The sequence below is a fragment of the Manihot esculenta genome, chromosome 12 (assembly GCF_001659605.2).
Source record: "Manihot esculenta cultivar AM560-2 chromosome 12, M.esculenta_v8, whole genome shotgun sequence".
Classification (NCBI taxonomy): domain Eukaryota; kingdom Viridiplantae; phylum Streptophyta; class Magnoliopsida; order Malpighiales; family Euphorbiaceae; genus Manihot; species Manihot esculenta.
In genome coordinates this window covers 33,234,839-33,295,786 of record NC_035172.2, presented here as the reverse complement: position 1 = coordinate 33,295,786, position 60,948 = coordinate 33,234,839, and the positions used below count along the sequence as shown (strand labels likewise).

The 60,948-nt window shown below is 36.8% G+C and overlaps 6 protein-coding genes across 12 annotated transcripts; 4 read left to right on the top strand and 2 right to left on the bottom strand.

Moving 5' to 3' along the window:
* Positions 1 to 1,300: 1,300 nt before the first annotated feature.
* LOC110628640 (MADS-box protein SVP) lies at positions 1,301 to 6,665 on the top strand. Its single transcript, XM_021775419.2, has 8 exons — positions 1,301 to 1,965; positions 4,935 to 5,013; positions 5,465 to 5,529; positions 5,607 to 5,706; positions 5,810 to 5,851; positions 5,974 to 6,015; positions 6,099 to 6,253; positions 6,408 to 6,665. The coding sequence occupies exons 1-8, from the start codon at positions 1,784 to 1,786 to the stop codon at positions 6,424 to 6,426; spliced, it is 684 nt and encodes a 227-aa protein (XP_021631111.1). The 5' UTR covers positions 1,301 to 1,783; the 3' UTR covers positions 6,427 to 6,665.
* A 1,202-nt stretch (positions 6,666 to 7,867) lies between these two features.
* LOC110627887 (guanosine nucleotide diphosphate dissociation inhibitor At5g09550) lies at positions 7,868 to 12,717 on the top strand. Its single transcript, XM_021774265.2, has 13 exons — positions 7,868 to 8,107; positions 8,573 to 8,635; positions 8,711 to 8,794; positions 9,631 to 9,738; positions 9,827 to 9,999; positions 10,222 to 10,333; positions 10,752 to 10,832; positions 10,917 to 10,979; positions 11,246 to 11,347; positions 11,442 to 11,566; positions 11,704 to 11,914; positions 12,133 to 12,207; positions 12,393 to 12,717. Exons 1-13 carry the CDS (start codon positions 8,021 to 8,023, stop codon positions 12,444 to 12,446), a joined length of 1,338 nt encoding a protein of 445 aa, XP_021629957.1. The 5' UTR covers positions 7,868 to 8,020; the 3' UTR covers positions 12,447 to 12,717.
* Positions 12,718 to 16,869: 4,152 nt separating this feature from the next.
* Positions 16,870 to 21,776, top strand: LOC110628191 (O-fucosyltransferase 31). Of its 2 annotated transcripts, none has more exons than XM_021774724.2 (10): positions 16,870 to 17,267; positions 18,292 to 18,354; positions 18,457 to 18,538; positions 18,677 to 18,750; positions 18,887 to 18,975; positions 19,080 to 19,283; positions 19,642 to 19,912; positions 20,072 to 20,299; positions 20,395 to 20,592; positions 21,193 to 21,776. In XM_021774724.2, the coding sequence occupies exons 1-10, from the start codon at positions 17,157 to 17,159 to the stop codon at positions 21,400 to 21,402; spliced, it is 1,530 nt and encodes a 509-aa protein (XP_021630416.1). In that variant the 5' UTR covers positions 16,870 to 17,156; the 3' UTR covers positions 21,403 to 21,776. The 2 variants fall into 2 exon arrangements, with proteins under 2 accessions (XP_021630416.1, XP_021630417.1); XM_021774725.2 differs by having other exon boundaries at positions 16,873 to 17,267; positions 18,680 to 18,750.
* A 1,551-nt stretch (positions 21,777 to 23,327) lies between these two features.
* LOC110627504 (protein BUNDLE SHEATH DEFECTIVE 2, chloroplastic) lies at positions 23,328 to 25,066 on the bottom strand. Of its 2 annotated transcripts, none has more exons than XM_021773851.2 (4): positions 24,684 to 25,066; positions 24,365 to 24,461; positions 23,797 to 23,851; positions 23,328 to 23,698 (listed from the first exon to the last, which is right to left on the bottom strand). In XM_021773851.2, the coding sequence occupies exons 1-4, from the start codon at positions 24,891 to 24,893 to the stop codon at positions 23,497 to 23,499; spliced, it is 564 nt and encodes a 187-aa protein (XP_021629543.1). In that variant the 5' UTR covers positions 24,894 to 25,066; the 3' UTR covers positions 23,328 to 23,496. The 2 variants fall into 2 exon arrangements, with proteins under 2 accessions (XP_021629543.1, XP_021629544.1); XM_021773852.2 differs by having other exon boundaries at positions 24,612 to 24,827.
* Positions 25,067 to 25,875: 809 nt separating this feature from the next.
* On the bottom strand, positions 25,876 to 34,748 carry LOC110627864 (mechanosensitive ion channel protein 2, chloroplastic). Of its 4 annotated transcripts, none has more exons than XM_021774237.2 (14): positions 34,596 to 34,748; positions 33,425 to 33,636; positions 33,270 to 33,329; positions 31,648 to 31,811; positions 31,225 to 31,348; positions 31,033 to 31,130; positions 30,821 to 30,934; positions 30,396 to 30,456; positions 29,820 to 29,969; positions 29,533 to 29,643; positions 29,050 to 29,217; positions 28,824 to 28,937; positions 27,289 to 27,345; positions 25,876 to 27,036 (listed from the first exon to the last, which is right to left on the bottom strand). In XM_021774237.2, exons 2-14 carry the CDS (start codon positions 33,500 to 33,502, stop codon positions 26,083 to 26,085), a joined length of 2,253 nt encoding a protein of 750 aa, XP_021629929.1. In that variant the 5' UTR covers positions 33,503 to 33,636; positions 34,596 to 34,748; the 3' UTR covers positions 25,876 to 26,082. The 4 variants fall into 4 exon arrangements, with proteins under 4 accessions (XP_021629929.1, XP_021629930.1, XP_043804668.1 ...); XM_021774238.2 differs by having other exon boundaries at positions 33,425 to 33,639; positions 34,596 to 34,742; XM_043948733.1 differs by having other exon boundaries at positions 33,425 to 33,542; positions 34,596 to 34,688.
* Positions 34,749 to 34,853: 105 nt separating this feature from the next.
* On the top strand, positions 34,854 to 36,375 carry LOC110627865 (magnesium-dependent phosphatase 1). 2 transcript variants are annotated; one of them, XR_006347961.1, is made up of 5 exons: positions 34,854 to 35,051; positions 35,151 to 35,322; positions 35,651 to 35,767; positions 35,927 to 36,144; positions 36,255 to 36,375. XR_006347961.1 is itself a non-coding variant. In XM_021774239.2 (4 exons), exons 1-4 carry the CDS (start codon positions 34,936 to 34,938, stop codon positions 36,047 to 36,049), a joined length of 528 nt encoding a protein of 175 aa, XP_021629931.1. In that variant the 5' UTR covers positions 34,854 to 34,935; the 3' UTR covers positions 36,050 to 36,300. The 2 variants fall into 2 exon arrangements, 1 of the variants encoding a protein (XP_021629931.1); XM_021774239.2 differs by having other exon boundaries at positions 35,927 to 36,300.
* Positions 36,376 to 60,948: the final 24,573 nt, after the last annotated feature.

Genomic DNA, 60,948 nt, shown 5'->3' with positions numbered 1-60,948 from the left:
ATTAGAATATTTGAACGTTAATATGATTTAATCTCTTTACATTATTGAAAATAATATACAATTATCACTAAATCAGTTCGATTTGATTTTATTAATTTTTTTTATTAAAATCGAATCGAATTAATATAACTGAAATTTTTGAAATTAAAAATTAAACCGAATCGAAGCGAAATAAATAAAAAATCAAACTGAATTTTTAAATTAATTCGATTCGATTGATTTTTTCGATTTGAACTAAATAACGATCGGTACTCCTACAAACAATATAAAAAATTATGTAAAACATCTAAAAATATTAATAAAAGTAAATAAAAATAATAATAATTGCACGATATGCAATAAATAAATAAATAAATGATGGGTCCTAATTTCTGATGTAGAATTTGTAGCAAATTTCATTTTGCTGGTGGTCCTTCCGTTGCTGTTGCATGAATAACAATGAGTCCCACAAGATGGTGAGCTAGGCCATGAAACGTCTCACTCAGCCACTTCTCCATTCCATCACGAGGACAAACAACCTCATAATAGCATTTAAAGAATTTCTTTCTAGCATTCCAATCCCATATCGGTGGGATAAAGTTTAGGGATTATACATATTTCGCCCATAAATAATAAATAATAATTTAAATTAATTTTTTTAATGAAATAAAAAATAAATTTAAAATAATTCAGTATAAAAATAACCGAAAAATATTTAGATTAATTTTAAATTTGTTTTTACTATAACTTTGATAACTTTTTATTAGAATTATGCAATTGAAATTGAAATTGTATATTTGAAAATTAGATATGAAATAATAATAAATAATTAAATAAAAATAAAAAATATAAAAATATTTTTAATCAATAAAATTTAAAAAAAAATCATTATAAAATTGAGGCCTAAAATCTACTACTGTGGGAGTGTACTTATGGTCTAATAATGTAGTAGGTGTAGGTCTTTCAACTGTACCCATGCACCTTTAACTTTAAAGCCAGGATGGACAGTGGGTTTGGTATATATTTCATATTTTAGTTATGCAATTGCAGATTTAATCGGTATATAAATATATTTGAATAAATTTAATAGATTTAAATTTAGTGATGTGATAAAATATTTTTTAAAATTTTTTAAATTAATTAAATTATCATTAACAAATCAAACAAATAATATTCCAACACCTCTGTGACCTTAACCATGAACAAAAAGCCATAGTAAAAAGTGACTATTCATTCTTCTTAAAAAAAAAACAAAGGAAAAAGTTAACATTCCTGTTTCACTATAAAAGGAGTTTTCTCCTTGCTGACCCAACTATTATTAAAAAGAGAAAAGAAATAAAATACACTCTTTCTCTCTCTCACACTGTTATTGGTAGCTTTTTCTGTTTTCTCTGGACTTTCTCCCAAAACAAACAAAACCCAAAGAAAGGGCACCAAAACCAACATCCCCAAACTGGTAAGTGAAAAGAAAGTAGTAGTAAACACCGTCAACCAATCCCTACCCCTTCATTTCTTTCCCTCTGATTGGTGGGAATTTTTCTCTCTTTTTCTCTGTTGGTTTGGATCTGGGAAAATTCTTCTCTCTTTCCTTTAACTAGGGTTTCTCTCTGATTCCTCTCTAAATTTGGTAAAATGTCTCCAGTGTCACCCTCCACATGTCCCTCTTTCGCTTTTAGTTAGCAACCCATTTCTTCTCTTTATATGCTGGTTTGTTCCCTGTGTTAAAACTAGCAGAAAGATTCAGAAAAGACTGATCTTTTCTTCGTTGTTTAGCTCTTTATCGTTTATTACTTGAGTAAAGAAAATGGCTAGAGAGAAGATTCAGATCAAGAAGATCGATAACGCCACCGCGAGGCAGGTAACATTTTCCAAACGCCGAAGAGGGCTTTTCAAAAAAGCTGAGGAGCTTTCCGTCCTCTGCGATGCTGATGTTGCTCTTATCATCTTCTCCTCCACTGGCAAGCTCTTTGAGTACTGCAGCTCCAGGTCTCTCTCTCTCCCTTCATCTTTGATTATATTTATCTGATTTTTTGTTTTTATCCTTGCATACATCTATATCTGTAAATTATTACTTTATCATAAAGAAAGTGTTTGATGTTTGGCCTCCCTTGATCATTAGGAGTTGTGAGAGTACTGTATGGTTCTTCTTCTTGTTTTCTGTTTCTTTTTTCCTCCCAGAACGTGTTAAAGTTCTTAAAAGTATTAAAATACATGGTTATAGAGGAGTGACGTATCGGTATTGTTGAAGATATGGATTCTCGTGAACAGATAATATATGGTTTAGGCTAGCTATTATAAGCTAAGGATCTATTTTCTTACTTTTTTACTGGCTGTGTGATCACGTCAGTCAAGTCTTTGTTATTTGATGTCATTTTATATTGCCTTTTGCTCAATGTTTAGCTGTATTCAAGTGTCCTTGGAGAAAAGCTGTACTTAAAATGTTAATATTCTGAATTGTCTACTGTTACTCAAATGGAAATGCTGTGATTCTTTCATGAAATATTGTTGTGCGGTTGGCTAGGATGAGTTTTCTTGTTGAGTTTTATCATTTTCTTCTTCTTCTGACTTGTTTTTTTCTCTTATCTCTTCTTATCTCTGTATTTTACCTTTATTCCTGATAAAAAGATACTGTTTATAGTCTCTTCCACTGATCCTTGCTATTGCTAAAACTATTAAATATTTTGTTGGAGTATTAATTTTTTTTTTTTGACAAATTTTCTCTAAAAAACTAAAATAAAGAAACTCTTTTCTCAACGTCATTTCAAATGGTGTTATTTTGAAAAAAGATCTGTATATTTTTTTTTAAAATTCTGAAAATCAATGCCAAATGAGGTCTTGTTATGTTATCAGAAGGCATTAAAGGAAAGGTAATATTATAACATGTCTATGCGTATGGAAAGCAAAAGGCAGCAGTGTGGATTGGATGAATAATTATTATGGTTTCTTAATGGTAACACCAAAATAAATAAAAATGATTCAGTAGATAGCATATGTTAATTAATGGCAATAATCATTAGTTTATAATGATGCAAGGAAGAACCAAATTACGGAAACTAGATTGCAAACCTCTTCATCTGTTGATATGGTACTTGTTTCATAGAAATTTCTTTCACGCACCTGGTGTTTGTATACCCATGGATGTGATTAAATATGAGATCTAACATTATTTTAATTTGTTTGTTACTTATTTATTAGCTGAATGTATATGCACCTGAATGGGCATAATAATTTCCCTAGTTTCATATATACCACATCCAACTCGGTACTTGTTTCTTGGTTGGTGGTCCTTGAATAGCTTAATTTGGAAACATGACAACTATACAACCATTCAAGATGTAGCCTTTCCATTTTGGGTATTCCATCATTGGCCACTAGACTTTTGTACTGCGCGGACTTGGAATGCTTGAGGTGTCTACTGATCACCAGCACAGTTATTATTGTTACACTCATCCATTTGAATTGCTATTCTATAAGACGAATTCTTGTTTGATCAATGCTGGATAGCAAGTAGCATATTTTTGGTCGCAAATCATGTGAAGAAATGTGTTTATGTTTAGTTATCTCTAATAGATTCCTAAGATGAGATATAGCGCTTATATTTAATGAATAATTGGCTAGCAACCTTATAAGGTTGATTTCATTGTATGGCTTTTTGAAAGAAAAAACTTAATAGTTAGCTAGGCATGATGAAATTAATTGATGTTGGCTTTTATTTTTGGTTCTTTTGCATTATTTTCTTTCTGAAAATCCCAATAGTTTTTGTGTATTATGTTTTATGTCGGACATGTCGGAAGGGGGGACAAAAAGGAGTTTGGTTTTGTTCACTTATGCATGAGGATTTGAAAAATCAGGGAGACTCAGAATGGTTTTTTTTATTAAAAGGGTATACTATACATGCAAACACATGCATATGTTAAATGGCTTTTCGGAAGAACCAAAAGATATTGAGTAACGTCCCACATCAGTGGGAATTATAAAGGATTCATATAACATGCTGATAACTATTAAAATTTGGGTTAATTATTGGGTCTAATATTAAAGGGTAAAAAAGTTATTTGGATAAGTTAGAGTTGGATTATTTCATTTTGGTCATATTGAACTCAAAATATGGTCCTCTATTGAGCGTAGAACAATGATAATTAGAACATTTTTATATGTTAATAAAATAAAATGAACACTTCGACATGCAGTACCTTCAATCGATATTTCTTAAAAGTAATATCATTTTCATGATTACAAATGACAATTGCCAGCAAACCCAACAGTGTGGAGATTTCAAATATCCAGATAAAGTTACTTTCACTGTTTTCCAATATTAATAAGATTGATAATTGAAAAGAAATGGACTAGTATACTGTATTGCTTCATTAACAAGATGGATATGACCAGCTGACAAGATTGGAAGGAATGTGGATTTCATCTTATTTTTCCATCTTTAAAGGTGCACTGATAACAAGTATAGGAACTCGTTGAAGATAGGGTATGTTTGTAGCGTTCTTGTGTGGTTTCTCTATTATAATTATTTCGCTGCTCCAGTAGGGGAATGCTTCATAACCTTCAAAGGCCCCACAGCTATGCATCACCAAAATTTCTAGTTCTAGTGCAGATGGATAGGATTTCATTATATTGATCATTTACATGTATGTATGTCATTCACTGTTTTCATTTGATTTATGTAATCTTGGAAAAACCTTGTATGTGAACAATCACTGTTTGGAACTTATTTCATTGGGTTTTACTTGGAGTGTATATATATATATATATATATTCTGGGATAGCTTAGCTTGAATGAAGGGGAGTTCCCTTCTTCCTTTCAATTGTGTCATTTCAAGATAGATGGATCTTACATCCCTTCAATTTCTTTGCTAGAATAACAAATCAATATCGTTTAAAGATTCACAAATTGGCTGCATACATACTCTAAGTTGAGTTTATGATATTTTTCTCTTCTGAAGCATGAAGGAAATACTAGAAAGGCATAACTTACACTCAAAGAATCTTGAGAAGCTGGAGCAGCCATCTCTTGAGTTGCAGGTGGGCTGTTTTCTTTTTGCACTTATTATCTTTTGTTATCTTTGCATATTGCACCTTATTGCAGACAACCCTAAGTGATAATTGTATATAACCTAATCTCCAAATTGTTTTATGGCTTTATGCTCTACATTTTTTTGAGCAGGCAATAAGTTTTGTATCTCCAGAAATTCATTATCTGAAAATGTTTTCATTATTTTTCTAGTATATTGATACAAAGTCTGTTCAATTATATTGATACAAAGTCTGTTCAATATTCCCATTTCCTTGTAAATTTTGGGCATTTCCTTCTCAACGAGTTTCTTGTTAGTCATGAGAAAGTGAAACTCTTCCTATATTTTTGCTTTGCACACACAATGAGCTATTAAGTAAACATTTGAACGTTTGACAAGCTACTCCACTTTGAATTTTTTCTTCTTCTTGCTTGACAAGAGTGAGACTATTTGTATTACAGCTGGTAGAGAACAGCAACCGCTCCAGGTTAAGCAAGGAGGTTGCAGAGAAAAGCCATCAACTAAGGTACGACGTACGATCTCCATGTGTATTTCAGTTTCTGCTATAATATGTACATGCACGTTAAATTGCATGCAAAACAGACAAATGAGGGGAGAAGAGCTCCAAGGATTAAACATAGAACAGTTGCAGCAGCTAGAAAAGTCTCTTGAGGTTGGATTAAGCCGTGTGATTGAAAAGAAGGTCCATGAACATTTCTTTTTTCTGCTGAGTTTGGTACTTACTACAAGTATTTGTGCTCTAAATGCTGCTAAAATTTCATTCTTTTTTTGGCTGACAATCTCAGGGAGAGAAAATTATGAATGAAATCAGTGAACTTCAAACAAAGGTCAGTTGTTGGACTTCTTGATGCTTTGACATGGATTCCAAATGTATTATTTCTGCATGCAGTGTACAATTGATGCTTTCTTTAACCTATTTTGTCCTCACATTTTCCTTCTAAACTAGCAGGGAAGGAAATTAATGGAAGAGAATGAACGGCTACGACAAGAAGTAAATACTCTCTTTATCTCCCTCTCTCTCTCTTAATCTTTTTCACTTGAATATGCTCATGGAAACCAAGTGTTGAATTGAAGGTCATGGAGATATCCAACTGCCGAAAACAGACCATTGCTGATTCAGAGAATGTGGTTTATGAGGAAGGGCAGTCTTCAGAGTCTGTAACCAATGTCTGCAACTCTAATGGCCCCCCACATGACTATGAAAGCTCCGACACATCACTCAAGTTGGGGTCAGTGCAAATCTCAGTCTTCTTTTTTTTTGGGTCCTTCTATTACAAGTGTATGCAGTTATCATTAAGCTATACTTTGGTCTGAAATTTCCAAACTGAGGAAGCTTGAACAATCCAATATGTTGGTTGACGTGCATTTTTCCAATTTTGGTAGGTTACCATATAATGGCTAAATGGGGAAGCTCAAAGGAGAATGTTGATCTACAAATGAAGAGAGAACCATAGTTTTTATAGTTAAAAAGTGACTTTTTATGTTGTTGGGTATAAATTTGTATTCCTAACCTCACTGCTTTACTGCACTGTTACCGTGGACATGAAGCCACTGTACGCTGTTATTAAGAAGCTTCTATTTATATGTATAAATTCACCTTCTCTTAGCGAAATTTGGAAGGTGGATTCTATATTTCCAAGAGATTGCTTCTGCACTTTTCTTTGCAAGTTAGTTTCTAAATTATCTATTTCCTTATTTTTTTATTTATTTATCTCGAATTATATAAAAGAACATACTTTATGTTTTAATTTTTTATTGTTATCCTATTCAATGTGTATAAAAAAAATAAAATTTATTAAATTTATTGTACTATAAGAATTAAAAATAAATTTTTTCTGTTCATAATAATTGATTAATATAATAAGAGATTATATTAAAAAAGATAAAAATTTATATTAACTATATTTTATTAACTCATATGAAAATAATTATAATTTTTTTAAACGAATAAATTATTATTTCATTACATGTAGCAATGATATTAAATCATTTTCAAAATGGTGATATTTAAAATTTTGAGTATTAAATGAAATTTAATATTTCGAAATTCAGAAAGAATAGATTTATAAGTGTGCATTTTTAAGTTTAATTTAAAAGGGTTATGTATTTCTTTTATTTTTTTTTCTTTTTTTCTCTTTACCATGTCATATGTTTCTGACACTTTGATTTATATATACAGATTTGTTCTCGAATAACTCATAATCGCTACTGTATTACAATGTCACCTATTTCTATCATATAGATCTATATATATGGATGTACTTATCTACTATATATGAATGTATTTACCTATCATATATGAATGTATTTATCTATTTATCACGTAGATTCATACATATCTGCCTGCCATTTTCATTAAATAGCTGCACATTACTAATAGAGTCATGGTATAACCGGATTTGCTCTTTTAACTCTCGTCACATCACACATGAACTAAACTCTTTTATGATAAATTTAAGTTTTGAACCAGTACGCCTTGCTTTGATCACGAATTATATGATGCGCTGGTAGATCAGACGGTTTGATGAGTTGTATTAGATTTTGAGTATGTTTTCCTTCTTCAAAATCCAATCTCGAATTTTATTAGATTTTAGATATATTTTTTTTCTTTAAAATTCGATATCAATTTAAATGTAGCAAAAGTGTCGGTCATTCAAATCAATTATATTAAAACATTTTAAAGTATAAACGGTAAACAATTATTTTAGTTAAATATTTTTAAGTTTCTCATAAAATTTAAGTTTTTCAATCAAAATCTATAGAATATAAATAACTAAAAATAATAATATTATAAAATTTAGAAAAACTGAGATAAATTAACCGCAGGAGAAACACGTGGAACTGATGTAGAACAAATTAACGGAATTAACCGAAGGATGAGGAAGTTCCCGCTATAGACCTGCTCTCTTTCCTTTCCAATCCACACCCATTCTTCTTTCTCTTCTCTTTCATTTGTCTTTCTGCATTTTTGTTTTCATTATTCACTTCTTGAATCCATGGATGAAGAATACGACGTCATTGTACTCGGAACTGGTCTCAAGGAGTGCATACTCAGCGGTTTACTCTCCGTCGATGGACTCAAAGTACGTATGATCCTTAATCTCTTTCCTTGAGCAATCGATTTGATGCTGGAACACTTGAAATTGCTGTTGGTTCATATCAACCTTTACCTAGAAATTTATTTTTTTAATTTGATTGGGTAAATCTCATAATAAAATGTGCAATGGCGATAGGCTACTAGTTGAATAATACTCGTCTGTCTCGTGGTGCAATAAATCAGGGGTTCAAATCTTAAAATGAAATGGGCGAGAATTCTTTTACATCAAGAAGCATGTTATAGGTTTTGATGTTGTTCGTCTTTGAGTTTGAAATGGGGTTTAGTTATATTAGCATTAGATCTCTGAACAGACGATTTTAATTACTTATAAATTGGTAAAGCTACCCATTTGATCCAGAAATTTTTATTTGTATGCTATGGTTTATTGATTATGTAATCGGTTCCCTCAACTGCTCAAAAACTTCTCATCTTAATTATATATTTGAGACAGGTGCTACATATGGATAGAAATGACTATTACGGAGGAGAGTCCGCTTCCCTATATCTAAATGAGGTACTATTTATATATTATTATTATTACTATTAAGTTTAAATATGGATTTTACCAACATGCAAAAGGGTTGTATAGCTTTGGAAGCGATTTAGGAGCGAGGAAAAACCCCCAGAACAATTGGGTGCAAGCAGAGAATATAACGTTGATATGATCCCTAAGGTATCCAGAATTCATGCTATGTTTATCTTATACATGTATATATGTCTTTTATACTTTGTTACTGGCTGACTCTTTTTTCTCTTTTGAAGAACTTTCTGAACTATCTTTTCATCGTCATTAAGTTTGTTGCTTACTGCTATATTAGGAACTAAAGTTCTTTACTTAATTACATCTTCTGATTCTGAATTTGCCTTGGCTATCCACAAATATGTAATAGTAAACTTTGCCAAGTGTTCCTAGTGCACAAAGTTTCCTGCTTTGCAAGGGTATGTAGCCCAAGTAAAGAACATGTTAACGGAACACTGGATTCATGGCATAGGTTCTTGCATAATCCTATCTCTATTGTTAGTCGCCCTCTCAAGATACATTTATTTTCCTGTCTTCAATTTGAATTTCAAACATTTGCTCTGTGAAAGGGCAAGCTTTTTAATGGTTGTATTGAACAACACAACAACAATTTAGCATAATGCTAGAAACAATGTTGACTAAGAAGAGAATAATGGGGCCTTTGTTAGAGCTGTGGAAGTGACATTTCAATCTCTCTCTCTTGATTGGAACTCATTGAAAACTACTGGAGATGTTGAGATTTGTTGCTTAAAATATTTTTGATGTAATTTTTTTAGTTGAAAAGAAATGGTTGCCATGTATATTCACTAGTGTAAATTTTGCTGAATAAATTAAATTATTGATTTGGAATCAGGATAGGACTGTTGATGCAAGTTATTTCATTGTAAGGGTAGCATGATTGTGATCGATTAAAAATTATAAGTGATTACATTTGCTATCTGAGGTTTCTATTCCATTAAAGTGGTAGTGATTATTCTGTGTTCTCCCAGTTCATGATGGCCAACGGAGCCTTGATTCGCATTCTCATCCACACAAATGTTACTAAATATTTGAATTTCAAGGCCGTGGATGGTAGCTTTGTGTACAACAAAGGAAAGGTTTCTTATCTAGAACTTGGATAATTATGCTAAATGAATAGTTAAACTTTATGTTGCCAGAGTAAATGGACTCGATAATTGTTTATAGATACACAAAGTGCCAGCTAATGATGTGGAAGCATTAAAATCCCCACTTATGGGATTGTTCGAGAAGCGTCGTGCTAGAAAGTTTTTCATTTACGTTCAAGACTATGATGAGAATGATCCCAAGTCTCATGAAGGGCTTGACCTCAACAAGGTTAAAGCTAGAGATGTTATATCGTAATATCTCACTCTTATCTCTCCCTTTCTCTAATACAGACTTTGTTTAAGATTATGAGCTTCAACGAAAAGAATAGCATTCTGGAAATTTGAGCTATCGTGCTTTAATTATCATACAATTGCATAAAAAATTATATATAGAAGTTAAAACTCTCATGGAAAGGAAGCATTTACACATCTAAGTTGGTAAATTGTCCAAGTGGATATTCTTCTATGCTGCAGGAAATATGGGCTGGAGGATAACACAGTTGACTTCATAGGGCATGCATTGGCGCTTTATTTGGATGAAAATTATTTGGACGAGCCTGCTCTGGATTTTGTGAAGAGGATGAAGGTAATATAAGTACCAAAACACAATTTTCTTCAATGATTGCTCATCATTGTATCTGTGAATGTACTACTGAATGAATAAAGATTCACTTCATCTTATAAGAAACAGTCAGCAAACGGTCCGCCTGGATAATTTTTCTCTCCTTTTCTGTTAGGGGGAATGGTAAAACTACTGAACACTTTTTTACAAAATTTCAATATTTATCAAGTTAAGGAATGTTTAATCAAAATATCTCAGCTCCATGTTAAGGCTTATCAACTTAAGAGTAGGATTTGAAATCATCATATGTTTCCATGATGCAACGCTATGTTTTATTTATTTATTTATTTTAAATTTTATTGAACATTGAATCCTGTCCTGAGTTTGTACTTGCCTGTGATGGTCGAACTTCATCTTCTCCCTGAGTTTCTTTTGGATTTAGCTATATGCAGATTCTTTAGCACGCTTTCGGGGAGGATCTCCCTACATTTATCCCCTCTATGGACTAGGAGAGCTCCCCCAGGTTTGTTCTATATGACATTGAAAAAATCTATAAAGGAGATTCTTTCTGGTTCCTGTAACAATTATTGTTAGATAACTTTGACAGGCATTTGCTCGTTTAAGTGCTGTTTACGGTGGCACCTACATGCTTCGCAAGCCAGAGTGCAAGGTAATATCCTGTCGACATTTGAATAACATACATTCAACAAGCTGCAGTTGATAATGCTACTTTTTAGTTATGAGCTGGAAGGCTTGAATTATTCTCGGAGTGAATGGATAAGTCATTCTTGTTCATGTCAGTAGCCACATTTAATGTCGCTAGGATCTGTTCAGGTTTAGATAGAATTTTAATTTGATAATATTTTTTTCTGTCATCTATTCTTCACAATCCAAACAGGTAGTCATGTTTGCTCTTTTGGCTTATGCAAATGGCAGGTAGAGTTTGATGCGGATGGAAAGGCCTATGGAGTGACATCAGAAGGAGAAACTGCAAAATGCAAAAAAGTTATATGCGATCCTTCATATTTGCCTGACAAGGTAACAGTATCCCCTTTAATGTCTATTAGTTCTACTTTTTCTTACCAAAATTAGAAGGAATCCTGATTCCTTAACTGTTTGTGTGGCACAAAAGGTTAAAAAAATTGGAAAAGTAACTCGTGCTATATGTATTATGAGTCATCCAATCCCAAATACACATGATTCTCACTCAGCCCAGGTTATTCTGCCCCAGAAACAACTCAAGCGAAAATCAGATATGTATATTTTCTTTCTTATAACAAGAATGATTTGGAAGTTTACACTTGAAAGATAATATTTTGAAAATATGTAGATTAAACATTTGCATGCATTGCTTTTATGCACATTTGAGGAATTTAATTTTATCCCTATCACAGGTACCTATTCTGCTGCTCTTATGCTCACAATGTAGCTCCAAAAGGGAAATATATTGCCTTTGTTTCAACAGAAGCAGAGACTGATGATCCTCGAACAGAACTGAAACCAGGCATAGATCTCCTTGGACCTGTAGACGAAATCTTTTATGACAGTTACGACAGATATGAGCCCAATAACCAGCCCGATGTTGACAACTGTTTCATATCCACAGTAAGCATACATAAATACTTTCACCTCTTCTTGTACTTTCCTAAGCTGAACCACATTGATCTTACGATTAAGCTCAACAGATAAGCAAGTGGCAGCATGCAAGTTTTTTGGTATAACTGCAGCTTAACCTGGGGTGCTAATACAAGTTATAGTGTTATTGGTTACTTTGCTGAAACTTGCAGAAGTTGATAATTCTTTCGGATTTGATTTTCCTGCAGAGTTATGACGCAACCACACACTTTGAGACCACAGTAGAAGATGTGATTAAAATGTACAGCAAGATAACCGGAAAGGTACTTCTTGATTCTGATGAACTGCTGGTTTTTAACTAAATACCAAATATTCTTGTTATATAGAGGCTAACCAATCTAGTAAACACCGATAACAAGTAATTAAGCTGTAAAGATGAAGTTATTAACTATGATTTTGAATTGAATATCCAATGAATGATTACTGATAAGTACGTGCTATGTTTCAGACGCTTGATCTGTCAGTGGATTTGAGTGCGGCTAGTGCAGCCACCGAAGAATGAAATTATGGGGATCACACAGGCTGGATACTGGGTTACAAGAGGTGCAAGAACTCGGTGATGCAGTTTTAAAAAAAATTGTCTATATGGTTTCCCTTGTAGTTGTAGGTAGTAGATTTTATGAACATTTCTTACATGCAGCTGTTTGTATTTTTGCCATAATATAGTGCCACCAACATTCTTTATTGCTATAGAATTTCTCTTCAGCTTGTATACGTATATTCTCAGCAGCTTGCCAAGCTTTCAAAAAATGAACGGTTCAGGATTCACTCTCTCTCCTCTCTCTCTTCCATGCAAAGTGCTGGGTTTGGCCAATTTATTAATCAGGCAAATGGAATCAGTTAAGTGATTAGAAATAATTAGAATAGATGATCCGCAATTTCTTTTCTACAGTAAGAAGCAGGCAAAAAACTTTTGGATCTTTGAGACGATGAAAGCTAAATTTAAAACCGTTCAATTAAATAGAACACAGGAGGCATCAATGAACAAATATCTGGCCAGGAATTTGATTCCTAGTTTACAAGCCTCCTATTATGTCTTAACTGCTCAATAACTGACATTTCATCAGTGAAATGAGCTTTAGATAGATGACATGCAAAGATTTTCTTTAGCTGTGTTTTTCAAGAATAGCTGTGAATCACATTGTTTACCCAGTTCAATCATAGTTCGTCAAATATTTCTTGCATGCTATTGGCTAATGTCGTGATGATGATGCAGTTACAATAGGATTTGTGGTTGCAGAAAAACCAAGGGGAAGAACTCTCCATCAATGTGTTAACAAATAGAAACCAACGGTGGTAAGTCAATAGCAACTAATCCCACAAATGGTAGCTTCACATTGCAGGATTAAAGACTATGCAAGCAGGGCTTTCTTAGATGGAATTCTTGAAATGAAAATTTTTAAAAGCAAATCATAATGAGAATTTTCTCAAAAGAATGCAGAATAATATTCTAAGTAACTGAACTCTGCCAAATACCATGCTCATTTTTTCTTTGCCTCCGTCGATCTTGAGGTTGGACATTTTGCTTGGTTGTAAATAATTGTAAATAATAGTTAGTTCAATATATTTTTGTTAAAAAGAAACAAATCAAGGGTATAATTGTAAAAAATTGGAGATTTTTTTATAGAATTTTTGCAATTATAATTTTAGTTTATATTCTTGGTACAGGAACTCATTGGGGGTAGCATAGCATGAGCCTATAAGCTTTGTTTACAGGCATCATTAATAAGTCACTGACCCTAAGACTGAGACATTAACTTGTAGGCAAAGCAAAAAGGGATTCACGGGGAAAGAGAAAAGGAAAAAGGAGGAAGGAAAACAAAGCCTTTATGCTTTGTATAGTTTGAGGGAAATGGAGAGAAAGAGAAAGGAAAAAAAAAACAAGAAATTTCTCACATTTCTCTCAAGAGAAACAAATCAGGGAAAATTTATAAATCAGGGAAATATATGGAAAAGAAAGTATATATATATATTGGTTGGCCTTTGGGAGTGAGCATAAAGCTTAAATTTTTTTTTAATTTTATTTTTCTAAATATATGTACATATTTATTATTTTATTCTTCTGGCATAAAAAATAAAAGATGATATTCTTCTATAGTTGTCATGTCCATGAAAATTACTCCTTTTATCTTTTCTTTGTCAATCATGATCAAAGAGCATCTTTTCTTTTCTTTTCTTTTCTTTTGTTTTCTTCCTCACCTATTTTAATTTTCTGCGTTCTTTTTGCCTCTTAAAATATCACGTCAACATCATTAGTAATATGGAATTACTAAGATGTAAAAAGGTGTAATATCCGATTAATCAAATTAAATTAAATTAATTCAATTTAAATAAATTTTTATTTAAAATTAATTAAATTTAACTTTTATAAATATTAAAATTTTAATTTTTAATTTATTCAATTTAATAGAGCCGTCCAACATGAATATAAATATAAAGTTTAAAAATAATTGATGATGATAATAATATAATTTGATCAACTAGAAAATAAATTAAAAAATATGTTAAAAAATAGATAAAATTGCAACAATATTTTATAATTTCAAAAATTTAAATAAAATTTTTATAAATTTTGAAAATTTGACTGCTTTTATGTTAATATTTAAATATTGAATTAGATTGAAAAACACAAAAAATGTTTATCTTATTTTTATAATTAGGCCATATTAATTTTATTCCAATTATTTTGATAAATCATGAATTCTTTTTTCAGTATATAAAAACAAAAGTGTAATATCCTAAAAAATAATAATAATAAAAAAGATTGTAGCTAATTAATTTAATAATAGGATGAGTGGAAGTTTATATAGTGCAAAGTACAAGGGCTTATGAGATATTTCATATTTTTATAAGAAGGAATGATGAAAATGAAAAAAATATTAAGAATTTGATAAACACCGGATCCTTTTTTATCTCTGGGGCAAGATCAGACCCTAAAAAAAAAGCAGGTCCAAAATCCATCCATTTTTGTTTAGGCAGACTGATCCACCATTACAAGTCCCGATCCGGACATATGGGGTAGGCTGGACCTATTGTAAGCCGAGATCCAACAGGAAATAATGTAGTCTGATGATGTGATGTGAAGGGAAATAATTGACGTAGCCCTATTTGTATGTGTATCGATAGAATTAAATGGCCGTTTGGAATGGAATGAGGTTCTACATACAATTTGAGTAACAAAGACATGTAACACTGTACCAAAAAGCGGTTAGACGTAGAGAGAAATGTTTTTTTTTTTAAGTTTACACAATATTATAAATCTTATTTTTTGGATTTTATAACATGAGATTCATAATTTCAAGGAATAAGAGGCCTACCTACCAAGCCAAAGCAAGGGTTGAACCATGGTTGAGTGGATAAAGATCTTAGACATTGGAATTAAATGGGGATGGGAAAGCATACCAATCAATTAAGAAGATGAAGGGCCACAAAATTTCATGGTAGGTGATAAGTTGAATCCAAAGAATATGTATAATAGAGAGAGAGAAAGAGGAGATGTATGAAGAGAAGAGGAAGATGAAGAAGAAGAAGATCTATCAATGTCTCTGGCCCACCAATAGTATCCAAAAACACATGGGACCCAACCAAAAATCATGAATTGCATCTAATATCTTCCCACTTCCACAGCCACAGCTTGCATTATAATTTGAAAAAAAATAAATAGTAGGATTATTTTTTTAAATGAATATTTAAATATATTGAATTTAAATATAATAATTTTTATTTTTATTTTCTATAAAAAATAAATTATTATAATATTTATAATAATGAAACAAATATAAAAATACAATTTATAACAAAATATAATAGTTATTTTAAAATTAGTTAATATTAAATTATATAATCAAATTAACAATAAAATTTAATAATTTTATTTTTTATTAAAATTATAAATTATCAAGGCACCTTAATATCATTTATAATATCAAATAATATTAAATAATATTATAATTTATGCATTGATTATAATATTTTTTTCCATATTAATTTATTATTAATAATCAATGCATTAAAATAATATTATTATAATATTATAATACACGTTAATCTTTTTTTTTTCATATTATTATTTTCTATAGGATATTCGCACGATTATAATAAAATTATATAAACAAAATGAAACCATGTTAAAAATAATTAATATTTATAAATTAAAATATTATTATAAATTTTTTAAAATAAAAATATGTAAAAAATATTTTTAAATGATAACAAATTTAAACATACATTAATTTTAAATAATAAATATTTAACACTATTTTAAAAAAATATTTAAATAATAAAATAATTATCATTTTAAAATTTAATTAAATAATATAAACATAAACATAGTAATCTCATTATTTCTCTTCTTCCCACTTTTATGTATAATATAGATATAAAAAAGTATCATCAGAATATATTAAATAAATTATTATATTTTTAAAAAAAATTAAATTTATTAATTAATTTTACTGATTTAAATGGATAACTTAAAAAGACAAATATTATGGTATGAATACAGTATTAAATTTTTAAAATATTTTAAAATATTTTTTAAAATTAATTAATTAATTAATACATTTTTCATGAACTAAATAATAAATTTTGATTAGTCATAAAATACACAGCTTGAAACGTGCAACTGTCACTGAAAGGTGATAGTGTCGGTGGTGGTGACTGGTGACTGGTGACTGGTGACTGGTGACTGGGGAGTAAAGGGGGTAATCAATGGAAGCAAGAAAAAGCTCCCCAACGGTCCTCTCTCCAAAAAGTTCCATTCTTGAAAATGCCTAGAATAATTAGAAAAACAATAATACCCAACTCCTAAAACAAGGTTAAAGCTACAAAACACTGAATCAACTCTCTAAAAAAACACAGCTTTGTTTTCTTTTTTTTTTTTTGTCCATGGGCCCTTGAAGGGGACACCACCACCCTCCGTAATCAAGCCAGTTACAGGTGTCCATGTGAGATGCTTTAACTCTCCTTTTCTCTTTCACAGACCTCAAGGCAGGTCAAAAAAAGGAGTGATTTATAGGCAATGGATTGGAATCCTATACGTAGCGTTTACATGTGATAAGGCCTGTCTGCCGCTGTTTCTCTTGTCATCCATTAATATTTCCTTTATTTTTCTCAATATCACGGACCAAGCAAGAAGGAAACACCCAGAACACTGAAACCCAGTTTTGAGATCTGATTGGTGAGTTTGGAGTTTTTAGTTTACCTGGGGATCATGGAGCTCCAACAAAGAGGAGCTCTTGCTGGACTTCTGGTGTTGCTTTTACCTCTGCTTTTGCCTGGTTTGTTTAGCCCATTGAGCCATGCCTCCCCTTCTACCTTCTCGGTATGGAAAAATTTAATCTCTCTCGAGTTTTTTCATTTCTTGATTATTAGCCCACTTATGTTAACGGCTATTTTTCAGAGGAAGATTATTCTTTTTTTTTTTTTTAATTTCCTCAAATTAAATGTTCATGTGAAGCACTTTTGATTATGTTGTTTTATGCCTGCTGTTTATGTCTTAATGGTGGGAAAATTCAGGGTTAGTACAGCATCTGCCTGTTTGATTGAAATATAAAAATAGCAAGTAGAATAGGGATTAGCCTGGGTTCGTTCGCTGCAAAATGTCAAGGTAAATAATTGAGTGGCGTCTTCACTAGTTTTAAGAGTCGTCATATAATACATAAGCTTACTGTAACCTGGAACTACTTATTGGTTAATGTATTGGGTTTGGTGGGTTCACTTGTCTGAGTTACATGGTCTACAATTTTTGGTTATTGGCTGGCGATTTAAGAAGCTATTGGATTTTTGGAAAATTTGGAAGGTTTCCTATGTGATCTGAGAGTGCATGTGACGTTCTTATGACTGTGTGTGGAGATGGGAACTCAAACTGGGTAATTGTGATACTACTTTCCAGCGTGTTAGCAGCCAAGAGACTAATTGAACAAGACAAAACCCAATTGACATCTGGAATTTGAGTACATTAGACTGGACTTACCTTGCAGGCTGTCTCCATAGGGTTTGAATGAAGGGAAAGGGAATCTTATTTATGATTGTTCCTTTACTTACAGTGTCAGACATTCCAGAGTGCAGATTCGTAGGGTGTTATTCCATGAGAGGCATGTGGATTTATATGAAATCTGCTTATTTTGCATCACCTTTGCAAATGCAGTAGTACTACACTGTCTCTTGACTCGGTTCTTTCCTGTTGTACATTCTCTGAAATATCACCTTTAAGAATGGAGGAAGTTTGCATGCACCGACAACATGCTTATGGCTGTGATAGTTTAATTTTAAGCTGACGGCTACATTATGGAATTGACTTTGTACAGGTAAAAATTATATTGTAACAACTTGGTTATTTTCTGCAGGAATGGAATGTTCCAAAGCCTAGGCATTTATCTCTGTTGAGGAGTGCTTTGCAGCGTGAGACTGTAAGCATCAGTTTCCCTAGTATGATAGTTTGTTCATAAAGTTTCCATTTACATGCTTAACTGAATCCATATTTTCCCCTCACTCTTATACACTTTGTTTAGTCACATGAAAAACTGTCTGATCTCTGGGCTCCTTTAGCTGATCAAGGATGGAGGCCATGCGTTGAATCTACAAATGCCCCTTGTGAGTGATGAAAAATATAGAGATATCTTATAAGTTTTATTTCTGCATCCTGATCAAATCCTAGTCTAAGAAAGTGATTTTATGCAATAATGTTCTTATGTCATCATGCTTCGTCCTATTGACTTACTAATTTTTGAGCAGCATTGCCAGAGAAATCTGAGGGATATCTTCAAGTATTTCTTGATGGAGGATTGAACCAGCAGAGAATGGGGGTAGGTACTTCAAATTTTTCCAGTATGTCTAAGCAAAAGTGTTTAATACCTACTTTCCTTCATTGATTAAGTCTACAATTGCATGCTTGTTTAATATATCTTCAATATCTCATGTGATGAGTTGTTTCATTGATAGATATGTGATGCAGTGGCAGTTGCTAAAATATTGAATGCAACTCTTGTCATCCCACATTTTGAAGTCAATCCTGTTTGGCAAGATTCAAGGTATTGTTTTACACATTCATTTGTGTCTGCACGTGTGTGTGTATTGAATTATCTTTATTATTTGAAGAAGGCCTTATTCTGAAGCTGCATATTGTTTCTTGCAGCTCATTCGTGGATATATTTGATGTCGATCACTTTATTAATGTGTTGAAGGATGACATTTCTATAGTTAAAGAGCTGCCTGATGAGTTCTCCTGGAGCACAAGGGAATATTATGCCACTGCTATTCGAGCTACCAGAATTAAGACCGCGCCTGTTCATGCTTCAGCTAATTGGTATCTGGATAATGTCTTGCCTGTACTGCAGAGGTTGGTAGTACCCTCCTCACCTTCTTCTCCAAAATTCACATCTGAAGTTTACTTGGTCATTAAATTTTTATGTTTAGGATTCTAGTCTCAACTTTCAATATGCTACTTTTTGGTGAGGCATCAAATATTCCCATCTCCTGATGGAGTATTTGAGGACAAAAACATGCATTGGCATTCCTGATGTATGTGAATGTGTACATGTAGTGTTGGCTAATGAATCTAGATTTAAATCCTCTGTTTATGTACAATGATTCTACGAATGAATTTTAGCATGGTTTTCTATTTGAATTATTTTTTTCACTTCATCTTCTCATCTCAGCAATTTCTGAAGTCAGTTACTTGTTTGTACATGGTACAGTTATGGGATTGCTGCAATCTCCCCATTTTCTCACCGTCTGACTTTTGATAACTTGCCCATGGACATCCAACGTTTGCGTTGTAAAGTCAATTTTCAAGCATTAGTTTTTGTTCCCCACATCAGAGCACTTGGAGATGCTCTTGTAAGTCGCCTCAGGTATCCTTCCAGAAGAACTGAAGTCCTTAGCACTAATTACCTACGGGAAACAACTGATGTGATTGATGAAAACAAAGCCAGCAAGTTTGTAGTTATACACCTTCGTTTTGACAAGGTACCAGTGAGTTGTATTGTAAAGATTTATGTTTATTTTGTATGATGTATGTCTTTTTGGAATGTGATTGATCTATCACATCTAGGCGTTGCAGTTTAGTAAGAGTGCATGCATGAATGCTTGTCTTCTGTTTCCTTTCACTAACCCATCTCCTTGCAGGATATGGCTGCCCATTCAGCCTGCGACTTTGGTGGGGGCAAAGCAGAAAAATTGGCTCTGGCCAAGTACCGACAAGTAATTTGGCAAGGAAGGGTCCTTAACTCACAGTTCACTGATGAAGAATTGAGGAGTCAGGGTCGGTGCCCATTGACACCTGAAGAGATTGGATTGCTTCTCGCAGCTTTGGGCTTTGACAACAGTACCCGTCTATACCTTGCTTCCCACAAGGTCTTTTATCCTACTAACTTGAGTTTGATGGTTTATAAATGATTTTATGGACATGTTTATATGAGCATTACCGATGGATTTCCATGTTTTTTCAGGTTTATGGTGGGGAAGCTAGGATATCAACTTTACGAAAATTGTTTCCACTAATGGAAGACAAAAAGAGCCTTGCTTCTTCAGATGAACGTGCGCAGATTAAAAAGAAGGCTTCTCTTTTAGCTGCAGTTGATTATTATGTTGGCTTGCACAGCGACATCTTCATCTCTGCATCTCCAGGAAATATGCACAATGCATTGGTGAGCATTTCTGACCCATTTTTTTTATGCAAAATAAACTTCATGGTGGATCCAATGTGTTGCTATAGCATATGTATATAATCAAGTTAAACTTATAAGATGCTGTGCTACTCTCCTTGCTGCTGTTTTTTGATCTCGGAACTTTTTCCATCTGAACGCTATGCAGTTGAACTTTTATATATTGTTTTTCCCTAGGGAGGATTTTTTTATCTTCACTCCCTGCTGTGCATTGCAAATGAAAGAAGCGGGATATTGGTATATAGTAAAGGCCATTGCGGCATTACCCAATTGGCATTTTTCACTTATTAAAACAGTTTGTGCAACCAGGGTTAGGACCAAATTTGGCTATAGATTTGAGAAAGTTGTACAGAAAATATTAAAACAAAAAGGTGAATTTGAAAGACAAGGAATTCATGAAATACAAATTGGGATTTGTTGAATAATTTCTTGTCATTTTTGGCTTGTCGCTTTCTTTTTCTGTATCTTTCTTGGTATGTTGACATGGATCTTTGAAATTGTTTATGAATTTGGACTGTATACATTTACAATTGCATACATTAAGAATGTTCAAGAAGTTGACAAATTTTGTGATGCAAACAGTTGGGACATCGAACTTACAAGAACTTGAAAACCATAAGGCCCAACATGGTATTGTTGGGACAACTGTTCTTAAACAAGAGTATTAGTTGGTCAGACTTTCAGCAAGCAGTTCTTGAAGGGCATGAAAACAGACAAGGACAGATCAGACTGAGAAAGGCAAAACAATCCTTATATACATATCCAGCGCCGCATTGTATGTGCCAAGCTTAAGATGATTTATCTGAAGGATGTGAAGTTACCATCTCTATTCTATTGGTTTGGCACCACAGCTATTGTGTGGCTGGTAGTATAAATAAACAAAAAAAATTTCCGTTTGTCCTTTGATGGAAGAGCACATATAGCAATTAGCAAAGAGAAGATGGGGTTTAATTAAGGTGGGGAGAGATTTAGATCATGATTGTGTATTTGTCAAAACTAATGGGTTATATACTACGTGTTCTTGAACCAGGAAAAAGGTTTATTTGTGATTCAATAGGTTACAGCTATATTTGTATCCCTTCTATCTGTCAAACGCCGGTTTTGAGTCGGTGGTTTGGCTGATTTCAGTTTCATCCGGTTAATGGTTAATTTTATTTATTTATTTATTTATCTTTTTTTTTCCAAAGGAAACTACTGATTTGAATAGTAGGATTGGAGTGGAACTATCAGTTGGAGTTGGTTTCCATGCATTTGGTTGATGTTGAGAGAGAAATTTGAATGCTCAATGTGGCATTTTGATTGTCTAGTGCAAATGGCACGAGCCTGTATTCAGATAAAATGAAATGAAGAACAAGAGAGTAATCATGAATATTGCACATCTCATCAAATTGTTCACATCTGCAAATGAGTACAGAATCTTTTCGTGCATAAACAGGCCAGACTGATAATAGTTCTGCAGTGACCCACGGTGTATTCTGGAGAGAAATGGCAAGTAGTCCACAGAAATAAACTCAAAAGAAAAGAGAGAACATCAGATCAATAAGCAAAATGATATTCATGAGCGTAAAGTCAGAAAATGGTCAATAATAACATGTAAAAACACTTCATACAAGCCAGTTCTTTAAGTTAAAGAGCATTGATACGTACTTGTATTAAGTTAAGGCTTCATGAAGAACTTCTGAACATTTTGAATCAAACCACATGAAAATATTCATCCACATTTAGTCATCACGATACACACTGCCAACAAGCATTCCAGCTTATAGGTGAAGAGTCTTCTAGTCTCGCTCTTCTCTTGAAGAGAGAATTTTCTCTGAGGTAGTAGACTTCTGTTTATATCGGGTTTCTACTGATTTTTCTTGCCCCATTTCTGAAGGTTTCCTTGTGCACTCTGTCCCTCCGCTCAACTGTGGACCACCTCTCCCCACCGGGAAGAGGTGTAAATATTTTCATTTTGAGATTGTTGGTAGCAGCGGTGCCAGTGTTTGTTTCTTCTTTCAGTGTTGTTTGTGATTGTGGTTTCTTTTATGTATTTGAAGGTTTCCTTCCCGTGGGTGTTATGGGTGCCGCCTAAGGGTGGAAGTGAGAAGAAGCATGGAGGAGCAGGAGACCTGAATCAATGAGTACCATGCGTTTTTCTTCCTTCCGCAGGCATTTCTTCTGCATTTGGAGGTTCTCTTCTTGGTCCTAACAGTGGATGTGGGATTCTATTGTACAAGGTTTTCCTTTTCTTCTCTGGCATCCACTGCCACCACTTATCCTGACCATGCATGTATTTTCTCTGCTATTCGCGTTGCTCATTTTCGTATATGGAAGCTCTAGTTTTAGTTGCTCAATGCCAAGTGCTCTTCTCTGGTCTTCGGTTGGATTATTATGGCTTCGGCTACAATGCAAGGAGTACCCGTTTCTGTCCAATCTTGATCCGCAACGGCGCCTAAAGACTCTGTGATGTGTGGGGGGACGCGTTTCTGATTTTTGCCAAGTCTAGGTGTCCAGTCGAGGTGTCTTCCGGGTCTAGGGTGGGTTATTCATTTTTTTTTGGGCTGTAGAACCTTTGGGTTTCATGTATATTGTTTTAGACCAATAGCCATTTGACGTACCTATTTGGGCCAGATGGCCTTTTTAATGTGGATCTCTTTTTAACTTGAAAAAAACAAAACGCATTCCAACTTGGAGAGCTTCTTCCAGATTGAAGAGCCAAACATTGCAACTACATCTAGTAGATCATAAAAGATGATATGCCAAATTTACGGTATGCTACACTTTCTTGACACGTTAACAATGTTACAGCAGTTGGCCCTCGGTACAATCAACAGAAGCAGTAGCTGTCTGCCTGTCTTTTCAGAGTACTCATATTCTAGTTGCAAAAAGAAAAATTGATCTGGATCAAACATTAGTATCCTTTGAATCCTTATCTGCCTGGTTTGAATTCAATTGATCTCCACTATGAAGTTGATCAGCTGCACTTCGAGGTCCCTTATCATTGGAATCTCTATTCATGAAGTGGAAGCCCATTATATATCTATACTCTCCTGTGCCTAGACAACGAGAGCAATAGCCAAGGCCACTGCCACCACAAGTCCTACACCTGGAGAAGCAAAGGTTTATGGTAGTTCAGTCAATATAAGAGTAAAATAGTTCACAAACTTGAGAATATTTAATTTAACAAATATTATGATATCTCACCATTTTGGCCACTCCCCTTTGGGAAGCATTGCTAAATGAACAAAATTTGTCCTGCCTACAACATTCAACACAGAAAATAATGTCACAGAAGAGGAAGGAAAAAAGAAAGGCAATAGCATCACAGTGAAGCTCATATATGTACACTTGTTTGTGCAAGCTTGTAGACAACAAAGCAATATACAGACAGGGAAAGCAAATTCTAGGATACACCTGGATCAGAGCTCCCTCCTTCATAAAAAACACAAATTCTCCTTAAAATATAGAAAGCACACCACATAAAATTGTTAGTAAAAGTGCATATGCACTGAATGATCTTCACTTGAACTTGATTATTGCTTCACTTCATAATAGTAAAAAGCCTGAAGCTTTATCTTTTGCAAAACAGTATAGCCACTTAAGAAATGTATTTCCACAACATTGTATGACTTCAAGAGAGGGGGAGTCTATGATCCTACCATACAACAGGTTGGTTGAATCTGAATAACTGATACTTTGTCAAATCACAAGAGAATGGATGAAAAAATTGAAAGAAAAAAGAAATTGAGGCAGTTTAGGGAGGTGGAGAGACCCTTTCCAAAACAATAATGACAATCAACTCTTCCAGTCCCCTTGCAAACCACACATGGCGGATTAGGCCTCTTCCTTATTTCTTTCCGGACATTAGACTGCAACAAAAAAAAGAGTCCAGAATATTGATTATTGGCAGCAATTTAATGGCGAGATTCAAATAAATTCCGCGTCTTCGACTCACCTCATGGTAATTGGTAACAAGATTATGAAAAAAAATTGAAAATTTGGCAAAATTGCTACACTACCTCAAAACCAATCATGGATATGAGCTCCTACCATGACATGACTAAATTTCAGGAGAGAAAGAAGGAGCTTGCCTCAGTTCGCACCACCCAAGATGGCTTGGTGAGAGAAAGGCATGGCAAAGAAGTGTTTTTAGGGGTCCCTCCGATTGGCAATGGAAAACCATCACTGTCTTTTTGGTTATTGCTATCGCTTTTCGAATAATTTCGGCCTTCCGCTTTCAATCGGACAATCGTTAGCAGAGTCGCATCCGTTCTTGCTGCCATTTGAACCGGACAATCCATCGGTCCAGTTTTGTTCTGGTTCTAGAGGAGTGGAAATTCGTTTCAGTTCGGATCCGAGCCCTGGCCGGGTCTGACCGTAAACTTTTGGTTCAGAAATCAGAACCTCCATTTTACGTAGCTCCTCTCACTCACAAATTGACAAATTGGCAAAAAATTTTAAAAAACTGAGAAAAATAATTGCTCACATGAGCATTTAACTTATATGTCAATTTTTTTTTAAACACTCGTTCCATTAATAATTAAGAACTAGAAACCCATGCTCATACGGGCATGCTTTTTTTGTTTTTGAGGAATAGTTTGATTTAACGGTAAGATACAATTGATAATTAGAAGATGATAAGAACTAATTATATTAAAATTTTGTGTGACGAATGTGTAAATTAACTAAAAAAGTATTTCTATAATTTATTTTACTATTAAATATGTAATGTAATTATTAATTTATTACATCAAATAATTTATTTTATTATTTGAATAAATATTTACTTTTTTTATTAAATTATATTTAATTTATTATTAAATAAATAAAAAATATAAGAATCGTGTGTATAATACATTGATACGGAGATATATATATTGAAAAAAATTGGATAAAATGGTCTTTTTAAATTAAAACAGCAACCGTTGTTAAAACAACTCTAATTTTATAACTTTACTGCATTTCCTAAATGCAGCAATACAGGAGACTTATTAGCTAAATAACAGCTGATTGATGGGTTTAGCAAACATTTATGAAATCTTCAATAACTCTTTTGAACCTCTAGTCCAAACTCCCCTTAGTCTCTCAAAAATAAAGTATTGGCCAATACTGGAGTAGCCATAAGAGTATGCCTGTGTATTGGGTTTAAGGATCATATCCATTCAAAAATTTGCCATTTACTAAAGAAAACAAGAGTGTTGGCATTCATTCGACTGGTGTTGAATGATAAATTTGAAAGCTCTATGGGGCATTCAACGATTAACACAAATGGGAGACTCCAGCGCCAATCAAGTTATTAACTGATTAATTTACAAATAAAATCATTTACAGCTTAGAAAATGGTACATTTCTATATGCTGTATAAACAATGTGAAGAGAAACAAAGTATAATCGCAATAATCATGGAGAAATTGAAGGTTCCAATACAAAAGGTTAGCAGTTCAGAAGGGCAAAAGTTAGTATATCGGCAAAGATGAATTCACATAATTTTCACTGGTTGGCAGATGTAGAACTAGGAGGGGTTTGATTTTGACAATCATCTTTCCCATCCTTCTCACCAGTTGGAGATGCAGCTCCATTTCTGCCTGCAGCAGCAGCCATTTCTTTTGCCTCTTCTGAAGTTGAATGGGAATTCATGACTTCGTCAATGGGAAGGGTTCTCTTTGAGCCCTGCAAAGCGACACCAAGAACAAGATTTTCCTCTAATGCAGGTCTTGACACTGAGGGCTGAGTGACTGATTGTCTCTCAGCTCCCTGTTTTAATTGGGATGATTGCTGCAATCCACTTGCTTTGTCAGTACCAGCTTCTTTTAAGGAAACTGAAGGATTATCAGACTGGCTATTCTGTCTCCCAGGACTCACACTCTTAGGCTGGTTGCTGATCTTTTTGTTTTGTGGCACATTATTGGAAACTAAGCCTGCTGCTTTGGATTCAGAACTTGATGCTTCTGCAGAGTTTGATGTCTTCGGGACAGAATTGGGTGTTGATTTCACTGGCGTTTTATCCCCTATCTTGGGATCAGAGGTGGATGCTGTTGTAGCTTGTATGTTATCCTTGGCATGGGAATTTGGTGTCTCCCCAGTTCTGGCATCCACCTTATTTTCAGATTTTTGTGTTTCTTTGGCCTTGGGGTCTGACTTTGGGCTACCTCCAGTTTTGGTGTCAGATGCAGACCTCGGTGCACCCCTATTTTCTTGGTCTCCAACTCCTCTGCCAGAACGAGCTTGAGATTTTGCTTTATCTTCTCCATTGATTCTGTAAGAAGGTTCAATTAATAGCAAAGGACGGTTGGATGGCATTCCACCTCGGCTATAGATAGAATCCGCAAATGGAACATTTTCCAAATCAGTGTCACTATATATCTTCTGAACAGTTCTAATTGGCGTGGCAAGTCTAGCTCGGTGATGGCTGATGACCCTTAGAAGGTCCAACAGTATAGCTTCCTGTTTCATCATACAACATTCAAACTTAGAAGTCCTCAAACATGAGAAACTGATAATCCTGCACTTCATAGACCATCACATTTGACTGGTGAGAGAAAAAAAAAAGGCATGAAGATTGACTCGATGCAAGGTCATTGCTGCTATTTTATGATGCATCAGTACATGGTGAAATCATACTGAGGGGACTAAATTCATAACACAGAAGATAGTCCTAGAAAAAGTATATGAGAATGGTAGAAATTATCTTTTTACCTTAACACAGAGATATTCTTCAAAATGTGAGGTCTTCACAAAACAGGATATCAAAATCTGCCAAAACACAAATGAAACAAACATTTATACACAATATCTTGTCAGCTAGCATACAGCTGCATAAAGGAGGATAATGGCCATGCAAACAAGCTTGGGCAGTAGCCATACCTCAGTTTCTCTTGCTAAGAAGATTTTGTCATAATCGTACGTGCCATCTTAGTTTTTATTTAAAATAGGAAATTTCCATAATTTTTAGTTAAAGTTGGGATGTTATTTTCCTGGAATGTGTCATTTGTTTAATTTGGGAATTTAAGACATGCAGCTACTTTCAATTTGGATCCATAGTATAAAACTAACCATTGTTTGAAAGCATATTTTATGTTTTAGATGGTCTATCTTTCAAATGTGAAAAGGAATGAAGAAAACAATCGCATGGCATTCTTGCACAACAATGATCACAGAAGCCGCTAATGGGAAGAGGAAAAGATAAAAATTCTAGCAATTTTTTAAGTAAATGTTCCCAGTACTACAACAACCTATGCATTTCCTTTGGTAGCTCAAGACAAATATCATTACGCTAGAAATTACTTCTAATGCAAATGTCAAACTCCTTTGTCATAACTCAAAAAAGAGAAACTGCAGAAAACCCCTTGAAATAAAGGTCAATTTTGCATTTCATCTACTGTTTTTGTTTGCAAAATGTCTTGTAACATGTCCAGTAGAATGTTTCATCCAAGTTATGTGCAATGTATCCCAGATTGCACCCTAAAAGAACCCATTATGTATCATTCAAATTTCATTTTCTGCTCAAGTTGATCTTAAATGAGAGAGAGAAGTCGCATTTTTTTCATCTGAAAACTAAGCAAAATTAACTTAATGGATTGAAATTAACCTTCATGCATGAGTACGTTGAATATCGGCTCCAGAGACATAGAACCCAATATACACAAAAAGGGAAAAAAAGAAAGGAGGGGAAAAAATGGCACTTCTCAAAATCACATGGTGACATAGCAAATAGAGAAGAAAGCCTTTAAACTTCCAAATTTTGATCATCAAACATACTCAATATTTTTATTTAAATTGAAAGAAGAAAAGCCAACCAGACACAGCATTTTGGAGATGGATCAATTTTAACTTGTAAATCAAGATAACATAGTGTGGACAATGGCAATCTTACTGCACTCAAACAAAAAAAATAATTACTAGGACAATTTATAAGCTGGGCAAATCCCCATGTTTGTCAAACATAGCACCTTTAACAAATGCAAATATTTTTTATAACAGTTTAATAGAAAAGCATATGTGCAAAAATTTATTAGGTCTTCAAGTTTCCTTTAATTGAGTTAGGCAATATCTTAGAAGTAAATCTGATATGGGGTAAAGTACCTTTTATATAAACTGGAAAAATAAACCTCTTCCTATCAGCAAAAGACTATAATTTTGGGACAAGCAAAAATAGTGGTAATGTGGTACCTATTTTAAGGGACAATGGAGAAAGAGATATGGAACTATCCTATGAAAGAATAAGCACTAACCAGGAGAGCCTGATTTTCTGGATTGATATTATCCAAAAAGACTCTTCTATGCAACCTCTGCTGCTCAACTTGTGGGTTCTTAGCCAAGACTTTTCGCATATCAGCGATAATATTCTGTGCAAAGAGAACCACCAGCCACTTTATTACAAAGGAAATATCATATGCAAAGTTAAGGGCCAAAAAGAAACTGTAATAATTGAAAGAATAAAGAATTATTTCTCCTCACGTTAATCTTGTGAACATCCAAGTGACTAATGGCCAGGTGGGTTTTAATACGCCAATGTGATTTTTGACTGAGATTCCTCACAACATTCACTGTGAACTTGTGGTTTGGAATATGAACTGCTTCACGATCTTCACCTCTCACGATTGTTGGCGACCACCAACCCACATGCTGCAGACAATACAAAAGAATAGTGTGCACATGAGAAAAGGTTATCTTTGAGCATTTACCAATTTCAATGAAAAAACCTCCTACTTGATTGTTTTACCAGTCTTTTAAGTAAATAAATTGTTTACAATCTGATGAGATAGTACCAAATATTTACTCATGGGTGAGGCAAGCATTTCTATTTCATAATCATAGAAATGTAGGACAAACACTTTATATGGATCTACAAATTTGAAGCCACCATATGTCACATCTACATATAATTTCTTCCCATTTGGCCCTTCCCAAACTCCTGAGGGATCCATTTTGAATACAAACCTCAACAGTACCAGAAACTTCATAGCCTTCAATCTTTGTTTGAATCCACTCATTCACAATAAAGGGTCGAGTTGCATGAATCATTGCACTTGAGAGGAAATTTGTGAATATCTAAAACAATGAACAATACCAGTGTTATATTGCAAGAAAATGGATCTATATGGTGTTTATTGGAAATAATGAGCAACTTGGAGAAAAAAGGGTTATCCCTAGTGGTTATGCAGGAAGAAATTAACATAAGAACAAGAAAAAAGAAAAAAAATGTGAAAATGAAAATTCAGTTGCACCTCACGGCCAGCAAGGGTCAGCAAAACCGTCCCAAGACCCCCAGCAGTGAGCCACTTCTGAGTAGAGAAACCCAGCAACTCCATGAAAAGTGAAACAGCAGCCACCCACACTGCAGAGTACACTGCTTTTCCTGCAAATTGGAAACCCATCTGTCCAAAAAATGAAAATTATGTTATTTGAAATGAAGCACTCATTGAAAATTCCATTTCCATAACATTTTAGGCTGTTTGAGCATAAAAGCTAAGGATAAGTGAAAAAGACATGAAAAGAAAAGTTTTGTCATTCATCTTAGCTGTGGAATTATGAATAGTGCACATATCATCAAATTTAGCACAGAATCATGTCATTGATAAACAGATCATACCAATAATATTTTATAATCGACCAATAAGGTATATTTCCAAACAAATGACAACAGTAGATAAATATCTTTTCTTAAGACTCCACAGAAATAAAACTCAAAATAAGGAGAAAACGACAGAATAAAAAGCAAAATGATATCATGCACATGAAGTCAGAAACTGGTACAATAATAACATATAAAAATACTTCATAAAAGCAACACTGATACATACATTTCTTGTATCACTTGGCTCATTAGACTCCATGAAGAATTTCTGAGCTTGTTGAATGACACTGCATTAAAATATTCTTGAACATTTAGATGTCGCGATAAAAACTGCCAATAAGCATTCTAAATTGGAGAACTCATCCAGATTGCAAAGGCAAAACATTATAACTACATAAAATCTCTCAGAACAATAATAAATGAGTCATATAAAGCAGATCAGTTTATAACGGCAGTAGTATTTGTTGCACAAAAATAAAGCAAATTAAGTAAAAGAAATAAGTAAAAACAAACAAGCTAAGCAAAATAACTCCACTAAGGAAAGGACATTAGCAGAAATCCAACAGATTCCATCTACCATGTCAAAATTGACAAATGATCTCATCAAATGAATTAAAAAGAATAGTAATGAGAGGGGACATAAATTTTTACCTTGATAAACAATAGGCAAAAGCCAGCACAGTTGATAATGATCTTACAAAATTCAAAAGCCTCTGCTTAACAACCTCACTAGCTTCTGTAGGCAGAACTACAGGATCCAGCACTCTGTGAGAAACTCAACAGCTGATCAGTAATCCAAGAACTGGACGACAGAGCATGTACTTAAGACCAAATGAGAGTTAAACAAGGTCATGGTCATAGACCTGCATACAAGTATTGCACCAGTCCACAGCAGCAAAGGTTGAACATAAGAGGTCATAACATAATATGTGCCACTCTTTTTCCAACTGTTATCATTCTTCTGTAGGCCATTGTTAGAAATAACTTATACAGTTCTACAAGTGCATGAGACCCTACATAACAATAGGATAAAGAAAAAGGAGAATTCCATGTACATTTAGTAGCAACTTTCTGCTCTGACGCACGAGTGGCCCAAGTCCCCATATAGCAAATATGATAACACCAATTGCAGGAGCCAACTTCAATATGGCAGGACTGCTTTGTAACGCTTTAAGTGACCTGCAGTTTGAAAGCACACAGTTCAGTAAAATATAAGCATGAATGAATTATATACACAATGCATTGAAAGTGCCACAACTAAATTCCAAAGACTGAAAGCTAAAACACCATAAAGTTAAATATTTTCACAAATGATGACATGATATACAAAACAAAAAAATGTAGTTTAACTTGGTACCATCCCATTTTTATACAATTAATTATATGAGATTCACGGGGGAAAAAGAGGACCCATGCAAATATGCTCATTAACTTGGATTTATATCTTTTTGTAAGTTAACTGAAAGTAGAAAAGTTACCGTGTCAATGCCATGGAAGTTGACTTCAAGCCAGGAAGATGAAATGTTTGACCTGGAACTAGAAAAGAACGACACCTAAATGCATTACTTCTATATGACACAGGGAATATGGGTCTGCATAAATTGTCTGATAAATGGATGCTCCAAGGATCCCATTGGCAAAACTGTAACCAAAACAGACATCTCAGATTTCATTTTGAATTTAATTATGTCTCTTAGCAATTATAAGTATCAATGGGTTTTACATGCATACAAAGAAATCTCAGCATAAAGTATTCAAAGTTATCATCATTAAAACCATCGGTCCTTACAATAGCAAATCCCTTTTTCAATAGTTTTCCCCCCTCAATACGGTATTTTTACCCAATTCCTTGGGAGTTCCTCCTTATGAGTCGGACTTTTTTGAGGAAAGATAAATTTAGAATAATATCTCTTTGGTGAGTACTATTGTCCACTTTCTTTTTTATTAAGAGATTATCCCCTCTTTGTGGGAGCTCTTAATACTTGAGAAATGAATAAATTGTGAAGTCTAATAACAATTTGCAGTTGGTTGCTCTTTTTTTTTTGTGGGTTTATTCTTGTATAGTAAATATATATGATCTCTCAAAACATATTAAAATACTTGTGATGGGGATCTTCATCAGTTAAAAGGAAGTAGTGCCACTGAAACTTTTGCCAGGAATTTTGGGATAAGCCAATTTGCTTTTGTCGGTATTGCTATGAGAAACCATTTTCATATTGGCAATTTTAGATATGAGAGAGAGTTGTTCTATACCATGCAGATATTCATGATTTCTCTTTTGCTCCAAAAACAGTAGATATTTTAATCTTTTGAAATGAAAATCTGCTGTTTTGCTCTTCTACTTATTACAACACAGTCCCAGATATTAGAATCCTATTCTTGGAGCACAGAAGGGATAAAGTGCCTCATTAGTGCAATAACTTGAAATTTACATGCAGTAAGTAAAGTGCTGCTAAATTCTGTTATGGTGCAATAAACGCCAGTTACCAAAAAACGACAACAAGGAAAACACCTTAAAATTAAAAACTGATAATATGGCCCAATTCGTTGGCTATATGTATCTTTTTCTTTCTTCCACTTCGTTTAGGCCAATAAATATAGTAGGCTTGGCAGTGTCAAATACCAAATTACATCAGATCATCCAACATAAAATCTTAAGCTAGTTGATAGAAAGAACCTACAGTATATAAGACCAAACTAAGTGTTATAACAAGGCAATATGTAATTATCAAAAAAATTTCCTCACATCACAGCTGTCTTGACCAACTTATGAATACAAAATTGATAACAATGACAGCTTATCTTAAATTTTAAGGAGGAATGTGGAGAGGTCTATACAATGTGTAAGATCAAGAAACTTGTAAGCAATATTACAGAAAGTGATTTCTTTTTTATAGAACCGATACAGACAAGCAATCTGAATGGCAAGTATATGGATGGAAGCCGGAAATTTTGCTGGGAAATATAACTTTTGCGTGCAAGCTTAAAGTTGAATGCCAAAAATCTTGACAAAAAAAATGACAGTTTCACTAAAACTGACTAAGCAATATGTGCACATACAACTGTGTGCTTGTGCACTAAAGCAAAATATAAAAGTTACCGAAGCACGGGACGAGAGTGTGCTATTCAATAATGATAGTTTGTCCCTGCTGAGTGTAATCTGAAAAGAAATATATTATGCCATATTATACAATCAAAATAAAAGAAAATTTTAAGAAAAAAAAGAAAGAAAAAGAAACATATACATATATATACCTTATATTGTTTCTTGTACCTCTGGTTCTTGCAAAGTCCCAAATCATAGGACAATCGCAAGGAACCAGCAAGAGCCATTGCCGAACTGGAATTGAGACACTAGAAGATGCCAGTAGTCCTGAAAAATCAGCACACTGCGCGGGTAACACTTAACAATGGCTAATGTTGCTATAAACAACCAAGCAGTTTATACCATCTCACAACTCCTACACCTGCTAGAAGATTGAAAAGTTCAGACTGAAGCAAAACGGAAAATGAATCCACCAAGGTGAAAAATTAACAAATCATAGCAACATCAATTTGACTTTAAAATCCATGAGTTTTAAGAATAACGCCATCTCAACGAGTTAGGCAAGAATAATAAAATCTATATACAAAAAATCAGCAGTTTCTAGATTATCCATACGTACAAGTAAATTAATGATTAAATGTAATAATAATAATAATAAAAAAACTGGATCTTACATTTGCCAGTGTTGCATTTCATATCCATTAAAAAAAACACTACTTTCAGAGTTAATCTGGAAGGAGCCATGTGGAAGCACTGAATTGTAGCAAACATAATCTTGAAAAAATGCTCCATTTATTAACAGCTGGTTTGTGAATTCTATCTACAAACTAAATCATGTTTACAAATTTTATATGAAATCTGATCTTCTTAATCCAGAAAATTTAAGGTCAATTAGAAACGCCAATCAATAATCTAAACCATGAGACAAATCCCACCAAACCACATGAATGAAGTAAATGGTACAAATACATCAATAAAACATTACAATTTTAAACACATTGAGCCCTTGAATTTCATTTCCAAAAACCTAAAAATGAAGTTAAAAATTTTAAGTTAATTTTTTACACTAAAAAGAGAAAGAAACATAAACAAAACAAGAATTTGTAAAGTAATCCCATCACTGAAAAGAAAACCCTAAGCATCCAGAAATAGAATTAATCAAAGAACAGCAAAACGAAGCTCTTATTATGGCAATCGAAAGATCGAATAAAATCAAATCAGCAAGAACTATCTAAAAAATCAATAGAATTTTCAAAGGGAATAAAAATTGCTTAAAGGAAAACCACCCAAATTTAATTTCCGATTCAAAAAAAAAATGACAATTACCAGAAAATTTAATTGGAAACTTGAGGGGAAAAAAAATAAAAAACATCGAAGTACCTGTGTTATAGACAACAAGCTTTGGCAAAGAAGCGGAGAATCACAGGTTTGAAAAAAAGGCTTTCCTGTTCCTGGTTCTAGTTTGGCTTAATACGGTGCGTTCTGCTCGAAACATCCCATTAGCCGGCTCTGATTCAGCCACGTGGATTGCACGTCAGAGATATCCCAGCGGCATTTTTTCCTTCCTCATTTGACATTTCCAACTTCAAAGTATGCGGCGGCTATTAAAACGCAATCTTTTTCCCTCTCCCTTGTGAAAAAACGCAGGATTCTGCGTCGTTTCTCTCTCTCCAGGTGTCAGAGATCCAGTGGAGAGAGAGAGAGAGAGAGAGGAGGAGAGATGGAAGACGACGAGGAGAAGGTGAAAAAAGAGGCGTTGGAGATAATCGGGCAATTCCAGGAGCTGCCTCGCTTGGTCGTCTTCGATCTCGATTACACTCTATGGCCTTTTTACTGGTTCGTTTCAATGGCTGCTTATATCATTCTCTTTTCTCTTTGGAAGATCTGCAATGGCAGATGAAAGATATTAATTTTCCAATTCTATGATTTGGTCAGCGAGTTCTACTATGAAGATGATACGCCATATCTGTATCCACATGCTATGGGCATATTAAAAGCGCTAAAGGAGAAGGGAATTGAGTTGGCTATTGCTTCTAGATCGCCTACTTCGCAGATTGCCAAAGTATTTCTTGTTAAATTGGGAATCGACTCCATGTGTGTGGCCCAGGTTCTGACTTCTTGATGCGATTGCTCCTGCAATTTGAGATATGAATGCTTTCTTGATTTATGTAACTTTATATCCATGATCAGCTTCATCATCTTAAATCATGTTCTGAGTTAGGAAGGAGAGTGCTCCCTTGATCATAGCAGAACAATAAACCCCAAATTGCTGGTTAAGAGATTCTAATTAATACCAACTAGACTAATTCTTAGGATTTGGAGTTTCAGTGTGTTGTAGTAGTTTTGGTGTTTATGAATTATACATGGGTTATAGTTTATATTTGTGAATTATATATGGGTTATAGTTTACCTGATTCATAGGGTTGATCACGCAGGAAATTTTCTCCAGCTGGACTAACAAAACTGAGCATTTTCAAAGGATCCATAGGAGGACTGGACTGCCTTTCAGTTCAATGCTCTTCTTTGATGATGAGGATAGGAATATTGAAGCTGTAAATTTTCTCCGTCCCCAAATTCAATTTTTTTTTTTTTAAATTACTTAATGTTCTTTTAAGCTAATAACAATTAAGAGTCATTAGATGCTAGAATCTCATCATATTTAGTGCAGAACTTTCTTGCAATTTATCTAATCCTCATATTGGTTTTCACAGACATCAAAGATGGGTGTAACTAGCATCTTGGTTGGAAATGGGGTAAATCTTGGAGCGTTGAGGCAAGGACTATCAGAATTTTCTCAAAAGTCGGGGTGTTGTAGCAGGAACAGTAAGGATTGAACTTTTTGTTAGTCATATAAATATCATCTCATCGTTTTCAAATCAGGCTGATTTATGAAGAAGATGCCCTTGCTGTGATGTCTAGAAATTCACAGGTAAAATTTATGTGGCTGATGATAATACAACAATAGAATCATTGATTTGATGGATTGAGTTCATGTCTATCAGTTGATTTAGAGTTATGAAACAATATTTATTTTGACATGTGATTAGTGGTGAACCCAACAAAATCAAGAAGTCTCTCATTTCTATGATTTTAGAACAAGTGTGAATTCATTTTGCCAAATTACCTTTGTGAATCCAATTCCAAGGACCATTGAAGTTGAGACTTGAGATGCAAATGAAAGGGGAATTGAACAAACATAAAAGGGAAGGACTTGATTTTAATTCCAGTGAATGGCCATAGGCTCCTTTCTCACTAAAAAATCAATCTGAATTTGGGGCAAAATATACAAATACAGACATCATTATACAAGCAATGTGGTATACTATAGACAAGCAATGTCTCTCGAAATGGTGATCTACTTCCAAGCACAGCCTGAAATTTCTTTTGGAGCAGCTATTTTGGAGAAATCTTGAATGAATCTCCTGTAGTAACCTATCAAACCCAAAAAGTTTTTTATCTTTATTACCGTAGTGGGTCTGAACCAGTTAGTTAGTGCTTCTACTTTTTTCGGGTCTACCTCGATTCTATTTTTGACACTACATGCTCTAATAAAGAGATATTCCTCCATCAGAACTTACGTTTAGAGAACTTGGCATATAATCCGTGTTCTCTCAAGGTCTGCAATACTCTCCTCATATGATTGCATGCTCCTCTATATTTCTAGAATACACTAAGTTATCATCAATAAAGATAATAACAAAGTAATTTAGAAACTGTCTGAAAACTCTGTTCATGAGATCCATGAATGTTACAGGGGCATTGGTCAGCTCGAACGACATTACTAGGAACTTATAATACCTATATCTGGTCTTGAAAGTTGTCTTAGACACGTGTTCTTCTCTGATTCTCAACTAATGATACTTGGATCTCAAATTTATCTTGGAGAAATAACCGGCTCTTGTTAGCTGGTCAAATAAATCATCAGTCTTAGGTAAATGATACTTGTTCTTGGTAGTGACTTTGTTCAACCGTCTGTAGTCAATACAAAACCTTAGGGATCCATCATTCTTTTTCACAAACAACATTGAAGCACTCCAAGGTGAGGTATTAGGTCACATGAACCTGCTACTTACCAATTCTTGTAATTGTTCCTTTAACTCTTTCAACTCGGCAGGTGTCATCCTATAGGGAAGAATAGAGATGGGTCTGGTTCCGGACAATACTTTAATTTTAAACTCTATCTTCCTATCAAATGGTAAACCTAGTAGATCGTCTGGAAAGCATCAATAAACTCTTTAACTACAAGCACTGAAACTGGTTCCCTGACCTGACTGTCAAACTCTTTAACATGAGCAAGAAACTCCTAACAACCCCTCTTAAGCAACCTATGAGCTTGTAAGACAGATATCAAACCCCTAATTATACCTAACATGATCCATCTTGTTCTCTGAACCTAACTACTTTGTCTTTACAATCCAAGATAGCACTATGAGTAGAGAGTCAATCCATCCCTAGAATGACGTCAAAACCAGTTAAATTTAGAACTATAAGGTCGGCTGGAAGGCACTTGTTATCAACTATAACTGGACTAAACCAGCATACACATCAGAACACTCGACAGTGAGTTTACCTGACACCACTGTGTTTAATGTGTTGGCCTCTTTCTGTGTCATGATGAAGATCCGTACTGGTGCTGAAGGACCTTCTCCTTGGAAACCTGCTGAATAAGAGGTCATCCCTCTTCCTCTACCTCGCCTTCTGCCTTGAGATGTGGCTAAAGTTGCTGGTTAGGCCACATTGCTATAAACTGTATGTTGGTACTGTGTCATCCTGGCTGCATTAGGACACTCACGAGCTATATGTCCCTCTTGTCTACATTTGTAATAGGCTGTAGTCCCAAACCGATAAGACCCTTTGTGCAACTTTTCACATTTGACATATTCTAAGCTATTTGAACCAGAACTTAAATCGTTGTCCATTCTCAAATCAGACTTCAACCTATTTCAAAACTTGTTCTTCCTAATCTTTTTAGTGGACTATTTCAAAACTTGTTCTTCCTAATCTTTTTAGTGGACTTATTCCACTGTGGCGGTGCATTGTTGTGGGATTGAAGCTGAAGCTATTGAGTTATTTGTGTTGAATTCTGGCCGATTGACACTGAATGCAGGTTGAGGACAGCAAGGTTTCTGATGTTGTAAGGACATGGGCATCATAGAAATTCATTGAGGTTATTGCTTAATTCATCATCTTCTTTGTTTTATTGTAAATGTTTCTGTTTGTAGAATGGTCTCAGGTTGTACAGCGCTCACCCTTTATTAGTGTAATTAAGAAAAGAAAGCTGAATAATTAAATTTGCACATGTGTTGAATATGTAATAAAAATTATTATTTAAGGTTGGGGTAATTTATATTTATAGTTTCTCAACTTTTAAGTTTGAGACATTTCGGTCTATCATTTTTAATTTGTTATTAGAAAATCATGTTTTTAATGTATTAATAAAAATCTATTTTCTTTAAAAATAAGTGTAGTGGATAAAAAAAAATAAACGTTTAAAATAAATTATATTTATATCTAACGCTTTAAATTTTGAACGATAAAATTAATACATTTTCAATTTGCTATAATTGTAATCGTAATTAAGAGAGTTAAAGTGAATTTAAAGAAATTAATAATAAATTATAATATAATTATTAAAATTTTATATTATTAATAAAATATATAATATTTTAATTTAAATTTTATATTAAAATTAAATATATCTTATATTTATTTTATATAATATTAAATATATATAAATTTTTATTATAAATAAATTCATATTATATAAAATATCATATATAAATAATATATATTAAAGTATTTCACTTAAGTGCTTATAGTTAATATTATAAATTATGTGTATATTTTTCATATTTAAAAGATTTTACTTTTTATTAATAATATTTTAAATAAAATAAATTATTATATATTTTAAATTGTAAAATTTTTTTTTCTATATTTTAAATTTTTATTAATAATATATGATATTATATAAAAGTAAAAATAGGAAGTAAATAATAGAATTAATAAAAAATAATATTTAAAATTATTTTATTAATTAAATAAAACTTTAACGACAATATTATAATTTATTATTTGTTTTAAATTTAATTTAATTCTCTTGACTATAATTATAACAAATTAAAAAGGTTTAGTTTTACTCTAAAATTTAAAGCATTGAATATAAATGTAAATTATTATAAATAATTTTTTTTATTCACATGCCCTTAAAAATATTTAAAATTCTCATCTTTAAAAATGTTGAAAAAAAAAATCACTCATCTTAATGGAGAATACCGATATCGTTAATGCTGTATATTAGTAAGTTCTTCTAAAGAAGTTGTTTTCTCTTTTAATTAAACAAACTTGATACAAGAGTAACTCATGTGTCAAACAAAATGCAAATGGATTCTTGGTTAAGAGAAATTCAGTTTTAATCAGTTATGGAAGGAGAAAAGCTGGTATATCCAGAAGCAATGGGGCTTCAATCCATCAGTAAGAAATTTTATGTAATATTTTTAAAGATTATGAATTTTGTAATAAAAATTAAGAATGAGTGACTAAAATATAACCATCTCTAAAATTAAAGGATAACAAGTAAAAATCACCTCTTGTTTTTTTTTTTAAATCAATTTTTATATTAAAAATAATATATTTATTTGAAAATTGAATTCAATTCCAGATGGTCAAAGGCCGGAGGTAGTTAGTGAACCTTCAAATCCTCTTCACAATTAGTTAATTTAAAAAAAAAAAAAAAAAAAAAAAAAACGGCTCCTACACCTTTTCACTATTCAAATCCTCTTCCTTCTAGTCCAAAACTCATCACCAATGAAATCCCCGTAGAGCTGTAGTTCATTTCCAAAACTAGTCGTTACCATTTCATGCTCTGTCACGTGCTGAGCGATTCCAACCCAAAAATCACTGCAACAACGCGGTACTTGACTCAGTCTGTTGAACTAAATCAGCCTTACCCTTTAATTACGCAGCGAAAAGCAGCTACAGGAGCTTAACCAGCTCTTAGGAGATGAAGGAAGCAACACAAGCTAAAACTAACTAAAAGGGAAGATGATTGGGGAAATGGCTTTTATATTAACACTTGGAAAAATTTGCAAGGCAAGAATACAAGAAAGCTCACAAATTCTCTACAAAGTGTTTACAAGGTGTCCATATGGCTCTTAGGTGTAGGAGGCTTCCATCTTCTTTAACATTCTGCAAATAAGGGTATTTATAGGCAAATGAGAGTGTTTGGCCGACTAAATTACGTGGTTGGTGACTTGCCATGTGTCTAGCTCTGTTTGGGGGGTTTGAGAGCTGTTTGGCACGTTCTGAAATTTTTTGACAGATTCTGGCAGCTATGAACCTCGTTTTGGCACGCTATGGGCCCGTGTGCCCCGCGAGTCCTTGGCCTGCCTGCACCACTCTGCCCGCACCTTGCAACTTCCACTAGCCCCTGGAGAAACCTTGCAGCTTCTAGAATCTTCACGTGTCCTTCAGTCCGCGTGAACCTCGTTTGTGGGTGCAGCCTGCCAGCGTCCTCCCACGCATGCGGCCTACCAGCCTGCTCCTGTGCGCACGGCCTACCAGCGTCCCTCTGCGCGCGCGGCCTGCCAGCGTGCCCAGTGAACCTCATTTGCGCCTGGACATCTCCGGATGCCCCTAGAACCTTCTCGAATGTTACAGCCCTATTGAACCTCCTTCCGTCTAGCAATGCTCCCCAGCTTCCAACACCTTCCTTGTGCTGAGCCCCAATTGCACCCCGTTGGACCTGTCACTCTCCACTTCACCTCTATTGCCTTATCCAGCTCGTCTGGCCTGCTGGGCTCCACACCTATCCCAGTTTCCCAGTGAACCTCGCTTGCTAGCCCTCCTGGCCTGCAAGTCTGCTTGTTTTCCCCAACTGTGTCAGTTATCTTTGGCACCCACGGGCCCATTCAACCTGTCTGCTGGCCAATCTATCTCAGTTGGCATTTTCACCTTGCAACCAGCAGCATCAGCCCCTTGAACCTCATTTGGGCTGCGCACAGGCCCAAATGCAGAATTGGCTCCAACAGCCTGGAAAGCCAATTTTCCTTTAGATTATGGGGATCCTTGGTCTCAACACCTTTGGACCGTGACATCCTCCCCCACTCATACCCGTGACGCCCTCATCGTGTCTTCTTCGCTTGCCCATTACCACTTGAGCAAACTTCGGACCTCTTCGCATCACCCTTGTGCGAAGTTGTGTAGGACCTCTTCGTATGTCCACCTACATACGAAGTGTCGCCTTCAGCCTTCTCTTGAAGTGCATTAGTAGCATTTCCCTCGTCCTTGTGGCTAGGTGTCTTTGCCATTCCCTCAGTTTTGCACCTACTTTTGCTCTTCTTCAAGCGTCGTCGCCTATGTCTCCCTTGCTTGGGCGAAACCACTTCCCTCGAACTTTCAGCTACTTTGGACTCCTCGTCCTTGGCACCATCCACATTTTCTCTCGGTGATAGCTTCCTCGGCAATTCCATACCCCTTTGGCCTCCACATTTCTTTAGGTCATTCTTCAAACACGAAGATGAAGATGATCAGGTACCCGCTTCCTCATCTAGCTCCTCCAAATTTTCCACCCGTCCAAGTGCTCCACACACTTGTAAGGAACCCAAGTATGCCACCCTTGGCTCCAACGGAGTCTCCTCATTGCTTTGCAACCTCGCAAGAAGCTCACTCCTTCTTGGGCATCACCACTTTTATGAGGACCTTTGCAAAAATAATACCTACGCAAAGGTCTCTCCTCCTTAGGGACTTTCTCCTTGCCTAGTAGAGGAATGGATGAAGTGGACTCACAACCCCTATCTTTCTTCGCACTCTCCACCTCATCCTTCATCCTACTTAACTCCTCTACTAATTTTCCAAGTTCTCCCCTCAACAACATATTCTCTTCCTTAAGTGCCACAAATTCACTAAAGAGAGAGGATTTCCAAGACTCACATTCCTTAATCACCTTGTCGATGGCTTCATTCAATGCCTCTTGCATCTCCTCATGAACCTCATCTATGCTACTCAAGTTTCTCAATGCGGGACTCCATTTTCTTGCACACACGGATAATCATCCATAGAAACAATAGAAAGATTAAGAGTTCCACGTCACTCACCAATCTGAACTCTCATGTCCTTTGCCATTCCATGCACTAAACTAGGCTTGGAGCTTATCGAGTTATTTTAAACAATAAAAAGTCATTTTTCACACATTAAAATCTTCATTAACATTTACCTATAAATTTATTAATATATTTTATTTTTAAATTAAAATTAAATAATAAAAAATAAATTATATCATTAAAAAATATTTTATACAAAATTTTATTTTCTGTTTTCTAATAGTTAAAATTGAATGCATGTGTCGGGAGAGATAAAAATTTAATTTTTGATAATTATTTTTGGAATACTATAATATAATATTTAATTTTTAATTAATTTATATTAAAAATTAATTTTAAAAAGAAAATCGTGTGCTCTCCAGATTCTCGATTCTCAATTTAAAAAAACAAAAATGTCTAAAATTTTTATAAGAATATATTACTCTAATGTTAGATTAACAATCTTGATAAAAAAAAAAAAAAAGCGACAATAATCTAATAGCCATGCGAGCAGTGAAAGCAACGGGAGTTCTGGCCACCAAATTGATTGATAATATATATATATATATATATATATATATATATATATATATATATTATAATTTAAAAATAATAATTATTTAATCGTAGAATTAATAAAATAGAGTGAATAGTTAACCATGCAGAAAAAATATAGATTGTTTTGTTCATTTTTGAAAAATTACAATTAGTTTTTTTTTTTTTTCAAAAAAAAAAAACGGCTCCTACACCGTTTCACTATTCAAATCCTCTTCCTTCTACGGTCCAAAACTCATCACCAATGAAATCCCCGTAGAGCCGTAGTTCATTTCCAAAACTAATCGTTATCATTTCGTGCTCTTTCTCTAAACGGTCCTGTATCTCATTCTCCTTCTATTTAAAGACTCCATTCTTTAAATTTTTTTTTTCCCATTCAAATCCATTTTGCTCTTCATACTATTACACAAAATCCACTATCCGCGGCATCACCTCCAAGCAAAAACTCTTCTTCTTTCTCTCCAATACCTACCAGAGCCTTCTAATCCAAGCAACTCAGAGCTGTTACCCCGTTAGGAGGAGTTTTAGTGGAACGCATTTATGAACTCAATACTCCTGCTAATAGTTCGTAGGTTTGTTACTTTTCCTTATTTTTGTTTTTGTTTTTGAACTTTTTTTTTCTGTTTGGTTGCCGAGAAATTGGAAGAAATGACGGGGTGAGGAGAAAAAGTTAACGGGCATTTACGAAACCCTTCTATTATACGAGTCACAGGCTCGGGTTTAACCCCAAGTCTCCTGCTTATTGTCTGTTAGGTTTGTTTCTTTCCTCTTTTTTTTCTTTTTTTTTTTTTTCTGTTTGGTTGATGAGAAAGTGGAAGAAATGACGGGGTGAGGAGAGAGAACATAATTGGTATTCGTTATTTTGGTTTTGTAGGAAGTGAAAATTCCAGTTAACTAGAAACTGTATTAGCATGTGGGTTACGACTAATTGCATGTGGATTTCATATAATTATCTGTTTGATTTAGAGGTTATGCATTTTCTTCCGGGATCCGGTATCGTAAGTCGGGAAGACCGGTTTTCGGTATCTAGGCATGGTTTATACCATGACCACTATAGTGTTGTTGGATTTCTTGGTTGGCTCATCATATGTTCAGGCTGTGGAATCATATGTTCATGTGGTTCATTTGGTTATCAAGAAAATAGAGAGAAAATATGTGAAAGGGTAGGAAAATTGATGCATAATATGTTTTCTTTTTAGGAAAGAAATTGATTATTTGTCTGTTTTGTATTTACTTTGATGGTGGCTACTTTGTTGGTTCAATTTCGTGCAAAACAAATGTCGTGACATGGATCTTCATTTTCTTGGAAAAATTTTATCGCGTATATGTTTTATTTTGAATCAAACAGTAACTCAGAAAGAAAAGACTAGATAATGTTTTCACTTGAGCTTTTCTTTACATCAAGTTTAACATAGTTTTGTAACTTTTTTCACTTTTTATAGCAACCAAATAGCGTAGCCTAATTAATTTGCTTCCTAGTTCTGATTAGTATTGCTCTTCTTTTGAGTGTCAGATCATCTGCGAAGAAGCTCTATTGATCCAACAATCACTTATTTGGCAGATAAGGACCCCAAGAAAAGTAATGAAGATTTTGATTCTTTAGTACATTCAAGTACAAAAGATGATTTGGATTTGCCAGAAAGTGCAACTCTGGAAAAGGGTTAGAGGTCTCACTTGAATCAGAAGTCATTTGATCCAACAATCACTTATTTGGAGAAGCCTTAAAAAGTACAAAGACAACTTGTTCTTTGGCACCTCTTGATGCGAACACCACTGATGCCTCCCTATGATCCCAAGACTAATTACCTCTTGCCAAGGCCTCGATTTCTTTATCATAAGCCTAAATCTTCCCTAATCTATATGTGCCACCTGAAATCTCAAAGTTCCTCAGAGACAATTTGGAAGGTATAGCTCAGAAATTTCAGCAATCGATATGTGATTCTTTCTCTTATTTTCTTAATCTGATCATCAATTTCAAATAATGTTAGAATCCTGTTCCATTTCAGTTTCCCAACCTGACCACTTTGCTAGAGGATTGCTTGGTTGATAATCACCTTTCTGGGTATCCCAATCCCTCTGGTGCAGCAGTGAAGTACGAAGGGGATGAGTTAAATTTGACAAGGGAATGAGAGATTGACTGGGGAAGAAGGAGGATCAACTAATTGAGGCTGATGAGAACGTTGGAGAACTGGAAGGAGTGAAGGAAACTGAGGAAAATATTGGAGAAGCTGTAGAAAGAGAAAAGAATGCAAAGAATTCAGAATCAGTAGACTCGGACAACTCATGGAAGTAAGAATTTTCATCTCTATTTGGCATTTCCTTGCTTGTTTTGGGTCTACGTGCAGCTTTTGCTTTCATTTTATATGGAGAATAAAACATCCACAAAAACTAACGTTGCAATTACAATGGATCAAGTGCCATTGAGCATGAAACTGGATTACCCCCCCTGTCAGGAAAGGACAACAAATGTTTCTGTTGGAGGGGGGGTCATATCCACCAGAAGTGAGCAGGTTTGAGTTAACAAAATAATGCTTTTATCATATAAAAAGTTTTAACAAATTAGTCAATTTATGTATTTCTTCCTTTGCTAATTTCTTGTTTTGATTTTGACGGGAAATGGAAGAAGAGTTGGGCGCTCTAGCAGAATTAGAAAACATGTCACTTTCCTGACACAGAAGGATAAGTTCTCTGAACTAAATTCTCCTTATTGTGCAGTTTTAAGTAGCTTTTTTGATATTGGTTCTGATTGCTAGTTTAGCCCACTATGAACTAAATTCTCCTCCGATTATGTTAAGTTCTTTCCCTTCATATCTATATGTTAAATTTCAATTTAACTTATTTTCCTTTGAAATTTTTATGAAAATATTCATTATATAAAGTTTAAATTATAATTATGTAATTTTGTTTAAAAATTTATAATTAAATTAAAATTAATACATATAAATAATACATATTGTAAATTAAAATAACATCTATAAAAATAAAAACTAAAAAATATATAACACTCTAAAATTTGAAGTTAATAAACTCAAATAAATAATAAAATAAATATAAATTTTAATTCTAATCTACTTACATTTTTGAAAAAAATTATATAATTATAATTTATAATTTATTATGAATATTTTTATAAAATTAAAAAAAAAGGAATTAATTAGAAAACTAAAAAATTTTGTTATATATTTATTGGAGGACAATTGTGATATATTTTTCTAAGTTTAGGAATGGTAATTGAAATTAGATATCGATTTCTAAACCGTTAATAACAAGTCACATGAACTTTAATGATACTAAAATTAATGTTCATGATACGAATTAAAGCTAAGAGATTATTGATACAAGACCTAAAGTAAGGGATGATGAGTGAAATTAACCCTCCAAAATCTAGTTTATGTTGATAGTTTGATAATTCCTCTTTTATTTGGAATCCTTGCCTGGCACATTTAAAATAATTGGTTGTACACATATCAGATTGTTGGCATTACAGTTTAGATCGATTTAAGGTTGTTGGAATCCATAACAAGCTATCATAATTGATAACATAAATTTATATTATAATATTATAAAAAGCTATACCAATAGAACATTTTTGTTCTTTCGAATTGATCTTGCAAATCTAGGATTAGGAGAAAAGGGATAAGCTAGTCTAGTGAGTAGAAACATAACATAAAAATAGTTTAATTAAGATATCCAAGTCCGATCCTATACAGATTGACTTAAAACTAGTCCAATAAACCCTTAAAAGCATATATTTTCGCATGTAGAGAACAAGCTGAAAATAGTTGGATGGAGGACTTTTGGCAGCAAGTTAGTCAGCTAAAGATGGCTTCAAAACAAGATCAAAGCACATCATATCATCGAAAACCATATTACAACAATACCACATAGTCTTAAACTACTCCAAAGACCTGTTAACCACAATATGCATCAACAAAATAAGAATTCATCCATTATTGACCTTGAAAACTTAAACCCCAAAATATCGCATGCATCTTAATAAACCATTAAAAAAGAAAAACAACTTGCATTCCCTTTAAAATTTTATGACATATTAAGTTTACTAAGAACTTTACTCGGATTCGATAACGAATTTCTGTAACATAGAAACATGAAAATCGGATGAATTCTCTCCATAGAAACAGGTAAAGCTTTTTTCATCCAACATATCCATGGGGATCTGGTGGTACCCGACATTGCGTGTTTTCGCGTGTTTTTAGCCTGTGAGCTCCGTTATTTTATACTTAGGCTATTTTCATGTGTTTTTAACCTGTGAGTGAGGCCAATATTTGGATTTTTGTTTCCCGTACTTGGACGCTTCAAGCTCTTTTGTGAGGTTGGGCTCAAGTTTTTATTTACTCGCTGAGTCTTATGTGGGTTAAGGCATGGCTTTGTAATAGTACGTCCCATCTTCAGTAATGAATGATGTCTTTTCTTTATCCGACCTATCCATGGGGATCTAGTGGTACCCAACACTACGTGTTTTCGCATGTTTTTAGCTTGTGAGCCCGTCCGTGCTATGAGTTCGATTATTTTATACTTAGGCTATTTTCGCGTATTTTTAGCCTGTGAGTGAGGCTAGTATTTGGATTTTTGTTTCCTGTACCTGGGCGCTTCTCTTTTGTGAGGTTGGGCTCAAGTTTTTATTTACTTGTTGAGCCTTATGTGGGCTAAGTTTTAGGTCGGTTGTTTGCTTGCTTAGCTTTTCTTTTGAGGGGCTCAAGGCCATTACTTGGGGCTCAAGGCCGTTACTTGTTATTTCTATGTTCATCTTCTTCCTCTCATCCGGATTTATGGTGCCAACGGTCATTTTTTGAGATCGATCACCCACCTCACTGAGGACTTCTTCCTCTCAGCTGGTTTTGTGATGTCGACAGTCATTTTTCGAGACTGATCACTCACCTCACTGAGTTCTTCTTCCTCTCAGCCGATTTTGTGGTGCCGGCGGTAATTTTCCGAGACCAATCACCCAGCTCATGGAAGGCTTCTGTACTTGCTTTAGGGATACTAAAATAGGAGGAAGAGGAGCATCATTTTTCATTTATATTTCAAATTACAAGGGTTTACATTGTATGCTTTATAGGGAAAGTACATTTTCAAGTGCTGGATGTTCCAAGTGTAAGGCTTTAGGTTCCCATGAAGGTCTTCAATCTGGTATATGTAATACCCGGCTAGACTCCGGTATCGGAATTCCTACCGTCCGGTGGAATCTCGGATGTCGGAAGTCTCTAGTAGAGTAGAAACATGTTTTCTTAAAATGTTTTAATGTATTTCATGATTTTAAGTAAAAAGGAAATGAGCTTTATAGGGAAAGTACATTTTCAAGTGCTGGATGTTCCAAGTGTAAGGCTTTAGGTTCCCATGAAGGTCTTCAATCTGGTATATGTAATACCCGGCTAGACTCCGGTATCGGAATTCCTACCGTCCGGTGGAATCTCGGATGTCGGAAGCCTCTAGTAGGGTAGAAACATGTTTTCTTAAAATGTTTTAATGTATTTCATGATTTTAAGTAAAAAGGAAATGAGCTTTATAGGGAAAGTACATTTTCAAGTGCTGGATGTTCCAAGTGTAAGGCTTTAGGTTCCCATGAAGGTCTTCAATCTGGTATATGTAATACCCGGCTAGACTCCGGTATCGGAATTCCTACCGTCCGGTGGAATCTCGGATGTCGGAAGCCTCTAGTAGGGTAGAAACATGTTTTCTTAAAATGTTTTAATGTATTTCATGATTTTAAGTAAAAAGGAAATGAGTTTTTGCATGAAAACAACCTTGGAGGAAAACCCAGGTTCGGCCGCCGAACATGCAGGCATTTCGGGTGTGCCTTAGGCCTCCGAAGGCATAAGTGAGGGAAGTCCAGGTTCGGCCGCCAAACCTCAAGTTCGGCCGTCGAACATGACATGCATGCGGAGGCACGTTCGGCCCCCGAACGTGGCCTGGCCAGCCACTATAAAAGGGTCCCTTAGCCGAAAACGGGCGAGCTTTTCTCCCCATTGTCGGCCAAGGTGAGTTCTCCGCCGTTCCTCACCAATCTTGAGTCTTTTCCTTCAGATCTTTCAAGATTTTCACAAGTTTTTACCTTCTTTTGAAGATTTTCAAGTTTTGAGCAAGTTTTGCACTTGGAGACCCAAGGAGCTAAATCTCTCCCAACTCCAAGTTAGATCGCCTCTACTCTCGATCTTCAAGAGGTAAGGGTCGATCTCTAACTTATATTATGTTTTAAACAAGTTTTGTGCAAGTTCATGGGGTAGAAAATGCATGAGTAAGCTTATGTTGAGTTTATGGGTTTTTGATGAGTTTTTGAGCAATGTGACTTGTAAATGTATGTTGGATGTGTTGTAGTTGGGGTTTAAGGTAGTTTGAGACCCCTAGGAGCTTGTATGCATGTTTTGGTTGAGTTAAATGCATGATGGTATGAGTTTGGAGGCATTGTGCATGTTTGAACCAAGTTTCTACCCTTTGGGAGAAACCAGGTTCGGCAGCCGAAAGGACTTTCGGCCGCCGAACCCTCTTGTGGAAGCAGCCTTCGGCTGCCGATGCTTGCCCCCGAAAGGAGACTTTTGTCTATGTCTGGGAGTTTCGGCCGCCGAAAGTGCCGCCGAACATGCATGAGATTCGCCTCTGTCTGGGAGTTTCGACCGCCGAACCTGCCTGACTTTCGGCTCTGGAGGGACTTTCAGCCGCCAAACCTGCCACCGAAAGTGCCCTGTCCAGCCTTCCTTTGCATGTTTTGCATGAATTTTTTGAGGAGTTTTAGAGGGTTTTTGGGGGATGTTTTTAGAGTTATGTTATAGTATGTTGGTCCCTCATTTGAGTCCACCTGTGTAGGTTCGGACCCGAGGAACCGAGGACCTCAGCAGTGAGTCAGCTGCTTCAGTCAGTGTCAGAGCTAGCCAGAGGTGAGTGGAATAACTTTTATGCTTTTAAATAAATAAATCAGTTTCGAGCACGTTCATGCATCACGGATGCCATGTGATATTTTAGGTTGTTTGCATTAGAAATCACGAATATGTTGCATTGCATAAAATGTTGTTGATGCGGATGAATGTTGAATGATCCATTGACCCTCATATGTTATGACACGATGATATGATATGGAAGTCCAGGTGTGGCCTGCACTACGCCCCTGGCACTATGTAAGAGAAAGACCGGACATGGCCTGCACTATGCCCCTGGCACCATGGATTATGTATGTTATGTTATGTATAAGAGAAAGACCAGGTATGGCCTGCACTACGCCCTTGGCATGATTGGAATATGTAGAGGGCTAAATGGTGACAAGTTCATCCTTGATATGATTAGTTGTGATGTGATGCATTTCATGATAGCATGTGTTTTAAATGTTTTATTATTCTGCTCACTGGGCTCTAGTAGCTCACCCCTCTCCTAAATTCCCCAGGTTTGCAGGTACAGGGTAGACCAGGAGGTCAGCAAGAGTATTGAAGTCATTGTATGTAATAGATAGAATGTGGACATGATAAAATGTAAAGTTATGAATAGTTATGTAATGTAATGATATTGAGGATTAGAGGTTGTGCTTGACCCTATGTGTAAGGTATCCCTTTTAATGCATGATCCTAGATCTTTTATGATGTTTATGTAAACCAACTCAACATATGTTGTATTTGCCCATTGGGGCATTGATGAGATCCCACAGAGGGATCGATGTTTATGATTACGTCTATGTTCAGTGCATGCACAGGTTGAGTTTGGTGTTTGAATGAAAGAAAAGTTTTAAATTATTATGTATATTGTTGATCATGTATGGGATTAAACAGGTTTACAGGTTGCATGTCAGGCTTGCTACGGGTCCCGGCGGCCTTAAGCCGACCTGGATCCTAGCGCCGGTAGCGGTCCGATTTTCGGGTCGTTACAGAATGGTATCAGAGCCCTAGGTTCATATGGTCGGACCTAGAGTGTCGGGCTCATAGATGTTATAGAAGGTCAAGCACAATAGGAAAGGTCATGTCCATTAGGAAAGGTCATGTCCATTAGGATAGAATGTGGAGTCCTGTCTTGTATGATGATGTGAAATGCCATGATTATATACATGTGCTAATATTAATGTTATGATATGAATGATATGTATGTGATGCGGGTTCATGTGTGCCCAGATGAACCATATGATGTTAACGTTTATGTGATGTGTACTGTTTTTCAGAAAACAGGATGAGAGGAACTCGTCGATCTGCACGATTGACTGGAGTGCCACCTGAGGATGAGGGCATGAGTGCCCGTCCTTCTGCATTGCCTAGGGCAATGTCTAGTAGGGCTAGCAGGGAAAGAGCAGCAAGAGACCCTAGAAGGTCTCTGGATCTGGGTAGAAGCAGATCAGTGAGGGGAACAGTTCAGGGAGGAATGTCAGAGGACATGGGGGATGACATGGATGTAGAGCAGAGGAGGGATGGCAGTCTGGGAGTTAGCATGTCAGAAGAGGGAATGGGAGAGTCCCAAGGAGGCACTCAGGCCTCGGGATTTGTTCAGCCACCCCACTACCCACACTTCTCACAAAATCCTGGGTATTCGATGGGAGGTACATCGGATTACCCTAGTTTCATCCCTTATCCCACACAGATGCCATACCCACCCTACTACCCACCATATTCACAATACCCAATGTATCCACCCCCACCTTACTATCCAAATCCAGCAAATCCTACCTCAGAAAATGTTGCACCTCCTCCACCATCAGCAGAACCCACAGTTCCAGCAACCCATATGCCTAAGCCTAGCTCATCTGGTGGGAGCAAGGTCAAGATGACCGACTACATGAAGCTGGATGCTCCCCAGTTTGAAACCGGTGATGACCCGTTTGTGTACCTTGAGAGGGTCAAAACAATTACAGATGAGATAGGGGCAGATGACAGTAGAGCCATTCAGATGGCTGGGTTCACATTAAAATGCAAAAAGGCCCGTGAGTGGTTTAAGAACTATGTGAGCCCGAGGTTGGACAGCCTATCGTGGGAGGAGTTTGCAAATGAATTTGCAGGATGGGCTTTTCCTGACAGTTCAAGAGAATTGAAGATGATTGAGTTTGAACAGTTAAGGCAGACAGAGGAAATGAGTGTAGAGGAGTACACCGACAGATTCTTGGAGCTGTTGCCGTTTGCAGGGCAAACTCTTGACACAGACCAGAAGAAGTCAAGGAGGTATATCATGAAACTTCACTCCAGGTATTCCTCCTTGATTCAGTCCGCAGATAGGGAGAGCTTCCATGCCATAGTAGATATGGCTAGGAGGATGGAGGCTAGTGCTATCATCGAGGGGAAAGTCAAGCAGTCAGTGGCACAGCCTTCTGGTTCTAAGACCCCAGGCTCTTCTTCTATGAGTGCAGCAGCTTCAGGTAGTAAAAAGTGGGACAGAGGCTCTAGGAAGTCGAAGAAGAACAAGTTCTGGAACAAGGTTAAATCCAGTCTGGGATTTGGAGGTGGCTCAAGCTCTGGTGCGGATAATGCAGTTTGTGCAAGGTGTGGTAAGCCACACAGGGGAGTATGTCGGTTTGGGACGACAGCCTGTTACAGATGTGGTCAGGAGGGGCATATGTCTCGAGAATGTCCAAGAGCAGCCCCGGTGGCACAGTCCCAGCAGACAGCTTCAGGTAGTGTAGCGCAGCTAGCAGTTCTAGCCACGACTCAGGCTAGTGGCAGAGGTAGAGGGAGAGGGGCAGCCTCTTCTTCAAAGGGTTTCAGAGGTGAAGGTCCATCAGCTCCAGCACGGATCTTCACAATGACACAGCAAGAGGCAGATGCATCTAACACCGTGGTGGCAGGTAACTTAGTCATTGGTTGTTCAGATGTGTATGCCTTGATGGACCCTGGTGCATCTCATTCTTTTATTGCTCCGAGAGCCATCCAGAGGTTGGAGTTGATGATCTCTGGGTTAGAGTGTCCTCTCTGGGTCAGTGGACCAAAGTGTGATCCATCAGTGGCAGAGTCAGTCTGCCAGTGTAGTCATGTGTTTGTTGAGGGAAGATGCCTTTCCGCCGACCTTGTGGTTCTAGACTTGACAGATTTTGACGTCATTCTAGGGATGGACTGGTTATCTACCCATGGTGCTACCTTGGACTGCAGGGACAAGGTAGTCAGGTTCAGAGGTCAGGATGGGTTAGAGGTAGTCTTCAGAGGAGACAGGAGGGGTACACCTAGAGGTCTGATATTAGCTCTTCAGGCTCGTAGGTTGCTTAGGAAGGGATGTCAAGGGGTATTTGGCTCATTTGAGAGAGCTTAGCAGTCAGGTTAGAGAACCCGCCTCTGTAACGACCCGAAAATCGGACCGCTACCGGCGCTAGGATTCAGGTCGGCATAAGGCCGCCAGAACCCGTAGCAAGCCAAACATACATCCTGTGAACCTGTTTAATCCCATACATGATCAACAACATACATAAAAATTAAAACTTTTCTTTCCAAGCCTAATCTGTGCATACATAACATATCATAAACCCCTCATTGGAGTCCTCATCAAATACCCCAATGGGTAACATATCATAACATGATAGACTTAGATAACATAAACATCATAAAAGCATTTTTGGATCATATACACAAGGGATTAAAACAACCTCCAGTCAAGCACATTCTAAACTTTCATTACATTACATAACATACTTTTACATTACAAATAAACCATGTCCACCACTAGGCTATTACATAGACTTCTCTTACTCTTCTTGACTTCTCTATCTACTCAGCACCTGCAAGACTGGGGTTAGGGGAGAGGGGGTGAGCTAAAAAGCCCAGTGAGCAGAAAGTAAAAACATTTGATTTAATTCCTCCATTTTTAGATTTATTATTGTTTATTTTATTATTCTTTTTCTTATTATCATTATTATTATTTCATTGTTTTATTTCATCATATTATTTAACTTTTTCTTTTTCTTTTCATGCTTTCATGAAATGCAACACATTACAGCTAATCACATAAAGGATGGTATTGTCACCATTAGTCCTCAACATCTCCAAATGCCAGGGGCGTAGAATGGGCCTCGCTGGTCTTTCTCTTACATAACATAACATAACATAACATCCTAAAGTGCCAGGGGCGTAGAATGGGCCTCGCTGGTCTTTCTCTTACATAATGACAGGGGCGTAGAATGGGCCTCGCTGGTCTTTCATAACATATCATCATAACATAACATCAGAGGACTATGGATCACCCAACAACCATCCACATCAACATCAAATTATGCAATGCAACATATTCGTGAATTTCTAATGCAAACATCCTGGAATATTTCATGGCATTAATGATGCATGAGTATGCTTTCAGATTCATTCATTTGTTCATTTATTCAATTACTTTACTTAGAAACTTAGGGAGTTATCCCACTCACCTGGTGACTGAAACTTTAACAACGAACTCTGAACGACTATCTCACAACCGGGGGTCTCGGTTCCTCGGGTCCGAACCTACACAGGTGGACTCAAATGAGGCACCAAACAACAAGAACATAACTCTAAACATACCCCCAAAAACCTCCTAAAACACCTCAAAACATCCCTAGAAAACATGCAAGAAAAGGCTGGGAAGGGCACTTTCGGCGGCCGGAAGTCCCTCCAGAGCCGAAAGTCCCTCCAGAGCCGAAAGTCAGGCAGGTTCGGCGGCACCTTCGGCGGCCGAAACTCCCAGACAGAGGCGAAACTCATGCATGTTCGGCGGCACCTTCGGCGGCCGAAAGTCTCGGACAGAGCCGAAACTCCAACTTTCGGGGGCAAGCTTCGGCAGCCTAAAGCTGCCTCCCAAGCTGGTTCGGCGGCCGAAAGTGCCTTCGGCTGCCGAACCTGGTTTCTGCCAAAGGGCAGAAACTTGGTTCTTCATGTCCATGTCAACCCCCTACACAACCAATCATACAAAACCCTATTCTACAACATGCATACTTTAGCATACAAGCTCCTAGGGGCCTCAAACTAACTTAAACCCCAACTACAACACACAAGCAAGCCACATTGTTCACAAATCACATAAAACCTAACATTTGCTTAAAAACTCATACAACCCTATACATGCCATTCTACCCCATAAAACAACTTAAAACAAACTTAAAACACATAAGGAACTTTAAGATCGGCTCTTACCTCTTGAAGATCGAGAGGGAGACGACCTAAACTTGGAGATCCACGAAAATGAGCTCCTGAGTTCCCAAAGCTCCAAAACTTGTTTCAAAAGTTCAAAACCTTCAATGCAAGCTTAAAACTCAAGAAAAATGGTGGGAATTTGAAGGAAGAACACTAGATTGGAAAGAGGGAGATCGGAAGCTAGCTGTGGCCGAAAATGGGAGAAAGCTCGCCCATTTCGGCCAAGCGACCCTTTTTTAGTGGCTGGCCAGACCACGTTCGGGGGCCGAACTTGCCTCCGCATACATGCCATGTTCGGCGGCCGAACTTGACTTTCGGCGGCCGAACCTGAACTTCCCTTACTCATGCTTTCGGGGGCCTAACGTGCCTCCAAAACGCATGCATGTTCGGCAGCCGAACTTGACTTTCGGCGGCCGAACCTGGGTTTTCCTCCAAAGACTTTTCATGCAAAAACTCATTTAATTTTCATACTTAAAACCATGAAATGCTTTAAAACATTTTATGAAAACATATTTCTACCCTACTAGAGGCTTCCGACATCCGAGATTCCACCGGACGGTAGAAATTCCGATACCGGAGTCTAGCCGGGTATTACATTCTCCCCCCCTTAAGAACATTCGTCCCCGAATGTTCACCAAACAACACATAACATACATACTAAACACGTAAAACACTTCACACTTACCTTAAAAGAGATGAGAATATTGCTGGAGCATGGACTCCCGTGTCTCCCAAGTGCACTCTTCCAAGTTGTGGTGGTTCCACAGGACTTTCACCATCGGGATTTCCTTGTTTCTTAACTTTCTGATTTGGGTGTCTATGATCCGTATTGGCAGTTCAACATAGGTGAGATCCTCTTGGACCTCCACATCAGGCTCACTAAGAACCTTGCTCAGATCTGACACAAACTTTCTCAACATCGAAACATGGAAAACCGGATGGATTCTTGCCATTGAAGCAGGTAAATCCAGCTTGTACGATACATTCCCAATCTTTTGCAAGATTTCAAAGGGTCCGATGTATCGTGGGGCTAGTTTACCTTTCTTCCCGAAGCGAACCACTCCCTTCATTGGAGACACCTTGAGCAATACCAGATCCCCCTCCTGAAACTCTAACTGTCTTCTGCGGACGTCTGCATAACTCCTCTGTCTGCTTGCAGCAGTCTTGATTCTCTCTCTGATTATGGGTACCACCCTGCTGGTAATCTCTACTAGCTCAGGCCCTGCCAAGGCCTTCTCTCCAACTTCCTCCCAGCAAACAGGTGATCTGCACTTCCTTCCGTACAAAGCTTCGTATGGAGCCATCCCGATGCTAGCATGATGGCTGTTGTTGTAGGCAAACTCCACCAAAGGTAGATGCTGCCTCCAAGAACCGCCAAAGTCCAGCACACACATTCTGAGCATATCCTCGATAGTCTGGATGGTCCTTTCCGACTGTCCATCAGTCTGGGGGTGGAAGGCAGTGCTGAAATCCAACCTAGTACCCATGGCATTCTGCAGACTCCGCCAAAATCTGGAGGTGAACTGGGGCCCTCTATCTGACACTATCGAAACAGGAACCCCATGCAGCCTGACGATCTCATCCACATATACCTGCGCCAACTTGTCCACAGAGTAGCCACTCCTGACAGGAATGAAGTGAGCAGATTTGGTGAGTCTGTCCACAATCACCCATATGGAGTCTAATCTGTTGGACGTCGCCGGTAACCCTACTACGAAGTCCATAGCTATATTTTCCCATTTCCATTCTGGAATCGGTAGCGGGTTAAGCATTCCAGCTGGTTTCTGATGTTCCAGCTTCACCCTCTGACACACTTCGCAGGCTGATACGAACTGTGCCACTTCTTTTTTCATTGCTGGCCACCAATAAACTTTCTTCAAATCTTGATACATCTTGGTGGCTCCGGGGTGAATGCTGTATCTTGCATTATGAGCCTCTCTCATAATGTCTCCTTTTAGCCCTATGTCATCTGGTACACATAATCGACTCCCATAGCGGAGGATCCCCTTACTGTCGAATCTGAACTCACTATCATTGCCTGACTGAACAGTCCTGGCAATCTTCACTAACTCGGGGTCCTCATGCTGTTTCTGAGCGACTTGCTCAAGGAACACGGGTGTCACTTTCATCTGAGCCAACAAGGCACCTGTACCCGACAACTCTAACTGTAGCCCTTCTTCGATGAGCTTGTAGAACTCCTTTACTACTGGTCTTCGTTCTGCTGTGATGTGGGATAGACTGCCGAGTGATTTCCGGCTTAAGGCATCAGCTACAACATTAGCCTTACCCGGATGATATTGGATTTTGCAATCGTAGTCACTGAGCAGTTCTACCCATCTTCTCTGTCTCAAATTCAAATCTCTTTGACTCAGGATGTGCTGCAGGCTCTTATGATCTGTGAAGATCTCACATTTTACCCCATAGAGGTAGTGCCTCCACATCTTGAGTGCAAAGATTACTGCTGCCATCTCCAGGTCGTGTGTGGGGTAATTCAACTCATGCTTCTTCAGCTGCCTAGAAGCATAAGCAATCACCCTCTCATTCTGCATCAGTACACAACCCAGTCCCACACGGGACGCATCACAAAAGACTGTAAAGTCCTCATCACTAGATGGCAGAGCTAAAACTGGTGCTGAAGTCAACCTCTTCTTAAGCTCTTCAAAACTCTCTTCGCACAGGTCGGTCCACAGAAATTTCTGATTCTTCCTGGTTAACCTGGTCAGAGGAGCTGCTATCTTTGAGAAGTCCTGAACGAACCTTCTGTAGTAACCAGCCAAACCCAAGAAACTTCTAATCTCTGTCACTGAAGTGGGTCTAGGCCAGTTAGCCACAGTTTCTGTCTTCTTGGGGTCCACCTCAATACCATTCTCTGACACTACATGCCCCAAGAACGAAATGCTCCTCAGCCAGAACTCACATTTAGAGAACTTGGCATAAAAGCCATGTTCCCTCAAAGTCTGCAAGACCAACCGCAGATGATGGGCATGCTCTTCTGCATTCCTGGAATACACTAAGATATCATCTATGAAGACAATAACGAAGTGATCCAGGTATTGGCTAAATACTCTGTTCATGAGATCCATGAATGCTGCAGGGGCGTTTGTTAACCCGAACGGCATCACTAGGAACTCATAGTGCCCATATCTGGTCCTGAAAGCTGTCTTCGGCACATCTTCATCTCTGATCCTCAGCTGATGATACCCAGATCTCAGATCTATCTTGGAGAAACAACCTGCTTCTGCTAGCTGGTCGAATAGATCATCGATCCTAGACAACGGGTACTTGTTCTTGGTAGTGACCTTGTTCAACTGTCTGTAGTCGATACAAAGTCTGAGGGATCCATCCTTCTTTTTCACAAACAACACTGGAGCACCCCAGGGTGAGGTACTCGGTCGGATGAAACCCTTGTCTACCAGCTCTTGCAACTGTTCTTTAAGCTCTTTCAGCTCTGCTGGCGCCATCCTGTAGGGAGGGATAGAGATCGGTCTGGTTCCTGGCATCAATTCTATCTCGAACTCTATCTCCCTAGGAGGCGGTAAACCTGGCAGCTCGTCTGGGAAAACATCTAAGAACTCTCTAACCACAGGCACCGAGGCGGGCACTCTGACATCTCTGTCTAGCTCTCTCACATGAGCTAGATAACCCTGACAACCCCTCCTGAGCAGCCTACGAGCCTGTAGGGCTGATATCAAACCTCTAGGCGTACTCCCCCTGTCTCCTCTAAAGACAACCTCTGACCCATCCTGACATCTGAACTTAACTACCTTGTCTCTGCAATCCAAGGTAGCACCATGGGTAGATAGCCAATCCATCCCTAGAATGACGTCAAAATCTGTCAAGTCTAGAACCACTAGGTCGGCGGATAGGCATCTTCCCTCTATGAAAACTGGACTGTACTGGCAGACTGACTCTGCCACTGACGGGTCACATTTGGGTCCACTAACCCATAGGGGACACTCTAACCCAGAGACCATCAAACCCAACCTTCCGACCGCTCTCGGAGAAACAAAAGAATGGGATGCACCCTGGTCCATTAAGGCATAAGCATCTGAACAACCAATGATGATATTACCTGATACCACGGTGTTGGATGCGTTTGCCTCCTGCTGTGTCATTGTGAAGATCCATGCTGGAGCTGACGGACCTTCCCCTCTGTAAACTGATGAAGAAGAGGCTGACCCTCTCCCTCGGCCTCTGCCACTAGCCTGTGTTGCGGCTGAAGCTGCTGGCTGTGCCACACTACCTGAAGTTGTCTGCTGGGGCTGTGCCGTAGGAACTGCTCTCGGACACTCCCAAGACATGTGTCCCTCCTGCCCACACCTGTAGCAGGCTGTCGTCCCAAACCGGCATACCCCTCTGTGTAGCTTACCACACCTTGCACACACTGCATTATCAGCACCAGAGCTTGAGCCTCCTCCTAATCCCAGACCTGATTTGATCCTGCTCCAGAACTTATTCTTCTTTGGTTTCTTAGTGGTACTGCCCCACTTCTTACTAGCTGAACTCAAGGATGAAGGGTCTATCCTTCCCCCACCTGGGGTCTTAGAACCTGAAGGTTGTGTCACTGACTGTTTAACTGTCCCCTCGATGATTGCACTAGCCTCCATTCTCCTGGCCATGTCTACAATGGCATGGAAACTTTCTCTATCAGCTGACTGAATCAAGGAGGAATACCTGGAATGGAGCCTCATGATATACCTCCTTGACTTCTTCGGATCTGTGTCCAGATGTTGCCCAGCAAACGGCAACAACTCTAAGAACTTGTCGGTGTACTCATCGACACCCATCTCATCTGTCTGCTTCAGCTGTTCAAACTCAATCACCTTCAGCTCCCTGGAACTGTCAGGGAAAGCCCATCCTGCGAACTCATTCGCAAACTCCTCCCATGAAAGACTGTCCACCCTCGGTTTCACGTAGCCCTTGAACCACTCACGGGCCTTTTTGCATTTCAGGGTGAAACCAGCCATCTGAATGGCTCTGTTGTCATCAGCCCCTATCTCATATGTAATTGTTTTGACCTTCTCCAGGTACACAAACGGATCATCACCGGTATCAAACTGGGGAGCACCCAACTTCATATAGTCGGTCATCTTGGCCTTGCTCCCTCCAGATGAGGTAGGTTGAGGTCTTTGGGTTTCTGGAACTGTGGGTTCTGCTGGTGGTGGTGGTGCGGCATCCCCTGGGATAGGGTTTGCTGTGCCTGGATGGAAGGATGGAGGTGGGTACATAGGGTACTGTGGATACTGTGGGTAGAAAGGTGGGTATGGCATGTGAGAAGGGTAAGGATTAAAACTGGGGTAATCCGATGTACTTCCCATCGAATACCCGGGGTATGGTGAAAAAGGTGGGTACTGGGGTGGTGGAACAAACCCCGAGGCCTGAGTGCCTCCCTGAGACTCACCCATGCCCTCTTCTGGCATGCTTACACCAAGGTTACCGTCCCTCCTCTGCTCCACATCCATCTCTTCTTCTCCATCAACTGACATTCTTTCCTGAACCGTACCCCTTACTGATCTGCTTCTACCCAGATCCAGAGACCTTCTAGGGTCCCTCACTGCTCTGTCCCTGTTGGACCTGCTTGACATTGCCCTTGGCAATTCTGGAGGACGGGCGCTCGTGCCCTCATCCTCCGGTGGTACTCTAGTCAATCTAGCTGATCGACGAGTTCCTCGCATTCTGTTTACTGAAAAACAGCACAGATAACAAAACATTAGCATCAAATGGTTCATGTGGAAACACATGAACCCACATCATATACACATCATATTCATAGCATATCTCATGGCATATATACTTTCATTCTAGACAGGACTCTACATCCTATCCTAGTGGACATGATTTCCTATTGTGCTTCACCGTTCTATCACATCTATGAGCCCGACACTCTAGGTCCGACCATATGAACCTAGGGCTCTGATACCACTCTGTAACGACCCGAAAATCGGACCGCTACCGGCGCTAGGATTCAGGTCGGCATAAGGCCGCCAGAACCCGTAGCAAGCCAAACATACATCCTGTGAACCTGTTTAATCC

Excerpts from the sequence above, each read along its gene's own strand:
- LOC110627865 (XM_021774239.2), top strand. The coding sequence starts at position 34,936 with ATGGAAGACGACGAGGAGAAGGTGAAAAAAGAGGCGTTGGAGATAATC. Across the intron at positions 35,052-35,150 it reads ACTCTATGGCCTTTTTACTG|CGAGTTCTACTATGAAGATG; the intron begins GTTCGTTTCAAT and ends TGATTTGGTCAG. Across the intron at positions 35,323-35,650 it reads ACTCCATGTGTGTGGCCCAG|GAAATTTTCTCCAGCTGGAC; the intron begins GTTCTGACTTCT and ends TTGATCACGCAG.
- LOC110628191 (XM_021774724.2), top strand. The coding sequence starts at position 17,157 with ATGGAGCTCCAACAAAGAGGAGCTCTTGCTGGACTTCTGGTGTTGCTT. Across the intron at positions 19,284-19,641 it reads GTCTTGCCTGTACTGCAGAG|TTATGGGATTGCTGCAATCT; the intron begins GTTGGTAGTACC and ends TACATGGTACAG. Across the intron at positions 19,913-20,071 it reads TACACCTTCGTTTTGACAAG|GATATGGCTGCCCATTCAGC; the intron begins GTACCAGTGAGT and ends ATCTCCTTGCAG.
- LOC110627887 (XM_021774265.2), top strand. The coding sequence starts at position 8,021 with ATGGATGAAGAATACGACGTCATTGTACTCGGAACTGGTCTCAAGGAG. Across the intron at positions 11,567-11,703 it reads CTCAAGCGAAAATCAGATAT|GTACCTATTCTGCTGCTCTT; the intron begins GTATATTTTCTT and ends TCCCTATCACAG. Across the intron at positions 12,208-12,392 it reads ACAGCAAGATAACCGGAAAG|ACGCTTGATCTGTCAGTGGA; the intron begins GTACTTCTTGAT and ends GCTATGTTTCAG.
- LOC110627864 (XM_021774237.2), bottom strand. The coding sequence starts at position 33,502 with ATGGCTCTTGCTGGTTCCTTGCGATTGTCCTATGATTTGGGACTTTGC. Across the intron at positions 29,644-29,819 it reads TGACCCTTGCTGGCCGTGAG|ATATTCACAAATTTCCTCTC; the intron begins GTGCAACTGAAT and ends TCATTGTTTTAG. Across the intron at positions 29,218-29,532 it reads AAGTTTCTGGTACTGTTGAG|CATGTGGGTTGGTGGTCGCC; the intron begins GTTTGTATTCAA and ends TATTGTCTGCAG.
- LOC110628640 (XM_021775419.2), top strand. The coding sequence starts at position 1,784 with ATGGCTAGAGAGAAGATTCAGATCAAGAAGATCGATAACGCCACCGCG. Across the intron at positions 5,852-5,973 it reads TCAGTGAACTTCAAACAAAG|GGAAGGAAATTAATGGAAGA; the intron begins GTCAGTTGTTGG and ends CTAAACTAGCAG. Across the intron at positions 6,016-6,098 it reads ATGAACGGCTACGACAAGAA|GTCATGGAGATATCCAACTG; the intron begins GTAAATACTCTC and ends GTTGAATTGAAG.
- LOC110627504 (XM_021773851.2), bottom strand. The coding sequence starts at position 24,893 with ATGGATTGTCCGGTTCAAATGGCAGCAAGAACGGATGCGACTCTGCTA. Across the intron at positions 23,852-24,364 it reads TCATTATTGTTTTGGAAAGG|GCAGGACAAATTTTGTTCAT; the intron begins GTCTCTCCACCT and ends TGAATGTTGTAG. Across the intron at positions 23,699-23,796 it reads AAAGGGGAGTGGCCAAAATG|GTGTAGGACTTGTGGTGGCA; the intron begins GTGAGATATCAT and ends TTGCTTCTCCAG.